This window comes from Azolla caroliniana, unplaced genomic scaffold (assembly GCF_043228905.1).
Source record: "Azolla caroliniana isolate FFs.n. ecotype wild unplaced genomic scaffold, voAzoCaro1.0.p SCAF_7, whole genome shotgun sequence".
In the NCBI taxonomy this organism is placed as follows: domain Eukaryota; kingdom Viridiplantae; phylum Streptophyta; class Polypodiopsida; order Salviniales; family Salviniaceae; genus Azolla; species Azolla caroliniana.
Window position 1 is genome coordinate 9,080,644 of NW_028230442.1, and position 72,089 is coordinate 9,152,732.

The 72,089-nt window shown below is 40.9% G+C and overlaps 2 protein-coding genes across 4 annotated transcripts; one reads left to right on the forward strand and one right to left on the reverse strand.

The window, feature by feature from the left end:
* Positions 1-25,161: 25,161 nt before the first annotated feature.
* Positions 25,162-37,020, forward strand: LD (Homeodomain-like superfamily protein). Of its 2 annotated transcripts, none has more exons than XM_087321948.1 (14): positions 25,162-25,524; positions 27,367-27,394; positions 27,991-28,121; positions 28,209-28,555; positions 29,946-30,039; positions 30,167-30,260; positions 30,358-30,444; positions 32,509-32,548; positions 32,828-32,888; positions 32,981-33,051; positions 33,122-33,198; positions 33,967-34,638; positions 34,738-35,961; positions 36,034-37,020. In XM_087321948.1, the coding sequence occupies exons 1-14, from the start codon at positions 25,249-25,251 to the stop codon at positions 36,762-36,764; spliced, it is 3,933 nt and encodes a 1,310-aa protein (XP_087178074.1). In that variant the 5' UTR covers positions 25,162-25,248; the 3' UTR covers positions 36,765-37,020. The 2 variants fall into 2 exon arrangements, with proteins under 2 accessions (XP_087178074.1, XP_087178075.1); XM_087321949.1 differs by having other exon boundaries at positions 25,164-25,524; positions 34,738-35,951; positions 36,027-37,020.
* A 2,053-nt stretch (positions 37,021-39,073) lies between these two features.
* Positions 39,074-52,526, reverse strand: LOC147861878 (uncharacterized). 2 transcript variants are annotated; one of them, XM_087322164.1, is made up of 24 exons: positions 51,851-52,526; positions 51,193-51,314; positions 49,486-49,580; positions 49,208-49,393; positions 48,959-49,076; positions 47,171-47,222; positions 46,870-47,018; positions 46,707-46,783; positions 45,338-45,547; positions 45,221-45,259; positions 44,763-44,861; positions 43,946-44,035; positions 43,797-43,872; positions 42,543-42,636; positions 42,376-42,445; positions 42,112-42,288; positions 41,342-41,464; positions 41,179-41,262; positions 40,906-41,090; positions 40,656-40,794; positions 40,517-40,576; positions 40,344-40,442; positions 39,938-40,156; positions 39,074-39,816 (listed from the first exon to the last, which is right to left on the reverse strand). In XM_087322164.1, the coding sequence occupies exons 1-23, from the start codon at positions 52,486-52,488 to the stop codon at positions 40,043-40,045; spliced, it is 3,096 nt and encodes a 1,031-aa protein (XP_087178290.1). In that variant the 5' UTR covers positions 52,489-52,526; the 3' UTR covers positions 39,074-39,816; positions 39,938-40,042. The 2 variants fall into 2 exon arrangements, with proteins under 2 accessions (XP_087178290.1, XP_087178289.1); XM_087322163.1 differs by having other exon boundaries at positions 47,171-47,228.
* Between the last annotated feature and the right edge of the window lie 19,563 nt (positions 52,527-72,089).

Below are 72,089 nucleotides of genomic sequence, written 5' to 3' on the forward strand. Positions count from 1 at the left end.
ATTCTCTTATGCCATAGCTCTATGTCGGAGTCAGCTTTCGTGCTTTTCGCGAACATGGCGGATTTCATCTCGTGCGAATCGAGAATGAACATCTGGCCCTCTCTTCTTCCGTGTGCAATGATTCGGCCTTCTTTTTCGATGAAGCACCCTTCTTGGTCGAATCGTACTTGCATCCCTTGCTCAACCATTTGGCCGACCGAGACCAAATTCTTTGTGATGGTGGGAACATGCAAGACATTTTTAATGTATGTTTGCTTACCTCTTTCGCCGAACGGAACATTGCCGATGTGCCGAATCGGGTGCGTAGTGTCATCTCCGGTTTCGACATAACCGGGTCGCTCCGGCTCTCGAAGTTCGAGAAACCATTCTTTGTGGGATGTCATATGGTTTGAGGCTCCGGAGTCAACAAACCATACATCCTCCGGATTGAGGGCACTAGTTGAGATAGAGGCCGACATAGAGTTTGCTCTATGTTTCATCATGAACATTCCGCCATGGTCGGAGTTGTATGCGTATATTCCGTCACGATCCTCGTAGTCGGAGTTGTGCCCATACATTCCGCTATACTCTTCGTAGTCGGAATTGTGCGCGTAATTCGTGAGTTGTCGGCTTGTGGAAGCCGATTCACGCATCTTCTTTCGGCACTCTTCTTTGTGGTGGTCGAGCTTTCCGCAATATCCGCATTCGGTTGCGTTTTGACGGCTCAGGCCGGAGTGGAAGCTCCCCCTTCTTGTGAATGTTCCTCATTGGCCTCCGTTTTGCGGCCGAAATTGGGAGTTGTTGTCGTAGGTCGGACCTCGTCCGCCTTGTCCTTGGCCGAATGGGCCTCTCGCTCTTCCGCGTCCTCTTCCTCCATTAGCGTGCGTGTAGAGCATGTGGCTTTCCGACTCATTGCTCCTTGTACGCATGTGGTTTTCTTCGACCAATAGCATTGATTGGAGCTCGAAGAAGGAGGGAGATTTCTCCCGTGCTAGAACGGCGGTTCACATCGCGCCGAACCGTGGTGCGAGGCCGCCGAGGCTTATTTGTACCATCTCATCATCATCTATACTTACGCTTATTGAGCCGAGCGAGTCGCAAAGCTCCTTGATCTTCAAGGTGTATGTCGTGATGGACATGTCCCTTTGTTGAATGTTGTTCAACTCTTGGTGGAGTTGAAGCTTCCTCGCGGTTGTGTTGGCGGCGAAAATCTTTCGTAGATTTTCCCACGCTTCCTTCGGTGTCTTGGCTTCTCGAATGTAACCGAGCATGTGGTCGTGAACACATGTCGCCAAACAATACATCACGCGGCTTGCGGCTTGCTCCCATGTCGCATATCCGGGAGCCGCTTCGGCGGGTCGGTCTTCATGCGCTCCTTTGATGTAGCTCCAATAGCCTTGTCCGATAAGGTATTGGTGCATCTTGTACTCCCAAGATGCGAAGTTGTTTCGATCCAACTTCTCGGTAGGGAGAGCGCTCCCCATTTGTGTCGTGACTCTTGAGTAGGAAGCAGAGAGAGAGCGATGGCGATAGAGATAACGATAACGATAGAGATGGCGAGAGCGGTAGAGATAGCGATAGTGATAGCAAAAGAGAGTGAAAGAGGGAGAGAGTGCAAGAGAGAGAAAAGTATACGTGAGAGATAAGAAATGGGAATGAGATTATATTATGAGGAAGAAGATTACAAGGAGTAGGCTAAGGGCTAAAGACTGGTGTTGAACCGAATGAGTTGTGATGAGTGTATGGACTCTTATTTATAGGCCCTTATGGAGTATTCTAGAATGTTCTAGAATATTTTAGATATTTATGAATAATAATAATAATAAATATAATCATGAAATATTCAAGAACATTCTAGAATAATCTAGAATGTTCTAAATATCTCGTAATAACTAAACATATAATTATTATGATTACATCTCACATATGTTATTACAATGGTTAAAGTACAATATGTAAACCAAGAGGTTATGGGTTCGATTCCTGGTTCGCCAAGATGAATGTCATGATAAGCCAAGATGTATGTCTTCATGACATTATCCCCCCTTTTCGATGACGAGTTGCACGAGTCGGAAGAAAAGAGTTCAGACTTGGTTTATGAGGATATTGGTTGTGAAATGCAACAACCATGTCGGAGGCATTGGCAAGATGTTCGGCAGGCTCCCATGTTCGATCATTAGGTGTATAGCCTAACCAATCAACCAAGTAGTATAGTTTGTTGCGAATGATCTTGGAGTCGAGGATAGCGGCAACCTCATATTCAGAGCCATTGTAAACGTCAATTGGAGGTGGGGGAGGTGTAACACGACCCGGAATAGAGCTCGTTGTGTAGGGCTCCAAAAGTGAAACATGGAAGACCGGGTGAAGACGCATATGAGGAGGAAGATCAAGACGAAATGTCACATCATTGATCTTACCACTTATGACATATGGGCCAAAACGTTGATAATCCAATTTGTAGCAAGGTCGGGTCGTTTTAATGCTACCTTGTAAGAGCCATACACGATCGCCTACTTGAAATGTAGTCGATGAATCACGCCGATGACGGTCAGCAATCTTCTTTTGAGTGTTTTGGGCTTCACATAAATGATGCAAAAGCATATCCTGAACTTCTTGGAGTCGAGTGAGCCGATCTTCAGCAGCTGGGTTTTTTGGGAGTTCAGGATGTTCAAGCATCGTCCAACGAGGATGGTACCCAATGTTTGCAAAAAATGGGGAATATCCAGTAGAAGAATGCTCGGAGTTGTTATAAGCAAATTCTGCCAAAGGTAGTAAATCCACCCAATCATCTTGTTGATAGTTGACAAAACAACGTAGATATTGCTCGACTGTTTGGTTGGTGCGCTCACTCTGCCCATTAGTCTCTGGATGGTAGCCGGAAGAGAGTTTACAAGAAGTATGTAAGAGTTTGAACATGTGCCGCCAAAATTTCGAGATGAATTGGGGACCCCGATCACTGATAATATCATCCGGAAGACCATGATGGCGAAACACCTCCCGCATGAGTAAATCAGCTGTCTCTTGACTAGTAATGGTCTTTGTGCATGGAAGGAAATGTGCCATCTTCGTAAAACGATCGACAACCGTGAGAATCGAATCAAATCCCTTGGAAGGTGGAAGATCCGTAATAAAGTCCAAGGAAATAGATTTCCATGGGCTCTCCGGAATAGGCATTGGCTGTAATAAGCCATATGGATGATGTCGAGGCTTTTTTGATCGGCAACATGTATCACAGCTACGAACATAATCCGTAACAAAATGGCGAAGCCGTGGCCACCAATATCGGCGAGAAATCAACTCAAAAGTCTTGTGGATGCCGAAGTGTCCCGCCATTGGTGTGTCATGACATTGTTGCATGACTTTGAGTCGAGAAGGACCGTCAGGCACATACAAGAGAGTTTGTCGAAAAAGTAACCCATCATGCCAACTAAACTGGGTGTAGTCTAGACGAGGATTTTGAGTTTGGGAGCTAGATGCACGATTTGGGATAATATGGCTCAAAACCTCTTGGGCGAACACATCAGTCGCAATCTGCTCACGAATGGAATCAAGAAGCCTTGAATCTCCCGGTGTGTTGATGGTATGCATTGCCATTATTCGTAGACGATCAGGACCTAAGAGGATTTGCTTTTGGCTTTCAAATGCGGCCTCTCCAGGTTGAAGTTCCATATACGAACGTCTAGATAAAGCATCTGCTTTTCCTTGTTGCATCCCAGGGCGATATAGAATTACAAAATCGAAACGAGTTAAGAACTGCGCCCAACGAGCTTGTCGTCGATTCAAGACTCGAGCACTTTGAAAGTATGTTAGATTTTTATGATCATTGTAGACAATAATCTGCTGAGAAGAACCCTCCAGAAAATGACGCCATTGTTGAAAAGAATCCACAATGGCAAGAAGCTCTTTGTCGTGAATCTCATAGTTGATTTCTGCGGCTTCAAATTTTCGTGAGTGAAAAGCCACCGGGTGCAGTTCACCATCATCACCAATTTGGGATAGTACACTTCCAAGTGCGAAATCCGATGCATCAGCTTCAAGTATAAAGCGCCTCATTGGATCGACATGGATTAAGATTGGTGCGGATGTAAATGCTTGCTTTAAACCCTCAAATGCAGAGTTCGCATCTATACTCCATACAAATGGTCGATTCTTGTGCGTCAGTTGAGTGAGGGGCAACACAATTTTTGAATAATCTTTGATGAACTTGCGATAAAAGTTTGCGAACCCCAAAAAACATTGCACATCTCGCACGGACTGTGGTGTTTGCCAATCCAAAATTGTTTGAACCTTTGATGGATCCATAGAGATGCCATTTGAAGAGACTATGTACCCCAAAAACTCCACTTGACATTGGTCGAAACTACACTTCTCCAATTTTGCATAGAGACCATACTCTCATAGCCGTTGCAAAACTTGGTGAACATGTATATCATGTTCTTCTTGAGTTTTTGAGTAGATCAAGATATCATCCAGGTAAACAATGATGAAGATATCGAGGAAGTCTCGAAAAATATCATTCGCCATATGTTGGAAGACTGCTGGTGCATTCGTGAGGCCAAAAGGCATCACTGTGTACTCAAAATGACCATAGCGAGTGCGGAACGCCGTCTTCCATTCATCCCCAGGACGAATTCGAACAAGGTTGTAGGCACCTCGAAGATCTAACTTCGTGAAATACTTTGCTTCACTGAGGCGTTCTAGAAGGCTTGAGATCAATGGGAGAGCATATCGGTTTCTAACGGTCACTTTATTCAAGCCTCGATAATCCACGACCATACGAAGCGTACCATCTTTCTTCTTAACGAAAAAGATGGGTGCACCAGCAGGAGATTTTGAATGTTGGATAAAACCATTTGCCAAGTTCTCATTGATATATTCTCGAAGAACCTCTAACTCCGTGGGCGAAAGATTATAAATTGGTCCCCATGGAGGCTCTTTTCCTGGCTGCAAATCAATTGGGCAATCATATGGTCGATGCTCTGGTAGTCTATTAGCCTTCACCTTATCGAACACATCGGAGAATTCTATGTACTTCTTTGGTAGTTGGACCCCCAATTCTTGTGAGCTAGATGAGGGAGTTGCTAAAACCGCAAATACCATCATGTCTTCCTTTCTTCCATCCTCTCGTAATTTATGTATAGAGATTGTTGAAATTGTGGGGGATCCTAGATCCTTAGTTGGAGCTTCAAGAGACTTGGATTGTACGGTGACCTCTTCAATAGTTCTTTTTCTCCAATCAATGGTTGGGTTATGTAACTCAAACCAAGGAAGACCAAGAACTAGAGAGTGCTCCGGACTACTAATGATGTTAAAGGAGATGACACTAGCCAAATTACCTAAGACTACACGAATTGGTTCAGACTCTTCGACTATATCTCCTGATGCTATAGGGCGACCATCGATGACTCCTACAGCTACTGGGTTTGGGAGTTTTTTCAAGTTGATGTTTTGAGTCAATGCAAACTCGCGATCCATGAAACAAGAATTGGCTCCGGAATCTAGGAGGGCAGAGGCTAGGGCGCGATGATCTGTAGATGTGCTAAGCTCGACTTGTGCAGAAAAAACTCTACTAACTTGATTTGATGAAATGGAACCACAACTAGGTACTGACTCTACATAACTAGGATGGTCCAACCAAATGGCTCCTATTTTGGCCGGACTTATTCGTTTAACACATCCTCTAGTTGGCTCAAGACATCAAATCTATTCTCATGGCATGGGCTATTAGGCTTAGTACTTAAGTTATTAGAAGTGATAGTAGAACTTGATGTAGGGTTGTCATGTGCACTTACTTGGTAAACTTGACGCCTGGGTTTATGTGGACAATTCACAGCTATATGTCCTGGACCACCACAGTAGAGGCATAGGCGATGCGTCCGACGTCGTTGTTTCTCAGCATCTGATAAGGGCCCTCGACGTTGTGTCGACTCTATTTCCATCGGAGTGGGACCATCCCTCGTAACGGGTCTAGAACCTTGTGGCGGTGTGGCGACTATAGAAGCGTATGTCTGTTCCGGTTGGCGGCGTAACATTTGTTGACGTTCAGAACGTCGCTCAAATAGGCGATTATCACATCGCACAGCTCGGCTAATAGCTTCAGTAAGAGACTTTGGATCTTCATGGAAAGTAAGAAGAAGATCTTTGACATCGTTACGCAAACCCTGACGGAATTGATCCATTAAGGCTGCCTCATCCCAAGGGATGTCGCATGCCAAGAGACGGAAATCTGCGGCATAAGCTGAAGCGGGACGATCTCCTTGTCGGAGTCTTCGAATCTTGTTTATTGCAGTCCTAGTGCTATCCGTATCTCCAAAACTAGCTTGAAACTCCTTAACGAATGCCTCGAAATCCTCCAGTAATGGTGATTTCTTCTCAAGAAGTGGTGCAAACCATGCTAACGCTGTACCGCTTAGCAAGGTTCCTATTAATCCCACACGGGCAGCATCAGTTGGATACCGATTGGGATGTAACTGAATCACCAAACGAACTTGATTCAGGAAACCTCGAAAGAGAGATCTGGTACCATCAAACTTGGCAGGGAGGCTAATCTTTGGTTCCCTTGGGGAGTTTTGAACCCCCGCCGCTTGTTCTCGTAATGTTAGTATAGTAGCCTCAAGTTGATGAACCCGTTGTGATAACTCCTCATATTGATGAGCTTTCTCAGTACTGACTTGTTGAAGATCCCCGAGTAGCCTTTGATTTTCTTGCTCTAATGCCACAAACTTAGTGGTGAGCATATCGAGCTCCGAAAGGACACGCATATACTCTTGCTTGCTGACCGACTCCATAACCGCGGGGGAAAAAGAAAGAAGGATAAAGAAGAAAGCTTGCTAGGGTTATTGGAGAAAGGGAAAAGAAATATTCGGTTCAAACTGTCGTGACTCTTGAGTAGGAAGCAGAGAGAGAGCGATGGCGATAGAGATAACGATAACGATAGAGATGGCGAGAGCGGTAGAGATAGCGATAGTGATAGCAAAAGAGAGTGAAAGAGGGAGAGAGTGCGAGAGAGAGAAAAGTATACGTGAGAGATAAGAAATGGGAATGAGATTATATTATGAGGAAGAAGATTACAAGGAGTAGGCTAAGGGCTAAAGACTGGTGTTGAACCGAATGAGTTGTGATGAGTGTATGGACTCTTATTTATAGGCCCTTATGGAGTATTCTAGAATGTTCTAGAATATTTTAGATATTTATGAATAATAATAATAATAAATATAATCATGAAATATTCAAGAACATTCTAGAATAATCTAGAATGTTCTAAATATCTCGTAATAACTAAACATATAATTATTATGATTACATCTCACATATGTTATTACAATGGTTAAAGTACAATATGTAAACCAAGAGGTTATGGGTTCGATTCCTGGTTCGCCAAGATGAATGTCATGATAAGCCAAGATGTATGTCTTCATGACAATTTGAGTATTCATTATGTCGATTCTTCTTCTTCTTCTTCTCTCTTCGAATGAGAGCTATGTAACGAAGCTACGATAGCTATGAGCCGGTTCTTGGTCGTCGGCGTAGAGCACAACACACGATCACGATGAGGCAAATGGGCTAGATCGAGCTTGTCGAATACAAGTGTATAATGGACGTATTCACACTATCCCTTTGTATAGCTCAAGTTTGGGCCATTTGTGTAATTAGCATAAATGGTAGTTGCCCTAAGTCTGTCACTATATAAAGTGACCTAGTAACCTTTTTGTAAGGTTGGTTGTATTATTGTTTCTATCTAATAGAAAGAGTCTTTTGTGCCTCCTCTCTCTCTCTCTCTCTCTCTGTGCACGATCTTGGAAACTGTCATACGCAGGTACTCAACCCCAATCGAATGCTACTTGATCTTCCGCATTGACGGCCTTCTTCCCAACATTTGGTATCAGAGCCGAGGTTCCTCAACCCGTTGTCGGCCGTCGTCTCAGCCTGCACAGCATTCGGTTCTTCGCGTCATCACAGCCTGCACAGTATTCGGCCTTTCGCTTCATCCTAGTCTGCAAAGCATTCGGTTTCTTGCGTCATTCGAAGAAACAGAGAAGAAAGTAGGCAAACACAAGCTTGAATCTCGCTGCGTTAGATCATCACTCGGAGTAAGCCAGTCGGCTGTACTCTACATCCTTGATCGTAACTGCTTGAGGTGGGCTTCCTGCACAACGACGACTTCAAGGACAACCCCAGTTCGTGTTTCATTCGATTGGACAATAATCGGAAGGACCAGTCTGTTCCATTGCTCTCACCGTTGCAGTCAACCGAAACCGAATCGGCTTGAAGTACAGTCGGATCGTTAAATCTAGGTTCAACTCGACTAAGACAGTTGTCGGTAGTCAATCCGAACCAAATCCCCGATTCTCCGTAATCAACATCACTTGTGTCCAACTTCGGCTAGAACGACACTGAGTGGGCCAAACCGCTGCACTTCACCAAAGTTCGTAGCCGACTTAGGGCAAAGTCATGACATCAACATCCGGCTCGTCAGAAATGAGTCTACGAAAGTTCGATGGATCGAACTTCAACTTCTGGAAGGAGCAAATGCAGGACTATCTCATAGTCAAGGGGCAAATCGATCCCATCGAAAATGAAGAACCTCCAGAAGGATACAAACCAATTGAGTGGCAGAAGCTGGACAGAATCGTCCGCGCCACGATTCGGATGCACCTATCGGAATCGGTATACTTTACGGTGCAATCGTGTACGACAGCATTCGAACTGTGGAAAACACTGTCGGACACCTACGAAAAGAAGGTCGCTGCAACGAAGATGTTTCTGATCCGGCGCCTCTACAACTTGCGGATGAAAGAATCAGATTCGGTTCAAGCACATCTCAATGAGTACGAAAGCATAAGCTCCCAAATCTCATCTCAGGGGACGGCAATCGAGGATGAACTCAGAGCAATGATACTCATGAGCAGCCTTCCCTCATCATGGGAAACTTTCGTCACAACCGTGTGCAACGCGTCAACCACGGCTGTTAAATACTCCGAAGTCACGAGCGCAATCCTAACCGAAGCAGCTCGGAGAAAGTCTTTCGCCAAAGACTCAACAGACGACGCTTATGTAGTACAAGGTTCGACAGACCGATCGAACATACGAGGAAGAGATTCCTCACGGCAGCCGAACAATCAGCGAAGACGGAGCCAGTCACGGGATAATCGAATCTGCAACTATTGCAAGAAACCCGGACACATCAAAGCCGACTGCCGCGCACTCAAGAACAAGAACGACAAGTTTCAGAAATCAGACAAGAAGAGTGGCCGGCATGAGGAGATCAATTACGTCAGCTTCTCAGCTGATGTGCTACCAAACGACCCGAATATACTATCAATCGAAAATCCAGTCGGATCAGAAGTTCTGCTCACGACTGAAGAATCGAGCACATGGCTCTTAGATTCGGGCGCGTCATTTCACGTGACTCCTCATCGATCCCAATTTCGGCAATATACGATCCGTCACTCCGACTCAGTTCGAGTCTGCAACTCGCAACACTGTGACATCATTGGAATCGGCACAGTAGAGCTCAACCTTGCAGGTGGCTCTACACTTGTACTTCACAATGTCTGACATGTACCCGAGCTCTCAAGGCCATTGATCTCAGTCGGACAACTAGATGAAGACGGCATTCGTGCCGGTTTTTCTTCGGGAGGGTGGACACTCCACAGGGGGAACCTCCTGCTTGCTAGAGGACCCAAGATACACTCACTGTATCCGTTACATGTTACGCTCAGAGAGGGTAACCTGTTTTTGGTGGATATTCCTGTGTCATCACTATGGCACAGAAGATTAGGACACCTCAGCAAGGCCGGCATTACGCACCTATCTAGAGCCGGATACATCCCTAAACTCTCCTTCTCGGACCATCAATTCTGCGAACATTGCCAGTATGGAAAACAAGCAGCCGCATCACACCCGACATCAGCACCAAGAGAAACGAGACCTCTCGATTTAGTCCACTCGGACGTCTGTGGCCCAATGCCGCATCAGTCTCTCGGCGGTGCCTCTTACTTCGTCAGTTTTATTGACGATTCGACTCGAAAGGTGTGGGCTTATCCAATTCGCACCAAAGATCGTGTCTTCTCGATCTTCTCCGATTGGCTCGCTATGGTAGAAAATCAAACTGACCGAAAACTGAAATGCTTTCGGACCGACAATGGGGGAGAGTTCAAATCAAAAGAATTCGTCAAATTCTGCCGACAACGCGGCATCCGACGTGAATTTACGGCACCACACAGTCCGGAGCAAAACGGGATTGCAGAACGCATGAATCGGACAATCCAAGAACGGATAGTTTCCATGCTCTAACACTCCGGACTGTCGGATGGCTTCTGGGCAGAGGCTCTACTCACGGCAGTACACATAATCAATATGTCGCCAAGCAGACCTCTAGGACTTCAAATTCCTCAGGAACTATGGATCGGTAGTAAGCCGAATTACGACAAGCTGAGGATCTTCGGATGCGAGGCGTACGCCCTTATTCCGAAAGATGATCGCCGAAAACTTGCACCTCGGTCCAGGAAATGCATTTTCCTTGGATATGGATCAGACGGCGAAATGGGATACCGACTCTGGGACCCCGAACGCAGACAAATCGTTCGAAGTTCGGACGTTGTGTTCAACGAGTCGGCTATGAATCCATCAGTCGAAACACCGATCGAAGTCCGAAGGGTAACATTTTCCGATGTGCCGACCCTTCAAGAAGGCCCCGCTCTTAACACACGGTCAGCTTCACGGGTAGCTGAACCTTACACTACCGACTCGGACAACTCCGACTCGGCACAACAGAATAATTCGCTTTCAGACCATCCGACCTCGATACCCGATACGACCAGTCCAATCATACCTCGACGATTCGAGAGACTGTCGCAACCTCCGGAGAGGTATTCTCCTGGAATTTTCTTCACCGACGTCTTACGAAGAAGCATCGACATCTGTCGATTCAGCCACCTGGCATCTGGCGATGGAGTTGGAAATGCACTCCATTCGGGCAAACAAGACTTGGGATCTGGTCGAATTACCTAAGAATCGACGTGCTCTTCCTTGCAAGTGGGTTTATCGACTAAAAGAGACGTCTGATTCGACCACCCCAAAGTACAAGGCCAGACTAGTTGCGAAGGGCTTCCGACAAGAATATGGCGTCGACTTCGACGAGATTTTTTCACCAGTGGTGAAAATGACAACCCTTCGTTTTCTACTCGGCGTAGTGGCAGCCGACAACTTGGAGCTGATTCAGCTAGATGTCAAAACAGCCTTCCTCCATGGCGATCTTGAAGAGGAAATTTATATGGAGCAGCCAAAAGGCTTCGTGGCAACTGGCCAAGAATATCTAGTCTGCCGACTCAGGAAGAGTCTATACGGCCTCAAACAGGCACCGCGACAATGGTACAAGAAGTTCGATGACTTCATCCAATCGATCGGCTTCTCAAAAAGCGATGAGGACCATTGTCTTTTTACCAACACAGCTCAAGATGGATCACCCATCTTCCTCATCATTTACGTGGACGACATGCTAATTTCTGGACGCCACGCAGGCGAACTTGCCGATCTCATTCGGCAATTGCGGTTGAAGTTTGCCATGAAGGACCTCGGTCCGGCACGACACATACTTGGCATGAAGATTAGTCGGCACCGCGATAAACGACATCTTTTTTTGTCTCAGACCGACTATATCGGACGTGTCTTGGAACGCTTCAACATGCAATCAGTCAAATCTGCTTCAACCCCGCTCCCCATGAATCTTCGGCTCTCTCAGCGAGACTGCCCGACATCCGGTCCGGAGGGGGAAGATATGAAGTCGGTACCGTATGCACCGGCAGTCGGCTCCCTTATGTACCTGATGGTCGCGACACGGCCTGATATTTCTCATGCCGTAGGAGTCGTTAGCAGATTTATGCACAATCCTGGCCGATCGCATTGGAACGCAGTCAAACATGTGTTCAAATATCTGGCTGGCACAAAAGACCACGGCATTCTTTTCGGTCCGAACTCAACCTCAGGCGTAGTCGGTTACACCGACTCGGACTTCGCCGGCTGTATAGACAGTCGGAAATCAACAACTGGATACTGCTTCAAATTCGGCAATGGAGCAATTTCGTGGAAGTCGAAACTTCAGGAGTGCACAGCGACCTCAACGACCGAAGCAGAATATGTAGCTGCGTCCGACGCTGCAAAAGAAGCTTTGTGGCTCGGCCGGCTGGCGCACACGTTTCGACAAGTCGACCATGACTCGGCCCCAGTTGTCTATAGCGACAGTCAAGGTGCTGTTGCCTTATCGAAAAATCCGGTTCACCACAACGCCTCCAAACATATCGACGTTCGATATCACTTCGTTCGGGACTGCGTCATTTTAGGGAAAATCGGTCTAGAGAAAATATCCACAACCGACAATGTCGCAGATGGAATGACCAAGTGTCTTTCGGCAGACCGCTTTCGGTCCCTTCGGCATCAGATGGGCGTAACGACAAACCAGTCCGGTTAGAGCCGGACACAGCGCAGGATGGTTTCAGACAACCGACATCAGTTCCTTAATGATCGGCTTCAACTCTTCCGACCCGACCAGTCCGGCCTTCTGCCTTCGGACCCTGCCGACTCGAACAAAACTGATATGTCCGAGAACCTAGGTTTATACCTGTAATCTTAGATAACCCATGTATACGCCCATTACGGGGGAGTGTCGAATACAAGTGTATAATGGACGTATTCACACTATCCCTTTGTATAGCTCAAGTTTGGGCCATTTGTGTAATTAGCATAAATGGTAGTTGCCCTAAGTCTGTCACTATATAAAGTGACCTAGTAACCTTTTTGTAAGGTTGGTTGTATTATTGTTTCTATCTAATAGAAAGAGTCTTTTGTGCCTCCTCTCTCTCTCTCTCTCTCTCTGTGCACGATCTTGGAAACTGTCATACGCAGGTACTCAACCCCAATCGAATGCTACTTGATCTTCCGCATTGACGGCCTTCTTCCCAACAGAGCTACCAAGTCACTCTAATACCATGTAAAGAATCAAGAGATGGATTCTTGTGAAGTGGAAGAGATGTGAGTTATGTGTGTGTGTAAGAGAGAGAGAGAGAGAGAGAGAGAGAGTGAGAGAGAGAGAAACACAGAGAATACGCAAGGTAAAAGTATATTGACAAAGGAGAAAGACTCAACATTATACAAGGTGGGAGGAAGGTGCTTTATGTAGTCACCCTCTCTCTTCATTAACTACAAGGCTCATGGAGCATGGGGAATGTGAAAGCTCATAAGTTATGTGTCATAGAATATGATTCTATGACTCATACTAAATGCTAGAATACAAAGTGGTGCATAATGGTGACTCTTGACCGTTGAGGTGTCTCTTCACTCTCAAGGTGAGTTCACACACTAGACCACGTTGAGCTTGATTCTCAACAATCACAATATCTGAGGCGTCCACGAATACATGGAATGGCTCGTCCCAACGTGGTGGTTGCACTATAGGGGCATGCAGGAGTATTTTGAGGGCATTGAACGCCTCTTGTTCGATTGTAGTCCAACGAAACAACGTACGGTGGACGGCTGCATGGAGAGGGCTTGCAAAATCGGTGAGGTAGTGCAAAACCCAACTGTGCCATCGCACCTATCCAAGGAACCGTATGAGGCCCTTTGCATTGGTCAAAGGTGGGGCCAGAAGGATTTCCTAGACTTTAGTTGGGTCGATTGTGATGCCCTGTTGGCTGATGATATGCCCAAGCAACATGTCGTTGGATACCGCAAACGCACACTTCAAGGGGTTAAGGCGGAGCTAGTTGTCGCGACGACGCTGGAGGCCTTTATAGAGATGCGCAAGGTGCTCATCTTTGGAACCGAAGACCGCGAAGTCGTGTAGGAATACCTGCATAAACCCAGGTATGTATTCCTCGATGATCTCCATTATAATACGTTGAAACGTCGAGGGAGCAAACTTGAGCCCAAACATCATGACCACGGCGACATACACTCCTCAATCTGTGACAAAGGTTGTTTTTTCTTCATCCTCTAGGGCCATGCAAACATGGTTATAGTCATTGAATCCGTTCAAGAAATTGTGGAGTTCACGGCCCGCATTTGTGTCGAGAATGGAGTCCGTGAAAGGGAGCGAGAATGCATTGGTGATCATATTTGCGTTCAACTTCCTATAATCGACGCAAACTCGGATTTTCCCATTCTTCTTTAGGACAACCACGATTGGGCTGAGCCACGTGGCTGTCTTAACTGGCCGAATGAACCCCGCGCTGAGAAGTTTGTTGATTTCTTCCTTGACCTTTTCGGCGTAATTAGGGTTCATTCTATATCGGCGTTGCTAGACAGGCTTTGCATGCCTTTCGAATTAATTTTGTGGTGATAAAACTCTGGGTCGAGCCCTGGCATGCCAGTGTGCGACCATGCGAAAACATCCTTGTACGACCGCAATAGACACTCCAGTTGAGTTCGAAAGGAATCGGGAAGATGCTTTGCTACTAGGACTATGCGGGGTGCACCCTACGTTCCTAGGTTCAACTCCTCTAGCTTAGTTGCTTGAACCTTTTGAGATAGTGTGAGGTCACGTTCCAAGTTTGTGGAGGCTTGGTCAAGCTTAGGCTTTAGTTGATTTAGTACAGATGTAGTGCAAATGGGCATGAAGGTCTTAGTAATTTAGTTGGTTTAGTTCTAACATTGTTCATTACATTGTTTTTTATTTGTGTTCAGGTGATTTAATACAAGAAAAGGTTAATTTTGCATTTATATACAAGAGGTCGATATGTTGAGGAAGTGTCGCCATGTATGCCTATTAATTCAGTTCAGAATGGAGTGGTTTGGGGGACGATTAGTTCAATGGACTAGTAGATGTCGAAGGATATTTCAACAAATTCAATGGAATGTTGTGGATGTAGTCAAGGAGATTTGGGTGACCTTGGTGCATACACTAAAAGGAGAATATGATGCTATCAAAGGTGATTCAAATGTAGTCTTTCGAAAGCAAGAGGTTTTTAAGAAGAGATGGGAAAGGATGAAGGTATTTTTCATGGTTAATGGTGGTATATGCTGGAGGTATAAGCCACCACTCTGGGTATTTCCTCCACCGACATGAGGCATGTGCCCATGTATAACTGTTATTATTAATGGTTTGGGACATACATATGTCTAGAGCAGTCCAAGAGCAATTAAAAGGGACCATGGCTTTCAACAGAGAGGTGATCTTTCATATCGAGTGCATCTACATAAACACGCATGGCAGGCCGTGCGAGCATTGGGAATTGGTTTTTGGTTAACTGATGGAGAAGCTAGCTAGAGTGCAATACTTGTCTGAAAAGGATCCCAAAAATTGTGCATTGCTATACCTTACTTTACAGCACAAGAATGTTTTGATGAGTCTTTTTAAACTGAGTAGATATGAGAAGGATAAAGTTTTGTATGTATTTCTAACTCGAGATTTTCAGGAGTAGAAAAAACAAGTTGTTGGATTAAAATGCCTATGTTCTAATGGAAAACACCGTCGTGATCTTGTTGTAGCATTCTTCCTTCTTCACGGTGATTTAAGATCGGATCAATTGACATGGTAATACAATATTACTTTTGTTGGATAATAAGGGCAAGATTGAAGCTGAACCAGAGATGATAGTTCTCCTACACATCTTAAGCAGTATTTGTTCTTGACAGCGGTGATGAACATTGAGATTAAATCTAGAACAACATCTCTTTCGGTGATGAAATTGAGATTGATGCTAACACTTACCTTTGGTCCTTTCTCAGATGATCTATACTTGTTAAGATGGAAAATGTTATAGACTATTTGTATATTGGCTTTGGCCACTTTAATTTTAATATCAATGGAGGATTTTTTTATGGAAAAAAATTACTAATGAAGTATGAAGTTCAAGGTTTTTTAGTTCTTTTGTACATCTCAATTGTTCATTAAGTTATACTTCATTTTCTATGGAGGTGAATTAGTATTGATGTAGTGTGATTGTAGGTTTGGACTTGGTTTAGTACTGATGAAGTAGCAAGTTTGTTTTGTACTGATGGAGAAGCAAGTTCGGTTTGTATTGATGGAGTAGCAAGTTCATTTTGAATTTAAGTGTTTGTTTGTTTGACTCTATTTTGTAGGGAGGACTCATGTTGCATTAAGTATTAATGTTGATTCTAACAATGAATGTTGTAGTATCTTATAGCACAACACCGTATTGCCAGAATCTGTTGCTAATTCCAAAGTTTGGGCTCATTCCTTAACAGTAACCCATGAATCTTATAATGAAGATGAATGTATGAGAAATGCCCTTGGAATTGTAGAACATCTCACAACAAAAATAGATTCTCCAATTTCGGCCCCACCTGACATTCTGAAAGGTAAAGTTGACATGTTTATTCTGATTTATAATTGTGTATGTACTTCTAATTTCCAATTTCAAGAGCCATGAACTAAGGGGTAGCTCTTCGACTCATTAGTGACCACTTCCCTCATGTCTGCATCAGTGGTTTGGGCTCCATGGCTACCACCTTTCATGTGGGCAGAACTAGAGAGACCATTGGTAATGATACTATCACGTCAACTCTAAAGCAATAGTGCCACATGACATCATTAGAGCAGAGTTCACTTTACCCCTATGCTAGTAGAAACACTTTTTCAACTAGTAGCTTTTATTAGTAGGATACATAGTCAATCACAAAGAAAGGATATCTCATCAAACTATATGAGCCTTGTGATACTAGCTCTTGGTATAACACTGTGCTAAGTTGGCTTTTTGCAAACATCCTAGACATTAATAGCCTACCTCCTCTTAGGTACAACCACGAGACCGATAAAACTTTAATCTCTCATGAGGACCTTAATAAAGTAATACGCCAAGAAGTTTGGCAAATTTACAATCAACAAAAATGGATCACCCCACTAGAGCCACTCCCATCTAAAATGTTGTATTATAAGGGACACTTCCTGCACTTCTCTAAGTTAGGTGTAAAGAATCGAGTGTGATTTTATGCAGTGGAATAGATTAGAGATGTGTGTTATGTGTGTGTGAAAGAGGAGAGAGGAGAGACACAAGATAGATAGGAAAATAGAATACTCAAGATGTATATTGACAAGGAGTAGAGAATATCAAGTACAAAGGTAATAACATTACAAGGGAGATTAACCGGCTGTTACAAAGTAGGAGGAGGGTGCTTTATATAGGGTCACCCTCTCTCTTCATTAACTCACTAAAACGCCCACTCTCTCTCTAGAACCTTGGGGAATGTGGAGACTCATTAATCATGGGGAATATGTAACTCATTCGTTATGTGTCATAGAATATGATTCTATGACACATAGTTAATGTGTAGAAAGTAGTGGTGACTTTTGACCTTTGAGTATTCATAGATTCTCAAAAGGCGACGTGTTCACATGCTAGACTAGGTTAAGCTTGATTCTCAACACACCCCCTCAAGCTCAATTTTGGTCAGCTTGTTTCGGTTGATGTCCGCTTCGGCTGGTATCCAATTCAGATGGTGTTCGGTTCTCTCTTGTACTCCTCAAGCTTGGCAAGTCAAGGATTGTTAGTCCAAGGTTTGACATGAATTGCCGAAGCTTGTCACCTCCTAGGGCTTTGGTGAAGTTGTCGATTGTCTGACGATTTGTGTTGATTTGTTGGAGGTCGACATCTCTAGTCTGAACGCGCTCTCGGATGAAGTGATAGTGCACTTCGATATGCTTCGTGCGTGCATGGAGCACTGGGTTCCGAGCCAAATGAATGTAACTGCTCATGTTGTCATAGTAAAGGGGAGTCAGATCCTTGATGGGAACCCCAGATCCTTCAAGATTCTCTTCAAGCTGACGACATCACATGCAGCCACAGTTGTGCCCTTGTATTCAGCCTCTGTGCTTGAAAGTGCGACAATTGGCTGCTTCTTACTACTCTAGGAGATGGCTCCACTTCCAAGAGAGAAGACAACGAATTGTGAGGTCAATCGTTGGTCAGCTCTATAGCCATTCTAGTTAGCATTTGTGTACCCTTTGAGTCGAATTGGCATTGTCATCTTGTAGAGAATGCCACAATGCATTGTGCCGCTCACGTATCGTAATATTCGCTTAGTGCAATCCAAGTGAATGTCACATGGTGTTTGCATAAATTGGCTAAGGAGACCGATTGGGTAGCTAAGGTTAGGTCGAGTGATTGTGAGATAGATGAGCTCCCAATCAGTTGTCAATACTGAGTTGGCTCACACTCTTCAAACAAAGTCCCTCACATCGACTTCCTAGAATTGCATGGACAACAAGAAAAAAGATCCAAAAGATGCATAAAAGCAAGTTTTTGTATTTCGGTTGGATGCAATATATGGAAAAATGGTTTGGTAGATGGGATGCAACACACTTGTTTCATGATGCATTACTAGATTCCTCTATAAATGAGGCCTTTTTGCAATGGCAATGTATCATGACATGAGAAACATGTGGAGGTTCATGCTTCACACATTATACTACTCATGGTGCACCTAAACTACAAAACCATATTCTTCAGCGAACATGGAAACCGTACACATTGATACATGTTAAAGCCCATCTCGTTGTTTGCCACCAAACCATTGCTTCCATGCTACTTAGTTCACACGCATTGCCATGTGAGACGAGGCGTTGGGGCACAAGTGATGAGGTTGGTCAACTATGCCACTTTGCCCTTAACAAGTTTGGGAGTTTGAGTATCATAGTTTGATACAATGCTCTCACATTAATCATTGTTGACTATGCTTCCCATACATCATTGACCAAACTCAATCGAGAATGTATTACAATGTGCATTCTCAATTGGAACATTCATTGGTGAAGTTCTTCAACATGATCACAATGTACCTTCTCAATTGAACATTCATGATCACAATGTGCATTCTCAATTGGAACATTCATCGGTGAAGTTCTTCAACATCAAGAGTTGCCACTCACATGTATTACATGAAATGTAATATTTTTTGTCTCATCGGTCATATTTGACCTCCAAATAGGATAATAAAATCTCTCTTTCTCCAGCTTACTCGTGTATAAAATATAACTAACCAATAGAAAGTGTTGTTTTCTTATTCCTACTTGCGAATATTATGTTTCTTAAGTCATTTAGGAGGATTGTAGTTACCGAATGTATTTCAAATTGTCTTAACATTGTTAATGAGTGCAAAGATGATTCACTTAACACCAAAATAATGGTCTGATGCTCGGAGAAGATTAACCACCACCATTACCCCCATCTTTCTTACGAGACAATCGGCAAGGAGAAGAACCTTTGAATGAGAGAAGAGTGGTGCTTAAAGGAACGACTCCTGTTAAGCGTCCACATCATTGAAAGTTGGTACATTATTGCCCCTCTCCCCCTAGTAAGTCACTACAAGAATACGGTCTCCTACATGATCAATACAAAATCGATGTCAATTCACATAATATACATGGTCACTACACGGACAAAAAAACAATGAAGATGGTTGAATATGTATATCGGTCCTGAATGAGCCAACACAATAATTCCTTTTGCCAGAGAGAAAGAAAGAAATATTAACGTCTTCTAAGGCCAAAATTGACCCATGAGACAAATGGTTTACAACAAAAAATGGGATATTTACCCATTCATCGAAAGTAAAAAATAAAAATAAAAATAAGATAAAAAATAGAGTTTTAAGCTAAATTGTTCTAGTAAAATAACAAACATGTTCTATATAAAAAACATGTTCTACAATCAAAATGATGTTATACTAGGCCTAATTTCATTTTCATCCAAGTTTCTCGAAGAGAAGCGGGAGGTCGAAGGGTTTCGATGTGGATGTGGCCCGTGGTCCCAATGTAAAAGGTACCCCAACCATAGCTTCTAGTCGACATAGCTCACGTTCCCTTATCTTCTTAATCTTTTCTACTCCGTGTCGACTTGTTTTGAAACCCAACATCCGAGGGCGTTTGGTTGTTCTTTGCATTTCGGCTTCCTCAAGAGAGAGGTCGAGCAGCGTAAGTGTATCCACATTCATCGCCTCCCCTTGTTCTTGAAAAATTACACTAGTTACAAGTTGATGAATAGTAAAAGGGTTATGGTTAACACTTTGTAATTTATTCTCCCTATGTTGTTTTAGCTCTAAAATAAACCTACCTAGTCTCTTTACATCGAGGGTATCTAATAGTTTGGAGAGGGTGGGAGAGGGTCCTAATATGTCTTGGTATTCCACTCATATCTCGGCATAAGTTGGGCACTTGCATGTGAAGTGATACTCATCCTCTATCTCTATGTGGCACAACCTACATAACCTTTCCTCTCTAGGAACTCTATTAGCCCGACCATTCTCAATCTCAAGTTGGTGAGATGATATCCTAAGTTGTCCAATGACCACCCTTAGTGCATTTGATAAGAATGTATCTAGATATCTTGGTCGTGTAATAAAACCTAACTGAGAGAAGTGCAAGAAGTGTTCCTTATAGTACAACATTTTAGATGGGAATGGCTCTCGTGGGTTGATCCATTTATATCGAGTGTAAAATTTGCCATATTTCTTGGCGTATCACTTTATTACGGTCTTCATGAGATATTAGAGTTTGATCAGTCCCATGGTTGTACTTAAGGGGGGGTAGGTTATTAAAGTCTATGTCGTTTGCAAGTAACCAACTCACCACAGTGCTATACCAAGAGCTAGTGTCTCCAGACGCATGTAGGGATCGGGATGCCTCAAAGGCTCGACGAGATATCCTATCTTGTGGTTGGCTATGTATCTGATGAATAAAAACTACCACTTGAAAAAGTGTTACTACTAACATCACGGGCAAATTGAACTCTGCTCTAATAATGTAATGTGGTAATGTCAATTTGCTTCGGAGTTGACGTGATAACATTGTCACCAAAGGTCTCTCTAATTGCGTCCACATAAAAGATGGTAGACATGGAGTTCATACTACTGATGCATACATGAGGGAAGGGGTCACTAATGAGTCGAAGAGCCATCCCTTAGTTTGTGGCTCTTGAAAGTATGCCTAGTGGCATTGTCTCTCTAAGAGTGAGAGGGATGCATACCCTCTCATTAGCCTATCTTTGGTTGCCTGGGTCATCGAGAATTTACCTGAGCGAGCACTAAAAGTGACTCCCAAGTATACATATGATCCAACTACCTCAACTAGTTTATGAGAGAGGATTAGGTGACATTTACTCCTAACTCGGGATGATGTATGAAAGATAAGGACTTTAGTTTTTGCTAGATTCACTACCAGTCATCGTTGTGTACAAAAGTCATCTAGGGCATTAAGATGCTTTTGTAGGTCGTGTTCCGACTCCGAGAGCAAGACAATGTCGTCTGCGTCGAGTAAGAGACTAACTTGCGTATCCCCAATAACTACTCCCTTGCCTCCCTTACGAGCAATAAAATCTGTGATTTCATCAATGTAGATCCCAAAAAGAGTCGGTGATAGGGGGCAACCCTGTTTTACACCAATGGTGCTAGTGAAACAATCGGATAGGCCATCTGGGCATCTTACGCACCCAGAGACTTGCTCATATAGGGCATAAATGGCCCAGATCATGTCATTTGGTATCTCCAAGCTCTTAACTCTATCAAACAACTTCTCCCTAGGAACTGTGTCAAAGGCTTTGCGGAAGTCCACAAAGCAACAAGAAAGTTTCTTCTTACGAGCCTTCGTCTGGTCAATTAAGCACCTAAGTGTGAAGATATGGTCAATAGTGGAGAAGGCTCGTCTAAAGTCAGCCTGCTCAAGTGCTTGAAGACTTAATGTTTCCATATAATCGTAGTTGAGAATCAAGCTCAACTTGCTCTAGTGTGTGAACTCACCTTGAGAGTGAATAGACACTCCAACGGTCAAGAGTCACCATTATGTCACCTCTTTGTATTCTAGCATTTAGTATGAGTCATAGAATCATATTCTATGACACATAACTTATGAGCTTTCACATTCCCCATGCTCCATGAGTCTTGTAGTTAATGAAGAGAGAGGGTGACTATATAAAGCACCCTCCTCCCACCTTGTATCGTGTTGAGTCTTTCTCCTTTGTTAATATACTTTACCTTGCGTATTCTCTGTGTCTTACTCCTTGTCTCTCTCTCTCTCTCATACACACACACACAGAGTTCATATCTATTCCGTTACACAAGAATCATACCTGATTCTTTACAATCGTTGAGCTCCGCTTCCATTACCGCACCATATAATTTGGCGAGCATATGACCTATCATAATGGTCCTATATGTATTTGGGTCCATTGGGTCCCCTCCTTTATGTATAGGGGCCATTGTGTTCATGGTCCATTGTGGTGGAAAACCCTCAGCGAGGGCGTGGTTGAAGATTAGAGTGAGAAAGGGGGCTAGGCACTCTCGAGCATATATGATGTGCTCGGCTCACAATCTTGCGTGGTCCATGGATTTCCTATGTTGTAATTCTTTTATGACCTTTGTGACCCTAGAGGTCGTGAAAAGTGTCCCCATGGTAGGTCGAGGTGTGGAAGGCATTGGAATGGGTGGTTGGTTCGGGACATGGTAGAGTCTCTCAATATATGTGTGCCAAATATTGGGATCCTCGATGGGTGTTTGTGGTCGCGGTTCCCGTAGTCTCTTCCATGCAAGGGCGCAAACCCTACTCATGAGCATCTGGTAGAGTTCCCAATATTGAGATGCTTCCCAAGCTCGTCTTTTATGACGTGTCATCTTGTGCATCTCTTTATGATCCTGTACTGAGGAAATAGTACCACTAAGTCGCGACACTTTAAGTTTTCTATACAACTCTCTACAATCCTCGTCATACCACTTTTTTGTGCCATAGACCCTATTCTACTATGATCAGAGTGTTTCGTGTATGGGAAGCTACTAATTGTTGTTGAGTGAAGTATGTGTGCGAGTTCTATAGTGAGGTTCTCAAAAGGCAAGGAAGAATCAAAAGAGGAGAGATGGGCTTGAACATGTCGGGAGTAGATGTCAGCGATCTCATGCGTGAAATGTATTATGGTGTGATGGTTTGGTTGACTAGAGTTGGTGGTGTGGGAGGTGTCGCATTTTAGCTCAAAGTATAGGAAGCTATGGTTTGCACCAATGGGACATGGGGCCACTCGGAAGGAGTTAACCATGTCGGTAGCTTTAGGGCGTCCTATTAGGTAATCAACTATGCTTTCCCCTCCTCCAAGTGGGAAACATGTGAGCGCTTTCGAGCCCGGCCACTTGGCTAAGCCATTATATATGATCATCTGGTGTCGGCTTCCAAGTTCAAGCAGATGATGGCCAAAGCTTGTGGCGTCTGCACCTTGATCCTTTGATGTACGCGTTATGTCTAAGTCTAAAGGGTCGACATTCACTATTTCTAGGTTTCTATCCATCTAAAATATTGTGCATTGTCGGGATTGGGTTCTCGCATTGAAATTTCCTACAAGGAAGACTTCCCTCCCCTTGAGAAGAATATCGAATTATGTCATCCAATAAAGGTTTGTATGGAGAAGGCCCATGTGGTGTTCCTTCATCAACTATACTCGCCTCTCCAGCCATATTATACCGGGATCCTTTCGGGGGGGAGTAACAAACGGCGATAAATATCGCCCGATCCTTGCTAGTGAGGACTTTCACCCACATAAAACGGGCTTCTAGGTCTTTCTTTAGTATTTCTATCCTATCATGTATCTCTCTCCAAAATAGTATCACAACCCCTCCAGACCCTCTAGTGGTATGTCAACGTGAGGTTTGTCTAAAGACAGATTCCCAACGAAAACTGTCAACTCTTGGCAGTCCTCGATTTGGACTCTGATGTGTTTCTACTAAAAAAAAGTATGCAAGATACCTTCAAAATCTCCTCTAGATGGTCAGGGTGTGTCCAAAGTGCACCGTTACAGTTCCATAAAGTCATCCTAAGTTTATTGTCTATCACATGGGCCACACACTGTCAATTGGCAACGTGATCATTTATTATCACACATTCGTCTCGGTAAAAAGCACGATGCCCCTCTTTACGAGCTTGTATGACTCATGACATACAAGTTTTACGATGCTCAATTTGCATCTTGGTCAGGTCTTCATCGAGGTAGATAGGGTCCCTGCCCAATCCTCGAAGAATTTGTCTCTTTTTAAAAAATGCGATTTTAGATTTGGAGTCCTTAAACTGAAGGTCCAAAGCTCTTTTCCTAGTGGTGTCATGTCCTACCCTCTAAGTTTTAGTGATTGGTAGGGCTTCGTACCCCAACATTTCCCCTAATGTTTGTGCATCTTCATCGGGAGATGCCCCTTCCTTGAGCCCAGTAACTCATACATTTATGCGTCGAGCTTGACTCATTTTTTCCTCCTCAAGGGTAGTGTTTACAATATTTTCATTGTTTAGTTCCTTTTTAATATTACGTTTTACTACATCAACCCACCTAGTTTTTGCTAATTCCATATCACTTTTAACCTCTTCCTTAACCTTTTTGATCTCGTCCTTAATATCCTCTAGGGAAGATATTTCACCATCTTCCCTAGATATCTCAAGGTCCTTAACTTGTTTCTGAAGGTTCGCGTTGTCTACTTTAAGTTTCGTTATTTCGGCAATAAGCACTTCTTTTTCTTCCTTATTATAATTTCTTCGTGTGTTTCCTTATGGTTTCTTCTAGAAGTCATGTTGTAATTCAAAAGATAAAAGAAAGAAAAGACAAAAATGACAGAAAACTTAGCCGAGCATCGGTGCCTTGGGCGCTAGGTACAAGTGTAGAAGCACATTTATACTCTTTCGTTTATCAACCGACGACGTCGTCAGAGAAGTGTAGGTGACAGCGGCGGTCGACAACGATAACAACGGCAACGACTACAAACCAAATGACAACGGCGACAAACGACGACAGCGACAAGCAACTGCGATGATAGACGAGGACAGAGGATGGGGACAACAGACGGCGGCGGTGGCAGCATACATATGTATGACATACATATGTCCTGGTTTATGGACTTGGGCTGTCCGGCCAAGAAGGCCATGCTACCTACCGTGTGAAACCGATTTCTCTCTCTCTCTTTCTCTCTCTTTCTCTGGCAAAGGAAGGAAACCCACACACACACACACACACACACACACACACATACACACACACACACACACAAGAGACGAAGAAACAGAGAAGAAGAAGAAGAAGAAGAAGAAGAAGAAGAAGAAGAATCAGAGAGAGAGAGAGAGACGAAAGAAAGACTACGAACAGACAAGCGCAACGACGCAGAGGTTTTTGGCAGCCCTTCAGATCTGTATCCATTAGAACATGCACAGAAAAACATCCCCCCTCTTCTTCATAGCTTTATCTTCCTCAATGCCCTCTGTATAAAATTTATATACTTTCTTTTATATCTATCTATCTATCTATGATCTCAACAGAAGCAGATATGGCGGAAATCTCTATTCAACCTAATTTCAACACCACCACCACCAATAACAGCAACAATAACAACATCAATAGTAGCAACAATAGCCACAATTATAACAATGGCTATGGTGAAGCTCTGAAGCTCGGAAGAGATGGTTTTGAAAGCCTTTTGGAAGCTCAAAGAGAATTGATTCATTCACAGCTGAAAGATCTGCAGAAGCTCGCACTTCGACAATGTCAGATCACTGGGACGAATCCTTTGGCTCAGGAAATGGTTAGATGTCCACGCACGCACACGTGCACATTTAATATTCCTTTTTTCCCACATGTCGTTTCTGTTATTTAGTAGGAAATTAGGGCTAGGGCTAGGGGTATGGCTTTAGGGATTTCGTAATATCTCGTGAGCCTTAGTTTGATAGAATATCAGGTTTCTGTCTAAATTATTTGCTTTGTCGTTTGGGCCTTAGTTTGGTAGAGAATTAAGTTTTTCTTTTATTTCAAGAAAGAAATGGTTTTGCTGATATGGACTTTTTGGGTTTTCGTCTGACCCTCTTGCCTCAGAAAGGATTTGTCTAATAGAAGAAGTAAGATTTTTGTTACGGTTTGACGAATTGTTAGATATGTACATATATTCTTTTTACCCCTTTTTGTCTGATTTGAATTTGGATGGGAAATCAGAGATAGGGTTTCGAATCGAGAAATGGTTAGTGCAATAAGAAGTTTCCATCTATCAAAACGTTAGTCCTAGGAAAAAGCTCATCTCTTACATATAAATATGATGCTTGTTGAATAAGCAAGGCAAATTCATCTTGTGATCTATACAGGATTTAGAAAGAATGCCAATGTTCATGGGGGATATGAACACATGAATACAATATCTTCAATAACAAATCTCTTCCAATAAAAAAGGGCATGCTGAATTAGCTCTTGTACTGGAAAATTGCTCATGAAATTCAATACTGATATATATACATGTGCTGGTTCTAAATGAAAACTAAATGTCGATGAATTTGGACAAACATGTCATGATACCAACAAAGGTGTTAGGGTAATTTATTATGAATTATCTCAGTCAGATGTGCTTTAAAATTTTTAAATTGAGAGTACTCTCTAGTTCTTGGTTACGTTCCCACAACTGTATATACTATGGATACCACATAACCAACAAAAGTGCCATTACCACAGTTTCCCTATTGAAATTTTGAAAATTGAGAGTGGTTTGCAAATCTAGGTTATCCTACCATACATGCACATACAATAGGTACTACTACTACTACTACTACTACTACTACTACTACTACTAACCATAAGTTGAAAGAAAAGCAGTTCGAGTCTGGTTAGTTGAGATGCAATGGAAGGAGAAATAAGTCCATCCCATAATTTCACATACATAGAAGATGCATTATCAAATTTTAAGAATGTATGGGGCTCCAATTGTGAACATTGCAATGGGAAGAACCAGCAAGAGCAAAGAGATGATTAAAGAGTCACCAAAACTCTTTGTTTAGATATTAAATTTGTATTGCAATCACATTTGAAATGGTCATGTTTAGCAAAAAAATTTAAAATCTATATCAGAATCTAATGATACTTGGACATTTGGAACTAAAATACAATTTATGAGAAATATAAGAAGGAATTTTGTTAGACAAGTATAAACTGACGTATGAAAAAATCTTACTAAGATAAGGTAGAACATTATAATTTTATCAGTGCCTTTTCATATTTCTGCAGTTGATACAGTTCTTTCATACTTGGGCTTATGTTTTCGTATCTGGGAGTCTGTTTTTCACCAATTTCTCCTTCATAAGAGATCTGTTCTTACAAGTTTATGCATTCGTCTATGGAAGTAGAGGATGCCAAGAATAGAGGGGATAATTTCTGCACGGCAATCCTGACTAGATAAAGCTAGAATTCCATTAGTTTTTAGGTTATTTGTGATTTTCTTCCTGCATGCGAGAGTTGAGTCTCGACTGTCTCACCTGCCCTGGATGTAGTCGTGACATATTGTTATCAGGATGTATATTCTGCTTCCTTTCATTTCTTAGTTTGTTTAGTTTTTTTATCCTTATTTTTAAAGTGTAGAAATATCTGATAGTCTCTATATGGTTTGCAGGCAGCGGCTGTTCTGGGCCAAAATATGGGTAAGTGGCTACTTGCTACACAGAGAAAGGAGCAATTCTCCTTTACTTTCTGAAGGCATTATCTTCATAGACATTGGGAGGTTGATTATAATCTACCGTCCTGAATATCAGGGCTCATAAAGATCAGAACTGAAGTTTAGAACAATCACATATATTTCCATTGTTTTCTTGGGTCCAACGTTGTGAGCTTTCTAGTTGAAATCCCACAATTGCTTGGTAGTTCTATATTTGCTGGTGTACTTTTATTCATGTTTTCTGGCAAGGTTAATTTACACACCTACACTTAAAGGTTATGGTGTGTAAAATGATTTCATTTTTCATTGTCGATTCTTTTGCTCTGGTACTTGTTCACACTGAGATATAATTAAAAATATTGCTTTTGCAAATGGTATATTTAGTATATCTGTATTAGAGTCTGTGTTCTTAAGTATTCGTTAGATCTTTTCTATGCGTGCCTTTTGCCCTTTTAGTTTTTGTTACTATAAGATTGCTGCTTCTTTAATTTTTCTAATTTGAGATTGCATTATGACCACATTTTCTGTACTTTGATGCTATTTCTGTGGGTCACATATTGAATGTTTTGCTGATATCTCCAGGTAAAAAAACTGGTGAAACTTTTACACCAAAGGCATTGAAATGTCTATACAATGTCTTTTCAATTAAGGACACTATTACAAAAAAGGAGGCTCGAGATATTAGCGCATTAACTGGAGCCACTGTAACTCAGGTTTCTTTTATTGTAATAGTTCTTCATAATTCTGTAATATATATGACTGAAAGCAAACCATTATTTGATCTGTTTTATATTTTCCAGGTTAGAGAATTCTTTGCTGGACAGAGAGCGCGTGTCAGAAAAGTTCTCCAACTGTCTCATGGGGAGCGCACTAATGATCCATCTTCATTAACTTTAGATGTAGAACTGCCAATAGATGGTGCACATGAGAGCAGCGATACAAAGTTATTGTCGATTCCAAAAGTAGATGCCCAAGATTCTTACATTTGGCTATCAAATGCACTCCAGCAAAAAATAGATGGAAAGGAGCTGTCTTCGGCTGAAAAGGCAGAGAAGCTCATCAATGCTATGCGGAAGGAGAAAACATTTATGGGGCAAAGTCAACTTGCAGAAATAATTCTGCAAGCACATAGAGCTGTCTTGCGCTGGTATAGGTCAATAATCCTTATCACTTAATAAATATATATGAATTTAAGGACTAAGTGCTAGGAATGATACTGGTGTGCATATGATGAGGAAAAAGAGCATTTTTAAATGTCTTGTGATGGCTTTTAAGGACTAAATGCTATTGATTAAACACATTAAACAATAGTCTATGATGTAACTGTAATGATGAAATTCATGAAAACCTATGGTTCAAGCTCATATGTTCAATGCCACTATAGTAACTTTCTATTGTTTGTTTATCTATTGATCGTATTTGATTATCCTTTTCAGTTGCTAGATCAAATTTATGTTTTGAGCCTAGTAAGCACTCCTACTAATCACATTGAAGGAGATGGCAGCATTTATCCAGGCTATCTATGACAAAGTTCTCTATCATTGGACTTCTTTCTTTCTTTTATTCCCACTCTCACATTGTTCTATATGTGTCTTTGATGATGCTTCCTTGTGTGATTGTGCTTATGTAGCTCACAATTATTTACTGTTTATAATAATACATGCTGCATAATTGAGGTCTTCTTGCTTGCATAATTGATGTAAATTCTTTGGTGAATAGAGTGGCCTATGTTGAGATCAGAACAATTAAGTGTAAGTGTTGTAATGCTATGTGGTACGTTGATGCCAGAATGTAGTCTGAAATTTGAAACACTAATGTTAAAACATAGAGTAGTATTGTTTGGTAGCTGATGAGAACCATAGTGCAGAGAAATGCTGTTTACCCACAGAATGAAATGTGGTGAAATTATTTTGTTGAAATTTTTTGTTTGAGATTGTTACACAGTGATTTTCTGTTCTCTCCTTTACTCTTTTTCCTAGCACACTTTATTTTCCTGTTTTACTAAATATCAGAGGGTTTACATTTTCCATTCCTCTCTTCATGGTATACAGTGCAATACGACTCTCCTCTCTTTCCTGCAATTTCTAGCATTTGCCCCAAATGTTTTTGTCCCACTTACCCAATCTGTGAAATTTCTTTTTGCTCCATTCTAGCACCGTGGATAAAGATGTCTAGTGGTGGTAGGCAACAATATTAAAAATTTCAATAATTTTAAAGCTAGTTATGTTTTAAGTTACTATATTTAAATATATGTGATGGTCTGGACTGGCACTAATGTATGTTAACCCTGTATTTCCTCATTTTCCCTGTTTGTAGAAACTCCCTCTTACTGTATCCCATTCTCCCATCCCGAACTGTACACACACCCTAAGATTCCATATTCCAACTAAATGATTTGAAGTATTTCTTGTGAGTGCTTCAGCTCTGAAATAAAGTTCAGTAGGTGGCTTGAACATAATCTGGATGTGCTTGCTGGAAGATAATTAATTGTATTCATTTGAGCTTCTGCTGTTGTTGCTAATATTGTTTGATGACAGTATGATGGCCAGGGGTGGTTTGCAGCAGATCACCAAGTGGTTGATGCAAGCTTCTATGGAGGAACAAACTAGTCTTATACGTGTTCTACTGAAGGTGCATTTTCCTTTGAAATTTGGCCATTGTATTTTTTACTGTTATCAATGTGACATTTTGGAATTAATGGTTTCAGCATAAGTGAAGCACCGGTGTGATATATTGGCTTAATATGTTCTGCCTGCAGGCACTGAACCAGTTTCCGCTTGGATCCACTTTACCGAGGCAGATGTCATTGCTTCTGCAGACTATCAATAAGTTGCGGTTTCACAGGGCGCCAGGTAGTTTATTCCTTATATTCCTTTCTTTCATTGTTTAATGGTGATGAGCTAATATGATTGGTACGGGTACTTTTCTAAATGTATCGGTGAAGATCAGATGTTGCTAGCTGTGCACGATCTCTGCTTTCACGATGGAGCAAATTTTTGAAGACTCCTCAGAATGGAAAGATAGCCCCATCTACAGGCAATGCTTCTTTCTTCAGGGGTCTTATGTGCATATGTGGATCTAGCATTTGTGGTTTCTTTTTCATTCTGCATTATTTTTATTTATTTTAAAATGATTCCTTTCAAAGGTTTCATTTTACTTCAAAGTTTATCTAGATGAATAGGAAGTGCAGAGTTCTTGAGTGATATATAAAATAAAAATTTGGGACGGTATATGTGAGTCAGGTGAGTGGATCTTTGATCAATGTGAGACTATATCATCTTAAACATGCATGGCCTATCCATGAAATACAACTTGAATTGGAAAAAAAACTGAGAAAAAATTCCTACTGTCATAAGCTGCTGGCGTGTTATACACAACTATAGACTTCTAACATCTGAGGGAGAATCTCAGTAAGTCACAATCAATGATAAACTGAATAGCATAAGAGAACTAGCACTAAACTCGGAAGGACTGATATAAATGTAGAGCAAATTCTAGCACGAATCTAGAAGATGGTTGACAAAAGGTTTAAATGATAATTATCATCAATCAGCAAACCTTTGATTCATATAAGAGCTTTCAAGAAATATGTAACAGCAAAATAATTTAAAGATCAAGAGAGATGTACCACAAAGAGGGCACTGCCAAACGTAATCACATATTATAAGAGATTCAAACTAAATATGTTAGATTGAAAGTGAAGTGACCCTATCTACCTATACAAATGAACTGAGAATTTACAAATTATTGACAGCAAAGTTTAACATATCTATGAAGGAAACCAGAAAGAGCAACTCACCCAGACAGGTTGCAACTGGAAGGCTATGACAAATATTAGAACAAATTGCACAATAATGCTACAAAGATAACCACTAATGGGAAATAGAAAAGTCCTTCAGTGTCTCTCAAATCATAAATAAAACTAACTTAAACTAGCAGATCTAATATCAACTGAAAATTGTCTATGGTGGTCATAGTAGACAAGTAAAAACAAGACAGCCTTGATTCCCCTAAGAAATAAAAAAATGCGCACATACACGTCCATATATTTAATTATCCAGAATAGTAATATGGCAAGGTTTTCAGCTCAAAATTTGAAAAGTGTAAGATTTGTTGGTTAATTCTCTCCATGATTGCAGTCTACATAGGTATCTTTTGAGCATGTGTTAAATTTTGTGAGAGCTCCTCCCTTGGTGCAATGAATATTCAAGAATGCACTAGCTCTGGAGATAAGGGAATAAATACTATACACTAGAGCATCATCTCATTTTCAGTATATCATACTTTGTGTTGTCTTATGATTCACTGTTGGGGTCTAAGGGGTAGTGGCAATTTCTGGGAACCCTTTTAATTTGTAGCCAAGAGTTTACATGTCTGGCATGCATTCATTTTTTAAACAGATTGAAAACCCTGAGAAAATATTTGGAAAAGTAAAACAATTAAATAAAATAATTAAAAAGGTAATGAATGCAAAAATAAATAAAAGCAAAATGCTCCAGACAAATAACAAAAGCAAAACATTGCAGAGAAACGTTTCTTCAAACTTTTTAGAAATGTGGGAATTGGTTTGGTTTTTAGACATGGGTCAAAAAAGGTGTTTCCTCCAGGTTTTCTGAAGGTGTCCAAAGAAGATTTCTTTTGCATGAAAAGGGTGTAACTTGAAACCACTGACAAGAGAATTCAACAGCTCAATTACAAAAATCATGGACAATACATTATTGTGTATTTAGTCACTTAAAAATGTGGCACTTTGCTAGAGATGGAAAACTCTGGAAAGGGTGAAGTGCTGATTTAAACTTGTTAAACATGCTTGTGGATCAAGTAATTTTGTAGGTTCTTTTGAGTATAATTCATGGATATTCTCTCTGAAAATTCAAGATTTACTAATGACGTCAAATTTGCAAAAATGCAGGGTCAGCTGAAAGGGCATTTACCCTGGCACTATGCATTTTATTTTATTTGTGTTACATATACTATATACATATAACGTGTATAATATTTACATAGGTTTCTATGCGGTATGTTTATGTGCATTGTTTCTCCATCATTGCTATAGAATTGATCATGAAATTGACTCTGTCAGTACCACTCATTTTTCAGGATTAAATCGGATATCACAACCCTCTCATAAGCACAACAGGTAATCAATTAAAAAATTTGCCATCTGGAACAATTGCTATATGATTATTGACGCTTGCTGTAAACTTATGTACCTCATATCATTTATGCCGAGCCATCAGTTTGGTGATCTATGTGTCTGTAATACTATGTAGTGTCAATTTGTTTACCATTGCTTTGAGATCCTGTATGGCTCATAATTTTTTGCTCGGAATTTAAATAATTTGATTGGAAGTGATTCTAGTTCATATGTAGGTGATGCTACTAAGATCATTGTGATTTTGAATGTTTCTATATTCAGGGATGATGCAAGTTCACATGTAGATGATACTTCGATAAAAAAATCTAAGATTGACCTCATGGTAAAATAATATCCAAGTCATCTACTTTTTAAATATGGTGATTTAAATTATGGAACTCTTTCATTTCAAACAACTTACATCTGTTTATGAAGGTGGAGTCCACTCGAGCATCATCAGACGTTGCATCCAGCTCTTTTCAAATAGACAAGGCTGTCCAACCAAGGTTAGTTCTTGACAAGGATGAGATAATATATTAAAGTTACCACTGCTTTACACCCTTGAGTTGGATGTAGGGATGAATCTGTGAGTGTCCCAGATATTGAGTCATTGGCAAGAAAGCGGATAGCCAGCATGCGACTTCAAGGAGACCGTATCCATACAACTGTTTTGTACCTATGTTGATCCCTCAAGCCTGTAGTTACAATTGGAAAAATTGATTCTGAATCTTATTCTGGGATGGTTACTATAGTCGGCATGGATTGTTTTATTTTCTAACTGATTGAACTACTACTTTTGGCATATTTGATTTGTTTACGGTCTCTGTAGATCATTTCGGCCTTTCAAAGATATTAATAAAATATTTGAAAACATGGAGCTATTTCTCTTTGTTCTATTGGGTCTGTACATTAGTGGTAAGCCATATTATTAACACACATGCCAATGCCAAATCTCACTAATTGCACTGTTTCACTGGATAACAGTGCAAAATTTAGGGGCTTGATGCATGACCTTCAGATCTACTCCAGACAACCTTAACATACTGGCTACCTCTGTTTGGTCTCTCTATTCCTGCATAATTATTATCCATTTCATTTTTTATTCCCATCCATTTTCTCTCGTTATCAGACATAGTAATTGATCTCATCTGGATGTACTTGTGTTCTTCTCTCAACTTATTTTGGTCCGTCGAAGACATTAGGATATAATTTCTTTTTCTTATGTAGATCTAGGGGTGAGATAGATTGATAAGTGAAGAATATCCTATTTTCCTCCATTTTATTCAACTTTTGTATTTATAATTGTGGGGGGGTTACTTTCTTGCAATTGATAGGTTAAGAATATCAGGTCTTTTAAAGATCACATATTTGCATATGAATGTCCACCAGTCAAAGGTTTCTTTCTTAACAAAAATATCCAGGTTCCAAGCAGAAGCGGAAAGTTCAACTTGTTGAAGCTTCAGTGAGACGTAGAGATATGGATGGTGTCAGGGTCTCTAGTTTTGAATCTACACCACGACCACTCTCTGCCGACGACATAAGGAAAGCCAAACAACGGGCCTATTTTCTGAACAGTTCAAAGGCACAAAAACCTTCGCTAAACAATCAGAAGGGCATTATTCCATCAAATCTAGGTGCACCAACAGTCAGTCGTTGTGATCAACAAAATATAGGCTTGGTTTCCAACCAAGAGCAGCTTTTGGAAGGGGTCTCAAGAAATCTGAGCTCTAATTTAACTGCCTCCAGTACTGAAGCCAGCCCTACATCAAGGGAGGATTTAGAAAAAAGTTCACTCACTATGGCATCAGTTGATTATGCAGATTTTCCTGGTTCCAGGGTTTCAGATGTAAAATTAGATCAAGATGGTGGGCAAATTTCAGATGTAAAATTAGAACAGGATGGTGGGCAACTTGCAGACATGAAATTAGAGCAAGATGGTGAGCCGCAAACTGCACAAATAGAGAACATATCAGGATCAGAGGTCAAGGAATTTGAAGAACCAAGTACCAAGGACAGCAGTCCATTAACTGCAAAACAACTTCGAGACACAAGTTTCATTGAATCCCCCCTGATTCAGTGGGTTGAACCTCCAAGTATGATTTTCATCTACATAGGAAATTCTTCTTCTACAAGAATGAATACTGTTAGAAGTGCCTGTTTACTAAAGTCGTTGCTCTTTATTTACTTTGTAGGAGTTCTTCTTGATCCTCAATGGAGAGTTGCAAGTGGGGAACAGAGCAGAGAGACTCATTCTCAATCTTTACGGCTGAACAATGTGGAGGAAGTTTTTTATACATCAATAGAAGGCATACCACTCAATCCAGAAGAGCCTGCAGAAAAAATCTGCCTCTTTGTGGATGATGCTTCAGTTCCTGAAATTCTTCTTGAAGCAATAGATGAAGAGAACGTGGAAAGAGATGGTGCTCTACAGTCTCCTAATAGTGAATCAGGAAAACACGAGGACGATGGTAATAAAGTGGAGGGTACTGTCTATGTTTCAGATGAAGGATTTGACAGTATTAAACCAATAGAAGTCTTTTCTAAGTGTCAAAGTGAGCTTGAGTTGGCATATTCCTCAAAACTTTCCCATGACATTAAAGAAGAATCATCGCTACTACAATTATCATCAGGACCTAATAATGGTGGAGTTGAATTCATATCTGATGTTGATGCATTACATGGAAACAGTAATGGGAAACATGTAATAGCATCTACTCTTTCTCAGAAGTATAATGAGGGTAAAGAGATTAAAGATATGCCCTTTTATCATGCAAACAATATTCAGAATATGGAGCATGGTAGTGTAGGTTTAGAGCATGACTCGATGCTTCCAAAGGAAGAGGTTTTGGTAGATACATTGGGTACAAGAAGCAACATAATTCTGCCTCAGAGGGAGAATGAAACAGTGAGTAACATACGAGCAAATGGTCTTCAACCACCTCAGCCAGTTGATCCTTGTTCCACCACTGGAAAAGACGGGACTGGTTTGAATATTTCTGAACTAAGTCCAGAAGCATGCGCGGAAATGCTTAAAGTTGTTCTCCCACAACTTGCTGACAATGGCAAAGGATTTGGTGCTGATCTTGGATTACTTTCTGTGTTTTTGAAGAATCCAGAGTTGGTCCATACATTGATGTCAAATGGTCCTGGTAGTAATACGGAGTCTTCAAAAGATTTGGCAAAGAAAGATTCAAATATAAGCAGCCAGATGTCCAACTTGAGCATCGAACTAGCAAAAATTATTGCTGGAGGATTGCCAAATGAAACGTTCAATGCTAAAATTGGTCAGTCTATGCCCATTAACCCTGCTGTGGCTCAGGTAGGAGAACCAACCTTCAGAAAACCTGGAGAATTAGCATCACCACAACTATTATCACTGCACGAGTCCCAGCCAGTCCACCAATCAGTGAGTACCCCTGTTTGAGAGGAACTTCTGCTATTTATATGTTTTGCCTAGCTTATGCTTTACCTTTTGTTGCAGATTCAACCTAAAAATAGCCAGCCATTACCGCCGGCTAACAAAGATGTTGCTATACACAGAGGACAGGATTGGATTGATGCATATGGGCATGTTGCAAGGTTTGATGAAGGTACTGGATTAAGTAGCTCTTCAGTAACCTGGGTACCATCAAGGCCAGCCCATGACCGTGTTTATACTGCTGGAGAATACTCCCAAGGGTTTCAAAGTTCTAATCAGTCCATTCATGGGAGAGCTTCTCACCCAGCAACATCTTCTCCGTCAATTCAAAGAGGGCAGACTTCTATGTTTGTGCATAATGGTCGGGAAATGAATCAATCAGTTCACGCTGTAGATAGGCAAGAAATTACCCTGAGTGGCCGGAACCCACAAATTCCTTATGTGGATTTGCCGAATCAATCATATACAAAGCATAGGGATAGTGGCATGGTGGTTGGAATTTTGCCTGTGCCAGAAGTTTATCATCCCAACCACCGTGTTCAGCCTCCAACATCAATGCATGACATGCATGCTCGGCATGCTGTGAGAGGTTTAGTGCCACCGCAAGTGATCAGTAACAGTCACCTCAACTATGGGCATAATTACCATGATCAAAAGCTCAGACCACAACATATTTTACCACCACCACCATTACCACAAGCAAGGCCTCCACCATCCTTTGCAGCAAACCCCATAAGACCACAGATGATGTGGAGTTCACAATCTCAAATAAATCGTGGTAGACATAACAGGCTAGGATAGATATATCAAGTGTTTTCATTGAGTTGAAATTTGGCAGGAGGAGAATGGCCTCAGATGGGTTGCTACATAGAATATAAAAAAGCAGTTTTGCATGATGTACTTTGGTATAGCAGTTTTACTTTCTCCAATAGTATAGCATAGGTGTTGGACAGAAAATTGTCCATGTGTATTCATCTGCAGGCTTATGTGGCCTGCACCAATTTGTAAAGTAAGCTCTTTGTAGAAAGAAGATTAATGGAATGATTATAAGACACTTCTTTGGTAATCTGTCTCGACCTGGTGTATTAGTCGATACTTCGATGAACAACTTTGATTCTGCTTATTCGGTGATGAAATAGTTGAGCCTAATTTGGATTATTAGTGGATCCACATGTGCCAAAGAAGACCCTAAGGCTTTTTTCCTCAAATTTGTCAATTGCTTTTTTTGCTAGCTTTTACATGACCTTCCAAGCTTGAGTTGTGATAGAAACATGGATTGGTTGAGCTTGGATGAAGATGATGTAAGGATGGAAGATTTTAGAATATACATAATGAACTTGATACAGTGGCTCTCTAGATATGAAGTTTGCATGTTCTCTTTTTGCTTATTTGATTCAAATATAAATTTTTACCAACTTTTCACCCTCTCTTCTATCAGGCATTCTCTTATTTAATTTTTTAATTTCATATTCTTGGTTTGATCATCAACTACACTACAATTGCGTAAGTTTTAAACATGTAAGATGTGCTCCTCAGTAAGTTAATAATAAGTTCCTTGACACCCTTGAATGGGTAAAGTCAGATTTGAAATGCAGAGGTATACGGTTCAAAACATCTTGGAATATTTATGATCAAGTCTCAGCTGCAGAAGAAGTTAACAGGCCCCACAATTCTTGCAGACTTGTAGACAATGAATTGTCTATATCTGAAGAAAGGATATGTTACATGTTGATATAAATCTTTCTGTAACATATGGGGCTTATTTGGCAATAGTGACTTCTAACAACTCAAATGGTGAACTTCCACATCAGATTGAGCAGAAACTTCAACAACTCTTGTAAATCCTGGTTTAGTCCTGTATCTCATTAATGACTGAATAGTTCTTGATGCAGTTAGTAAAAGGCACAGAACAAAGATAATACGTACATAGATCTATGTAGGTGAATCAAATATGTTATTTGACTGAAAACATTTATGCCAGTTTTTGACTTCTGATGTCTGTGGACAAGCCTATGCGAGCTGATCAACACAACACACTGGGGTATGGTTCATGATGACTGAGTGATGTTTTGCATTGAGTACATTATTTTATTCAATTGGTATAACAGCTTAAACATTCTAGTTGTGATGTGAATTTGTGCAAAGAACGCAAAATACAGGAGTGAGATTACTTTGATCCAAGAGGCATTTGCTGAAATTATTACTGTTGCTAGCATTAATATCCACCTTTCAAAGGTTTTTTTGCAATGTGAACCATAGGTGGTAGAGTATATAGTGCATTTTAATCTGGCATGCATTTAGTAATTTGTATAAGAAGCAAAATATAATATATATATATATAGGCTGTCAATATTGGACAATTCTTAATGAGACCACATTGAACAAACTATTAATCACTACAAACGTGTAATAACAAATAAAATAACTCTAGAGCCTACACATGTCAAACTCTTGATAGATTTTTACAACACATGTGGCTAACTATTTTTGAGATTTACATAATCGACAACAAAATGTAACATAACAAGCAAAATACCTGATTAGCATACAAATAAGGCCTTTGATCATTCGAAATGTAAAGCAACAAATAAAGTGCCTCAGTAGCATATAAAATCACTTGGATCACTAGAAATGTAAATAACAAATAAAACACCTCAATAGCCTCTAAAATAAAGACTTTGATCACTAGAAATGTAGAATAGAGCAAAATTTGATTATAGAAATCTAAAACAAATAAAACATCTAAATAGACTAAGACAACAAGTTCTGTCACCAAAAATGTAAAACTTCCCAATAGCCTAGAAAATAACGACTTTGATCTCCAAAAATGTGAATAACAAATCAAATACCTCAATAGCTTAGAAAATACCTTATCTTCCAGCACACAAATGGTATTTACAATATTAGATATTCCTTGAAGAGAAAGTGGGATATTTGGAATCGCGAGTGCAAAAAAACAAAGTTAAAAGAGCGAAATGTCATAAATATGCAGCAAGGCTAGTAAAAATTTGAGTAACAGCAAAAAAAGTAAATATAAATATGACAAATACATGCACGCTATTCTGTGACCATATTATATACCCCATCTCAGATAGTACGAACAAACAATATGAAACCTTTAACTGATGATTCATTTAATCAATTGTCCAGTTGATTTGAAAAATAATTAGTAAAAGTAGATTGGAAATTGTCCATCCAAATGAATACAGTTAATTGGCCATGACTGTTATACAGAAAGTCTCCCTCCAAGTCTTCTTCCTCAATGATGTAAACAACTGAGGCATTGCAAGTCCGAGATCATGATTATGAAAATAAAAAAGAGACTTTTAGAATGGCAGTGTATCTTTAAGAAACAAGAGATGGTTCAAATGTCACCCCAAGTATTCCGCTCTCTGCAAAAACCAAATGGAGGTAATAGAAATATATAACTTAAATAATGACAGAATGCTCCACAAAGTCTAATGAATTAAAAAAACCTCACATGCCCCCTAATATGTGAACAGTATGTGGATATGCATTCTAAACATATTCTCATACTTTCCTTTTATTAAATGCACTTTACATCTGATATTTTGATTTAGGATTGATTGTGTCCTGCTTCTAAAAACTAAAGCATTGATGTCCTCTGCTTCTAAACATATATGAGGCTGCTATATATATCCCACTATCTCAACTAACTACTCAGGATCCGGATTTGAAACAAAAACCAAGAAAATTTGTGATTCTTGATACAATATTGATCATATTCTTGATTTGGCTTCAAATTGATTATACATTAACGGAAACATATATTTCAGTTATTATTTTTTGTCAATCACAAAATCTTTAATCGATCAATCATTGGTTCAGCATCCTGCACAAAATAACATTATTTGTAAAAATTTGAGAGTGATTAATCATTAACTTCTTTAATACTCATTTTAATAATAAAAGAAAATGGTAAGATTGGAGCAAAACAAAATTGCATTCCATACATTATTGGTACACGGCAGTAGCTTTGATGACTCACTGAACTTCATTCTGAAGTTGGGCTTTGCTTTTATTTTCACACGCTGTCCAGATTGGGCCCACCATATACTTCATTTAATAAAGCCAAAAATTGATTTTGCTCGACTACCACCCTCTCCATACTGTTCATTCCAATGCCGCATTTGAACCATGGTGCTTGCATCATATGCAACTGATGTACCAACCTACGAAAATAAAAACCTTCATGATCAAGATCATTAATATTATGCTGTGCTTTACACATAAATATCTTAAATGTGATAAATACTAAGAACTGAGTTTATATATAGAAGTGTATCCCATCAGCGGTATCACAATTGAGCTTAAGATAGAGATTACTAGCATCTTCATATGAGGCCAAAATGTCCAGACCTTTTTTTTCGCTTCAATGAAGTCATGCAGGCATAATGGACGAAGAGACACCTCACGGTCCTTAACAGGATTATCAACTGACCCGTGTATGTTGCTACCCTGTTCAGCAAAAGAGAAATAAACTACAATAAAGTCCCATGCCCGAATTTTCCGAACTGAACATTATCAACTACCTGATTTTCAGCTTCTAGATACTCTTGAATTGGTCGATATGCAGCTGCAACACATAGGTTCTGCATATTCATGTAAGGAACAATGATAATAGAGCCATGCTTCAAAGTTCAAATACACACTGTATCATAGAAGTATTACCTTCAAATCACTCCCAGAAAAGCATTCTGTCTGAGCAGCCAATTCTTTATAGTCAAAACCTTCATTTAATTCTTCTTCAGCGAGAAGAATCCGTAAAATTTTGTCCCTATTTTGTATATCCGGAAGGTCAATAAAGATCCTGCGATGAAATTCTAGAGCGACTCAGAATTTTGCGCTTCAGAAGAACGAGAAGTCAGCAAAAAGCTGAAAAATTTAGAGACATTCCCTATCAAGCAAACAATGAGTAAACCTTCGAGGAAGTCGGCGGACTACAGCATCATCTAAATCAAAAGGACGATTTGTTGTGGCCAGAACAAGAATTCTCTCTGTCTCCTTTGATTGAAGACCATCCCAAGCAGCCATCAGCTCATTCCTAACCCTTCTTGACGCCTCATGTTCAGATGAGTCCCCACGAGCTCGTAAAATGCCATCGACCTGTTTCAAAATATGCCTTCCAGATTAAAGAATTACAGCATAACAAGCTGTCACTGCAGAAACATAAATATATGGTATGATTGTATACCTCATCAATGAATATAATTGTTGGCTGGAGTTTCCTGGCGAGTGTGAAAATGCTTTTTGCAAGTTTCTCTGCCTCACCAAACCACTGCCATGATCCAAATCCCATCCGTCAATGAAATTTTTAAGTTAATGGATAACTTTTAAATGACTTATTCCGGGTTCACCTTCGAGTTGATATTTGATGCATTGATACTCATGAAGTTAGCACCAGCTTCTGTTGCAACAGCCTTTGCAAGGAGTGTTTTACCAGTGCCAGGAGGACCAAACAACAAGACACCTTTACATGGCTGTAAAACGTCGAAAGTGCTGATCTTTTAAAATGTGGACAAAGTAACAAGATCTTCAAGTATGCATCAAGATTAAGAAAACACAGCAATGTTGACCCCAAGGGGTTAACCCTAGGAGGGAAATGCAAAATCACACATGAATTATCCTTCCTGAGGAAAATTGACGAAAATTAACAATCGGTAAATCTCTAAATACTAGAAGTACAATAATCCCTGTCCAACACAATGCATAATAAGGAAGTTAATCCCTAGACCAGTATCAGATGTTACTACAAATTCAAATTCAAATGATGCTCTGATGGCAGATTCAGCTTGGTGTATGATTGTGTAAACAATGGGTAGAATAACCATCATCAAGTCTTAAGAGCATGCAATATCAGAAACAGATATTGCCTCTGGCGGCATATGCATCAGATACACGCTCTATTTTTCAAGATGTACAAATGTAAATGCAACACCCAAATGCTCATTTAATAACGATATCAAAGCAGATCCTGACACCATGGAACATTTCAACATAACTTACACAGAAAACATTTATATTAAATGCGGTCACCACAACCAGACAGTAATATTCAGTTACTATACTAACAAATGAAATGTTACTTGCAACTTAACCAAATAAGAAGAGAAGTGTCTTTAAGCACCTTTCTAAGGTTTCCCTTAGAAAATAATTCTGGTCGCTTCAAGGGCAGAATAATCAGCTCCTTCAATGTAGTTTTTACATCATCAAGAGCACCAATTTGATCAAACTTGATCCCAATGTCCTTGGCACGAACTACAGATGCAGCAAGTTCCGTTTCATAATCATTTTCTGCCAAAGCCTATGGAATAAAAAATAATGGTTACTATAACAAAAAAAGCGAACAATGGAAGGACAAATTTTGAGTGTCATATGTAGCATCATGTACCTTAATATCATTACCCTTATCTGTTGCGGTTTTCTCAATAGCCCGGAATCTCGAGACTGCTAGTTGCATACTATGAATTTGCGCACAGAACATAGAATGTTAAATCCTCTTCAACGCTCAAGCCCATTGTATACAAAGTAAAAGAAAGCTGTCGATATGCAATTTACCTCTCTTTTGAAATAGATAAAGTCTTTCCTTTTTGCTGCACTGCACTTGCATTTAGACAAATGTTTCTTGCCCATCCAACAATTTTCTGAGCCTCTGTAAAATGCAAATGAAAGTTCATTAGTACCATTCCTGCTTAGTCTGATGGAATAACCCAGCCTCCAGGTGTATCCTTTCTGAGGAACACATCTCTAAAAACAATGGATTAAATCGACGATTAAATTAACAGAAAATCTGATATAAAAATGAAAAGTATCAAAAAACATTTACAGAACTAAAACTAATAGCACTGGCAGTAAGGATGCTGGGTATCATCCTACAGTGGTTCTCATCAGCATAGTAAACTTGAAAGGACAGCCTCCCTTCATAATGACCGGAATGTTGTGCCCTCAAAGTAGTATAGCATGGTCTGGATCTGTTGATCTATCTTGACATTCTTCATCCCTTCTATAGTGCAAATCTCTATATATATCACAGTGACTCCTGGGGCCACATCTCCAAATGAGGCATATCCCCCATAGTTTCTACCAGCTGACAAGACTATCAACTTTGGATATTGCTTCTTCTGAAAGACATCAGTAAGGACTCTTCCCATCACCCCAGTTGGGAGTTGTGGTGCTAAGTTTGTGCAGATATGCTAAAGAGTACCTAGTTATAATTCACCTACTGATAAAATTCATCTCCAAATTGACTATAAATTCTGTCTCTGATTCCTTGGTATTCTGTGCGTAAATATCAGCCCTGCTATGAACCTCTCTGGAAAAAACTTGATTGTACGTTTGCTTGGAATAATTGCCATGCATGTACCTGGATGTGTCTAATTGTGCCAATGACACATCGTACTTTAACTTGATGTAAATCAAACGGTCCATCTAAACTTGAAGTTTAGGGCAAGATTAATGCCTCCATATAATTTGCCCATACCTAGAGGAACATCAGCCTAATAAACACAGGCAGGTAAAAATATTCAAGAAAGCATAATAGCTTTCAATTTAAGCTCAAAAGTTTTGAAGGCTGAAGTATATGTCCAAACCCATAAAAGCATGGTTATATGTGCTAATATATGCACATGAACATGGAATGCCCACACAAGAATAATAATAAACATTAGAAAATGTGACAAGGCAATAATCAATATTTGTTTAGGGGGCATAATAATACTTAAACAAGAAGAGACAGGTTTAAACATCACTTCAAAAATGTTAAGATTTGTAACTACATTGAATGATAAAATAAATCTGAAGAACATAGCTTACGTTTCTCTGTCAGAACCAAATCAGAAGTGTCAAGTTCTGCAACATCAGCACAACTCATTGCATTTTCTACAAGCACCTGGAATATAAATATTTACTTAACAAAATATTGACTTTCTGCAGTATATAGAGAAGAAATTAATTCAGACTACCTTTTCAATCTCCCGAAGATTACAACGTGATTGAATTTTCTTTTTGTCATGATCTAGCTGCTCCCTCCATTGCCGAACCTCATCTGGTTCCTGAAGATAATTCAATATTAGTAGTATAGTATTAAATACAACATGTCTTCAGAATTTATATCATACTCGCTGTGAATAAATCTCTATAAGTCAGAATCATATGAAGGAAATATATCATTCTCTTGAATTTATCAAATTGTTTTGTTTCTGATCCAAATGTCAACTGTAAATTTGGAATCCTACCTATAACGTTATGCATGTATAGTTATAGTCATATAAATATCTGAGAAATGGGAGTTCACCAGCTAATCATATGATCTGAGATGCAGTCTACAGACGCAACAGGCTAAATAAAATTATTTAGCAGCTACATGTTTGATCCACTTGGATCTTTAATTATTTGAGATTATGTCAAAATTGCATAAAAGATGTTTCAATGTTTCAACATTACACTTCTATAGCCTCATGTTCGAAAAGAAAATCAAAGAGAATTGCACTAGATATGCAGTGCATCAAAAATGATTGATATTGCCTATATTACAAGCAATTAGACATCCAAAACATGAAATAGTAATCCAGTGAATTTTCCTACAAATGGTGAGAAAATGATATTAACAGTGATGACATCCATATTTCAATGTTGAACTTCTATAGGCTCATGTTAGAAAAGAAAATCAAAGAGAATGGATATGTGCTGCATCAAAAAAATGGTCAATGTTGCTATGATTACAAGCAAATAGCTTTCCAAATGAAGTTTCTACAAAACATGAAGAAGGTATCAAGTTACCTGTGGTGGTAAGATGGGTACCACATTTTTGAATATATCAAAAACCTCTTCCGTTCCTTTCAAATCTACCTCGCCCCCTTTAAGTTGTACCTTCACCCTCTGTTTTTTAAAGAAACAACTTCTCTCAAGAAAGATATCATGCAAACAAGATATATGAATGACAAATGCATGATAGTAACTTTATAAACATATATGTAAGATGATTAACACCCCATGAAAGGTGTATAAATCTGGTTTACAACTACAACAATCACGTGAGTTCTGGAATGTTTTTCAAACAAAATTAAAATCACTTATATTTGTTCTCATCAACATCAAAGACTCAAAAACCCAAAAAAGAGTCTTAAGGAATGATACTCAAATTTTATCATAACCTTCGGACATACATTTCTTGCCATATTAAGGTAATTTCACTGTGAATAAATATATAAAAGGAATATTAGCAGTTCAATTTATACCCTGAAAGAAGCACCCCGCATTGATGAAAGAAGGTTTTTCTGCATATATCCAAAGCCAATCTGTATAAGTATCTCAAGTATAATGAGAATTACACACCAGAAAAGATAGAGAAATACCAATGGATGAAACTGTCCAGCAGCTGTATTGTTTGCACTCGAAACCTCTTTCCTACGTCCAGCAATGAAAATAATCGGACCCTTCGAACTCTCCAGAAAGTCAGCAAGAGTGTGAAGAAACAGATTTCTTTCATCTCGGGGAACTGCTTTTGCCATCCACTTTTGCAGATCTGGAAAATATACCAGAACCCCTCCAGATGGTGTAACCAGCTGCAGAAGTACAAAACAAGGATCTGTGCTAATATATTTGAAAAAGGCATATCTGATACTTCAATCCTTAGCAACAAACGATATGAATATGGGATTGCTGAAGACAATTATTGTTCACTATTCAATCATTCTGGTTTTAAATTTATTTTGTTAATATTCACACATTTCCATTCTGAAGGTAATCAATCTGGGATGGGCAGGACAGTTAAAAGCGTCTTCAAATCCAAAACTCTCTATTTACTGTGTCAAAATCACATACTAACACAGTTTTCCATAAGGTATGATCATGTCTGAATGAGATGATCATGATACTTGACGGATAAAGTGCAATCACATTTGTATTAGCTACTCCAGATTTTATTTTAAATTTCACTCAGAAAATATTGTAACATTTCATACAATAGTCATATTGATAGTTATTTTTTATCTTGAAACTTCATAAATTTGAGATTTCATGTTATTATCAAGGCATAAAGTATCTTTATATTTTAAACTATGACAGAAATCCAGAGGTTTTGCACTACTATGAAGACAAAACTTTAGGAAAATATTTAAGCAAGATTGGTGGTGATTTCGAGATGGATCATGGGTACTTGGTCAAACGGAACAGATGGCATCAACGAGTGGAAATGGACACAGTAGCCAGTCAAGGTCATCATGGTACGTGCTTTCAGAGGAAAAGGTCCACAGAATTAGCTACAAATGTGCAAGTTTAGCTCTGTACTACAAAAATCACAAACTACATGAAAGAATGGATTGTTAACTGGATAGCTTTTAAGGATATTCTCCAAATATGGTTTCTTTATAGTATGACTAGAGAGCTTTACATGGACTGACACAGGATAATAAGCACATAATTATATTGCAAAAATTACCTATCCTATAATATAAGAGTACTACAAAGAGTTTCACAATCTTGAAAATCAAAACTTAATATGTTGTTTCTTACTCATCCACACTTCCCATTTCAGAATAAATAAATTGTTTATGGTGTCAGTTTTGACAACATACATATATGGTGATGTTCAAGATTTTCAGTATCCAAAATTTGAGAAGCAATCGCATCCTTACATTATTGCATTTTCCAAAAATTGTGTGCATGTTTTCAGACTACTCACATCGTTTTGAGTATCAATGTAGGTTAAATCCTTTAAGTTACCTCTGAAAATGCCTCTATGGAAGCCATCCATGGTTCTCTTTCCAAACACTTCGACTCCACCCTCTCAAGCTCACTCACTGTACAAGTTGACTTGAAAGAGTAAACTGGTAGTTTATATTTATATCAAAAACAAAGACAAGATTGCATTAATCTGATGACTGACCATCACATATAGACACAGTGCCTCCATTTTTTTTCCCTGTAGCAGCAGTTTTCTTGTTGCAATTTCCCTCAAACTTCACTCCTATTTTTTCAGGAAATGTTTCTGATATAAATGTAACCAATCCTTGTTGTCCAACTCTTACATTTGTCCTGAAAAAATGGACAAAGCCTCTTAAACAGATATCCCTTCCATTTAACATTCAGTATTTTCCAAGTTAAGAAAAAATTCTCTTCAATGTTCTTGAATCATTGATGACAGTGTCAAGAAGAAATGCCTAGCAAATAGTGTTGAAGATAAATACCTTTTTTTCCCTCCCTTTGTATCCTTTCTTCCAACAAATCTAACACGGTCCCCTGCAACTTGATGTTTAGAAAATATGGTTTTTAGAAGAATAAATTGAGAAAAAACACAATTTTAGCTTTACCAAATATTGATTTAGCCAGATTACTTCACAAGAAGTACAGCACACAGACTTTTGCAGATGAGATTTTAGAGGTATCCTTTGCCATGATGCTTTCGGCACACTGTGCACAATGGCTTAATCAAGCATGTTTATCAATTGCAAAGGGGTGTAAGAAAGTGCTGTAATGCTTTCAGCACAGGTGTGGACTGGCTCAACCAAGCCTATACATCAGTTGCAAAGGGGCGTGACAATGTGTCATAATGCATTGTGTCTTATCCAAACATATTTATCAGTTGTGAATGGGTGACAAAAAGTGCCACGATATGAAACCCAACTGAAATCTCACACTTACAAATAAACAGAGGAAACAAGTTTTAAACCCTGTGCCTCAACATTATGAAGAATTGTATCTACATATGTATGACAAGTTGTAAGCATTAGGTTCTCTACTGGCACTTAGAAAAAGGGGAAAACAGATGAATGTATTCTCTTAATTAAATTTGTCTGAACTATTGTTGCCTAATTAATCTCTCCATGCCATAATTGGGGATTCTCTCTTCAATTTCTGGATTATTAATCATTTTAATTGTTATATGATCACTAAGACCATCCCTGTTTGCTCATTAAAACACACAGCTCATTTGTGTTTTTTTATTCTTAAATGTCTTTGGTGAGCGATCTTCATATGTAAAAAAAGGAGTGTTACCATAGAATCATGGAAAGAGGTATCAAAATCCACCCCTCCCAAATTTCAAAGGGCAGGCTTCATTCATTTTTGGAATTTCTTTCTCGTTCCATCACACAATAAAAGGGATGCACTTCATTCTCTAAACCCATTCCTTGGAATCATGAACCTGAGGGAGATTTGATACTCTCTTACAAAACATTTGCATAACCCCAGCACTAGCCTTACCAGATCCGGCAAAGCTTCCATTCTTATAGTGGCAGTAAGCTTGAGGCTCTTTGTTCACATCCCTAATCAAATATATGTGCTATATGTAACTAGGTGTAGTACAGAATACATCTTTAGTATGCCTCGGCTCAAGGGATGACACTTTGCAGTTATCGTCAGGTCATTAAACTACTAAATATTGTAGAAATCCAGCTTCCCAATGGCGCTCTAATAATCTGGCAACTTAAAAACATAGGTGTGAACATCAGATTTCATCTTGGGTTAAAAGAAGCTAGCTGAAAGAAAATTAACATTTGTGCAATTCCAGGATTCAAGGAAATCATAGAATTCATCAAGAATATGCTCCCATATGGCAGGAAGGTCTCAAACCTAAACCTTTCCATTGCAGTATAGAAACTATTTGCGATAGGGAAAGTTTGCTTTGAGTGTGCACTGATATATGCACGGTATGAGTTCCCAAATGAGCTCAAACTCAATATGTCAGAAAATTCTCAGGTGACTTCACAACCTTCAAAAAGGTAGCACCTGTATTTTTGCAATATATTTTGAAGATAGTTCAATATGTTTGAACATGAATAAATGTTTCAAAGATAACCCTATCTCATTCAAAGATAAATACTCACTTTTCACTCACTAACCATACTTCATTCCTATTAGTGTACTATTTTTGCATCATCTATAAATTCAAAATATGAGAGTTATTTATTTTGCGCAGGAATAAACTAGTAGAGAAGATTACCAAACATATTGAAAAGAATTCATGACCTACACACCTATTTTAACAATTTCTGAATGTGGTTCTTCCTCTGAATCCTCATCATCATCATCATCCTGCTCATCCTTTTCCTCATTGATTGACCCTTTTGTTCTAGAAGCTCTATCTTGCAAACCCTGCAAAGATTTGAAACATTAGTTCTAATGAATTGTTAACACAGATGCATCACAATGCAAACTAAATATTTCTTTCTCAACAATGCAAGAGTTAGTGCTCAGACTTTTCCACATATGGTATGGTTTCTCACCACAATGTGGCCAAAGGTCTGTACAATCTTTGCTGCTGGTATTATCTTTTTTTTCTGTGAATCCTCCTCGGCACTTCTTTGTTCATCATCAGCAGAGCTCAAGGCCCACAATTCTCCTTCCTCCACTGTACTTCCACCAGTTTCCTCTCCACAATCAGACTGAGTATCTTGGTCTTGCTTACAATGCTGCACAAACAAGTACGTCTTATGAAATCAATAGTTTCAAAGTTTTCAATAACTCCTCTTCAGAACACCTAAATCTGATGATGTCAGCAAACCTGGGCAAGTAGATCATCAGTGTCCAGAACTAATAATGAAGTTCGAAGTGAGTGAGCAAGTGCCCTGACTAATTTCTCCTGGTAGATTTCTGTACCTGTTGATCGTAATGCAGCACCATTTCTTACACACTTAAAGTTGAACATTAGGATGGTAGCATCTTCTATGAGAAACAAATGTTTTGGCAGAAAAAACATTGGAACATTATCTTATGATATTGAACATGTGATCAGAATCATTACACCAAAAGAATATTAACAATAGCAAAGAGACCTAAGAATAAACAGTCTTTCAAGCTTGTTATCAACAAATCCAGGCCATTACCACCTGACACCAAAGGTGCTTCCATCACTTCAGAGACCTCCCAGTAAAAAGAGGGATTGGTGTTGGTCTGACTCTTCCTACAAGATTTCAATTTACTAAACCCATTTCTTATTTTCCATACACAGAGACTTCAAATCAGCAATTTCTACCAAATAAATACTCCAAACACATACAAATATGCACTCAAGATCCGGCACATAGATAGTAAAAGTAAGAATCATATTAGCTTAAATTGACTGTCAGAATACTTTTTATGTCATATACAAATCAAATGTTCTCTGCATTATTCACTCTTCCTCATCTTCTCTCAGACACTCACAAATTCCTCAGTTTTTTCTTTCCTTTTCTTCCTTCATTTCTGTCGTTAATTTCACACAAATGCAGTGAAACATGCAGCAAACTTTCGATATCTTCCCCATTTTAGAGCTTTTAACAGCATCCTTAAAAACCTTTTATTGAAATGACTTTTGATAAATTTGTGAAATTAGCCTTTATCTTTTAAATAGATTCTGTGGGTATCTCCACATCCTAATACTCTCCATCTTGGATCAGCCCATGTTGGAGATTTTTTTAAGATAGAAGTTTCAGCCCATCTATACTCTAAGACATTATATGCATAGCTAATGAGAATATTTGGTGCCTCAGGCAATCTCACTAATTCAGTTATATTTATTTTGGTTTGTTGTTAAGATGAGAGAACATTTTAAGATGTAGTGTTTGGTCTCATAGGCCACTTTGGCCTCTTCAAAAAACGTTAATATATCTTTCTTTCTTAACTACGAATTGTTTTCCATTCATGTTCTTTATGTAACCATGTAATGAGAATATTTGGTGCCTCAGGCAATCTCACTAATTCAGTTATACTTATTTTGGTTTGTTGTTAAGATGAGAGAACATTTTAAGATGTAGTGTTTGGTCTCATAGGCCACTTTGGCCTCTTCAAAAAACGTTAATATATCTTTCTTTCTTAACTACGAATTGTTTTCCATTCATGTTCTTTATGTAACCATGTAATGAGAATATTTGGTGCCTCAGGCAATCTCACTAATTCAGTTATATTTATTTTGGTTTGTTGTTAAGATGAGAGAACATTTTAAGATGTAGTGTTTGGTCTCATAGGCCACTTTGGCCTCTTCAAAAAACGTTAATATATCTTTCTTTCTTAACTACGAATTGTTTTCCATTCATGTTCTTTATGTAACCATACACCAAAAGCATTGGAACATAGTGAAGACTAATTGTTCTATACCAGTTCAAATATAAATGTATCGTCTCCCTAGAATTTTGATGGAACCTTAGAAGCAAGTAAACAACTAATTTTAATATTCTTAAGCGCACATGTCATATGCAGCTAGTTAATGTCATTTGAACATGGCAACACAAACCTGGGGATCCAGTGAGCAAAACAAGTCGACTTGAAGTCCGCAAAGATTTTCCATACTTTCTTTGCTTGGGATGCCTCAGCTGAGCTGCTCCTGCCTCTAGAAGCAAATTCTTTGTATGCTCACTGTTAGAAGAAATAAAAAAAAATACATATTAGTGTCTCCAACAAACTATAATTGCCCATGAGACCAAGCATTCCGTTTATGATAGGAGGCAAACAAGGAGTTTTAATTCATTTATTATCATATTAAATATCTTCTCACACAAGTCCATGGTGTACCAAGATTCGCATGACGGTCTTCTAGAACAAATCAACTTATCAATACAGTGACAATCCAATGGTTCATCGAAATCATAACCATACACATACTGAATTCTGTGACTAGATTCATTGAAACCACAACCATACATTCACTTGATGCAATAAAGTGCTTCTTGAATGAATTAACATATAGACCCAGTGAACAAATCAATTCGTAATTCAGTGAAGACCTGAACATTCATTGCCACCCAAACATACAAATACTCAACACACCCAAGAAAATACTTCCAAAACCAATCACTATACAATCCAATGAAGACCTAAAGATTCATTGAAACCACCCAACTATATACACGTACAGATGTTTCAACACATAATAAATCACACTTCATACTGACTTGAGATAATAGGGAAAATTCTCAAACGTCTCTTCGATCTTCTCCCATCCCACAAGCATCTTCTTATACTTGGTTTTCAAAGGATTGACCTTCACATTCCCTTTTTTCCTCTCTTTTTCAGGTTGAGGCGGCGGGGGTGGAGGAGAAGTATCTCCAACAGATTCTTCTTCATGGGATTGAGATTCTTTTTCTTCTCCAGAAACTTTCTTAACAGATTCTTGTGAATCTGAAGAGGAAGAAGAAGATTCTTCTACTGCAATTATATTTCTAGTGCTATCTTTCTCTTCTTTAATTTTGGTTTTGTTCTCATCCACACTATTCCTCGCATCACATCTTCCACTAAAGCTCCTATAAGGCTGAAGGGTATCCTTGAACCTACCTGATAGAAGAGAATTTCGGTTTCTTTCTCTTTCTCTTTCAAAATCTCTTTGAGGATGAGGGAAAGGCAAAGCAGACCCATGTATAAGCACGAGATTCCGAGAGGAAGAGAATCCATGGTTGAAGAAGAGTGAATAAGATCTTGCTGAGACTATGCGCTCTTCTCCTCCTTCGTTTAAAGGTAAGGTTTTTCCAAAGCTGTTTCTATTTCTTCGTATTGGAAGAAGCTTCCGAGGAGAAGGTCTGATAGCTCTGTACATGGTGAGATTTGTTCCAGAAAGAAGAAGAAAAAGAGAGAGGAAGAAAGGCGCTCTCTCCCTCTTTGTTTTCCAATGGAGGAGGAGGAGGAGAAGGAGGGGGGCAATCTGTATTATTCGGATCAGTCAGTTTAATGGAGCAGGGGAAGAAAACATGGCATTTCCTTCTCCTTCTCCTTCTCCTATTCCTATTCCTATTCCTTTCTTTTTGTTTGGACTGCGCCTCGCTCACTCACCTCTGCTCTCCCTCTCCCTCTCCCTCTCCCTCTGTTCTTTTCCTTCTTTTCTTCTGTATTTCTTTCTCATGAACCTACTATACAGTATACTACTACTGTATGTACATACATACATACATTATACATACATACAATTTACAATACATACATACATACGCTCTTGTTTGCTGCCAAATCCTAATGAGTCCTGCCCTGGCGAAGGAATCGTGGCCTCTGACGGTACAGGGCGCGTGCGATCTGCACCGCCATATCTTTATCTAAAAAAGCGTGTGAGTTCCCGATAGCCCCGACTATGACAACCTCTATCACTAGTAGCCCGACTCTCTGATTGCAGTAACCCGACCGACGCAAGACAGGAGCCCGACCAACTCGAGGCTGGAGCCTAACTCAAATCAATAGGCTGATCAAGTCACAACAAGAGCTCGACTCAAAGCCTGGCATCAAAAGCTTCAAAAAACTTGTAAGTATTTTTTTTTTTAAACTGACATCAAAATCTCTGAGTTTTAAATATATAAAACTTCCACTGTTAACACACACAAATCGTCTTCCCAATGTAAAACAAAAAAGAAGAAGAGATTGTTCCAAACACCATTCCATCTTAGATTTCACCAAAGCATTAAAATTTCCACCACCAATTATATTTCAACCACCCAAAAATTCAGCCACAAAATCACCAGAGATGTGATTTGAACATACTTAAAACTACAAATTACAAAAATTCCAACCACAAACAATTTCTAAATCACTAATCAAAGAAAGTTGAAGACGAAAGCCCTTAACCAATGAAAAGCAATTCTCAAAGAACTCCGAACATGCACGGAGTCTGAATTCGCTGCCAATTTCACACATGACGAGATAGCAATATATGACTCAACAAATGACCAAATGATCAACATATGTGAAGAAATTACACTAGATTCAGATGTTGGAACTGTCCACATTGGATTTGGGAAAGCCACAAGATCATGGAACATGACAATCGGCAATAAGTTCGCCAGGTATGCCTCAATCTTTTGGGTTTAGGCATTTTGTACACCAAATACGATAGGTGTTAGCAGTTTGTGTTACATGTTGATTCTAGCCTAAAAAACATGTTCCAACTTGCATGTCGAAGACTAGATCTGTCAGTGTACATGGTTGAGCATGATTACGATTGTTGTGCAATGTGGTGGAGATGCCATCGACATGGACGATGAGCCTCTTCAGGTATTGGATTGTCAATCCACTTTGGGTGCAACTTATCTTCCTCAAATTGGCTTTCGAATGTCGAAATCCGACAACTCCCTCTACGTACGACACAACTCTAGAAGCCTAATTGTCATCATCTTATACGTGGATGATCTGGTCATTGGAGGTGAAAGTCTAGTCGACATCAACAAGGTCAAGTCCCTCCTCTCCGGAAAATTCGAGATGACGGACATGAAGGAGCTCCATTACTTCCTTGGCATCGAAGTAATTCGGATTCTGACCGGCATTATGATCTCTCAACGGCACTACATCCTCAACTTGTTATATAAGTTCGGGATGACTGAGTGCAAATCGGTCGCTACACCTCTTGATCGAAACCTCAAACTAGATGTTGACTCCGGCACAGACGAGTGCGAGCCGACCCAATATCGTCAACTGATCGGGAGCCTCATCTATCTCACGATCACTCAACCAGACCTTAGCTATCCAGTGGGCCTCCTTAGCCAATTCATGCAAACTCTGCGAGATATCCATTTCGATTGAACTAAGCGAGTGTTACGATACAATAGCGGAACAATGGATTACGACATTCTCTACGCATCGGCCACACCCATTTGACTCGAAGGGTACATGGATGTTGATTGGGCCGGCTACGAAGCCGATCAACGATCGACCTCCGGATTTGTCTTCTCGCTTGGTAGCGGAGCAATATCTTGGAGTAGCAAGAAGCAGCTGAACGTCGCTATTTCGAGTACGAAGGCCGAATATAGGGACGCATCCATAGCTGCATGTGAAGCCGTATGGCTCAAGAGGATTTTGAAGGATCTAGGCTTTCCCATCAAAGATCCGACTCCCATTTACTGCGACAACATGAGCAATATATATCTGGCTCGGAACCCAATGTTCCACGCACGCACAAAGCATATTGAAGTGCACTATCACTTCATTCGAGAGCGTGTTCAGGCCGGAGATGTCGACCTTCTACACATCAACACAAATCTTCAGACAACCAACATCTTCACCAAGGCCCTAGGAGCTGACAAGTTTCAGCAATTCATGTCAGACCTTGGATTGACGATCCCTGACTTGCCAAGCTTGAGGAGTACAAGCGAGAACTGGGTACGAGCCGAAGTGGACACCGGAGATCGTCCGAATTGGATACCAACCGAAGCGAACATCAATCGAAAGGAACCAACCCAAGTTGAGCTTGAGGGGGCGTGTTGAGAATCAAACTCAACATAACACAATGTGTGAACACACCTTTTGAGAATCCATGATTACTCAAAGGTCAAGAGTCACACCACTACTCTTTACACATTAACTATGTGTCATAAAATCATGTTCTATGACACATAAGTAATGAGTTACATATTCCCCATGACTATGAGTCTTCACATTCCCCAAGAGAGAGAGCGGTTGTTGTAGTTAGTTAATGAAGACAGAGGGTGACTATATATAAAGCACCCTCCTCACACTTCATATTAAGTCAGTTGTGACTCCTTGATATGCTACATTTTGTAATTCTTATTCTACTTGTGAAATATACACCTTCTTCTTGTGTATTCATTTTTCTATCTATCTTGTGTTCTCTCATCTCTCCTCTAATTCCTCTCACACATACACATAACACACATCTCTTCCGCTACACATGAATCATACTCGATTCTTTACAGTTTGCTTAAACCAAATCAATTCAAGCTCTTTGCCACATGCATGCTCCATGACGACACTTTGCTTGAGGAGATAGTCAAAACACTTCCCACTAACAATTTCGCCAACGGAATTTAGGAAGGTCTTATTGATCCGTCTAAATCTAAGACGAAAGAAGACTTTGACCGCTTCAGGTTTGAGGGGGGATTGCTTTACCGAGACCAACTCTTATATGTTCTGGAGGGCCGATGTCGAACTCAATTTCTCCAAAAGTGTCATGATGACTATTGGGAAATCGGTCTCGCCGGATGGGATTCGGTGATGAATAAAGAGGACCCGGTGAGAACCGGAAGAGAAGACAGATTTGTAAATATGTCTTGAACAAGCCCATTGAGGCTATCTTTGTAAATAGCCCTAAGTTCATATAACTATAAATATGACTTAGGGCAATCACTTTATAGGGGATGAGTGTGTTGTTGTCATATTGTTGTAACTGTTGAACCTTGTCGTCGACGAGACAACGTGGGTTGTTGATTTCAAAGCGTGGTTCCACCTTACCCCAGACCGGAAATGCTTTTGATCCTACACAACCGGTGAGCACGATTGTGTCCGGATGGGGAATGAAGGGACATGCAGAATTATCGGCATAGGAGATGTGTTGTTGACAACATCAACCGGATGCAAGTTGCTGCTGGAGGATGTCCGACACGTTCCGGAGGTTCGACTGAACCTAATATTAGCCGATCGGCTAGATGATGAAGACTACACATGTAGCATCCGGAACAGAGTCATGAAGTTTTGCAAAGGGAGCTTAATAGTGGCTCGAGCCCGGAAGGTCAACACACTGTACTTGATGAATGCCCGAATATGCCGGGAAGAAGTGAATGTAGCATCTGACACTGCTGGTGAGTTGTGGCACAAAAGGTTGTGTCACATGAGTGAGAAGGGGATGAAGAGGCTTGCCGAAGACAACCTCATTCCGGTGAAGGACGTGCAACTTGAAAAGTGCACCGACTGCCTGGCCGGCAAGCAAAACCGCACCTCCTTTCGGTCAAGACCATCGATGAGACGGAATGCACCACTAGAGCTAGTGCATACCGATGTGTGTCAAGTTGACACGAAGTCACGTGCTGGATCACAGTACTTCGTGACGTTCATAGATGACCACAACCGGAAGTTGTGGGTCTCACCGTTGAAGACGAAGGATCGAGTGTTATCTGTCTTCAAGGAGCTCCACGCGAGAGTGGAAAGAGAAACCGGCCGGAAGTTGAAAGCGGTTCGAGCAAATAACAGAGGAGAATATCGGGGGTAGTTCGAGGAGTATTGCTGGTCGAAGGGAATCCAGCTCGAATTCACCATGCCGAAGACGCTGGAACTAAACGGGTTGGCCGAAAGGATGAACCAGAACATAATGGAGAGAGTCCGGAGCATGCTCACACATGCCAAGTTACCCAAGACGTTTTGGGCTGAGGCGCTGATGACGGCGACCTATGTGATGAACAGATCACCCTTAGTACCCTTGGACGGAGACTCACCGCAGAAAGTATGGACCGGTAAGGATGTGTCTTACCGGCATCTGAAGGTGCTCGGGTGTCTCGCATACGTGCATGTGACGAAGGACAAGAGATCAAAGCTGGATCTGAAGTCCCGACCATGCATATTCCTTGGATATGGTGATGATGAGTTCGGTTACCAGGTGTGGGATCTGGTCAACATAAAGGTGTTCTAGAGTCGGGACATAGTCTTCGTGGAAGACAAGACCATTGCCGACTGGGAGTCGGAGAAGAAGGTAATGAACTCCGGATCATCCATTGAAAACCGGCTTGAGGACAAAAAGGATATACCTGGTTGAAAACCAGATGTTAGCCGGCAACCAAATGATACTCGACGAACCGGCCGGATTCGGACAAGAAACTGAATTGACCGAAGAAGAAGAAGAAGAAGAAGAAGAAGAAGAAGAAGAAGAAGAAGAAGAAGACACCGGAACTAGACAAGATCCTGAATCGGATTCAGATGAGGAACTGGCGGAGGAACTGGCTGTCGGAAACCAAGGACGGAGATATACTCTCTGGGAGAGAAGAGCCCCCCGAAGATTTCTGGATGCAGAGCAGCTGTTGCTAACCGATGAGGGGGAGCCGTAAAGCTTTGAAGAAGCAAGGGGAGACACCCACAACTGCAAGTGGTTGAGTGCCATGCAAGATGAGATGGATTCCCTACATGAGAACCACACATATGAATTGGTAGAGTTTCCGAAAGGAAAGAGGGCACTCCAGAACAAGTGGGTGTACAAGCTAAAACCGGGAGATGCCGGAAATTCACCAAGGTATAAGGCCCGAATCGTGGTGAAGGGCTTCCAGCAGAAGAAAGGAGTGGACTTTGATGAGATCTTTGCCCCAATAGTAAAGATGACATCCATCCAGATGATATTGGGCATTGCGGCAAGTATGGACCTCGAGGTAGAGCAATTGGACGTCAAGACGACATTCCTACATGGAGACCTCGAACAAGAGATCTACATGCATCAAACGGAAGGATTTGAGAAGAAAGGGAAAGAGCACCTGGTGTGCTGGCTGAAGAAGAGCTTATACAGACTAAAGCAAGCTCCCCGGCATGGTACTGGAAGTTTGACTCCTTCATGACCGATCAAGGGTACCACAAGACGCAGGCCGATCACTGTGTGTTTGTGAAGAAATTTGATGGAGGAGATTTCATGATATTGCTCCTGTACGTGGACGACATGTTGATTGTCGGACAAGACCAAGTCAAGATACGGATGCTGAAGAAGGCCCTTAATCGGACCTTCTCAATGAAAGACTTGGGTCCGACAAGATAGATACTAGGGATGCACATCATTCGAGACTGGTCGAAGAAGCAATTGTGGTTGTCACAGGAAAAGTATGTGACAAAGGTGCTTCAACAACTTAACACATCAGAAGCAAAACCAGTTGGATCAACACTCCCGGCAAACTGCAGATTATCTGGTAAGCAAAGCCCGAAGACAAAGGCAGAGAAGGCGAATATGATGAAGATTCCATATGCCTTTGCGGTCGGGAGCTTGATGTACGCAATGGTGTGTACTCGACCAAATATTGGATACGCAGTCGGAGTGGTGAGTTGGTTCATGACCAACCCCGGAAAAGAGCACTGGAATGCGGTAAAATGGATACTCCGGTACTTGAAGGGCACTTCGAGTATGTGCCTCCGATTCGGCTCCCTCATGGAAGGCTTTACCGATTCAGATATGTCAGCTGATGTGGAAACCGGCCGATCAACTTCCGAATATGTCATGATCTATGCAGGGGGAGCCGTTTCGTGGCAGTCGAGGCTGCAGAAGACGGTTGCATTGTCAACCACGGAGGCGGAGTACATGGCAGTTGTGGAAGCCGGCAAGGAAATATTATGGATGAAGGACTTCATCGGAGAGCTAGGAACCAACAAGAGGAATACCGGCTCTACTACGAAAGTCAAAGTGCCATCCACCTTGCAAAGAATGCGGCATACCATTCCAGAATGAAGCACATCCAACGTAGGTACCACTGGATCCGGGAGCGAGTGGAAGATTGAGAGTTCATGCTGACGAAGATCCACACGGAGGAGAACGGGTCGGATATGCTGACCAAGGTGCTGACACCCGACAAGCTAGACACATGCCGGAAGCGGATCGACTTACAAGACATCCCATACCGGAGTGAAGGGGGAGATTGTTGGGAAATCGGCCTCTTCGGATGGGATCTGGTGATGAATAAAGAGGACCCGGTGAGAACCGGAAGAGAAGACAGATTTGTAAATATGTCTTGAACAGGCCCATTGAGGCTATCTTTATAAATAGCCCTAAGTTCATATAACTATAAATATGACTTAGGGCAATCACTTTATAGGGGATGAGTGCGTTGTTGTCATATTGTTGTAACTGTTGTACAGAGTGAGAGAGAGAGAGAGAGTGAGAGAGAGAGAGAGAGAGAGAGAGAGAGAGAGAGAGAGAGATACAGAGTGATACTCTGTTGTAACCGCCATTGTGCGAAGAAATAGAGCTCGAGGTCGTTGCCTCCGAGTCTCTGATTGTACCCCTTCTCTTCATACTGATAGTTCGGAGTCTGTGGGCTCCCGTGGTTTTTCCCTACTAGGGTTTTCCACGTAAACATCTTGTGTCATTTTTCCTTGTGTATTCCCCATTTCCTATTTCTGTGTTTGATTCTTGAGAAGTGATTTACTACTCGGTTGTAGCCGAGCGATATTCCGTTGCATTCCTCTTCAATGACCCCTTGGCTGGTCGTTTTGGCATTACAAAGACACTCAAATTAATCTCATGAGGATATTGGTGGCCTCAACCATGGAAGTTCATCAAGAAATTCATCAGGACATGTGATATTTGTGTTAGATCCAAAGTCATCAACCATAGGCCATATGGGTTGCTCCAACCACTTCCCATTCCCAACCGGCCTTGGGCATCAATTTCCATGGATTTCATCACTAACTTGCCTCTTGTCCACGGATATGACCTAGTGCTCGTCATGGTAGATCGATTTACAAAGATGGTTCATTTTGCCCCTTGTGCAAAGACTATTTCAGCAGAAGCAACAACATATCTATTTTTAAAGAATGTGGTGCGGCTTCATGGGGTTCGAGATGATTTCACCTCAGATCACAGACCCCAATTTGTCTCTCATTTTTGGCGGTGGCTCTTTCAAACATTAGGCACAACAGTGAATTTGTCTTCATCTTATCATCCTCAAACCGATGGCCAAACGGAGTGGGTGAACCAAATTCTTAAGCAATACCTTCGATGCTCGCTTAGCTACCAGCAAGATGATTGGGTTGACCTCCTACCCTTGGCAGAGTTCACATATAATAATACACTACATGGTTCAACTTGGGTCACCCCATGGTTTCCATCCTCGCTTCAGTATTTCCATCCATGGCAACTCTATCAACCCGTCAGCGGAAGGACGTGCTCGTATTTTAACCAACATTCATCAAGACCTCTCCCTCAAATTCATCCTTGCAAGGGACCGGTATAAAGCGCAAGCTAATCGACATCGTTCCGCTACACCCGGCTTTGCAGGTTGTGATCAAGTTTGGCTCTTACGTCGCCATGTCGATACTTCTCGACCTTGCGAAAAGTTGGGACCTTTCCGCATCATTGAGTGTGTCAATCTTGTCACTTTCCGGCTGGAACTTCCTCCACATTTCTGTATTTATAATGTCTTCCATTCCTCTCTTCTCGAACATTATCATCCATCCACTATTCCTAGAAGACACTTTCCTCTTGCACCTCCAATTGAGCTTTCTACAGGTGAGGAGTATGAGGTGGACAAGATTCTGGACTCTCATTGGCATCGACGACAATGTCAATACTTAGTCCTATGGAAAGGGTATCCCATTTCATAGGCAACTTGGGAACAACACTAGTTACAAAATCATAATTCAGTTCTTGTTCTCTTGACTACTTTCTCTCTCTCTCTTTCTTATTATCTTGTCTATGATCTCTCTCTCACTCTCTTAGTATTGAGCCTCGTCTACTTGTCTGTGACATCTAGCCAAATGAATCATGGAAGGGGGTTGTTCGTGGGGAGGACTTTGCTTCGCGTGGTACGGCAAGCGAGTGAACAACGTCAAATAACCTATTTGATTGTTGCATAACCGGATGAAGCACAAGTATGGCCATTAGATTTGGAATCCCACTTTGAGCGGTTACACTCACAGAGGCAAAGAGTGGTCAAATGGCTTGCTCTAGAGGTGATTTAACACAATGAAGTGCAGACCCATGGCAGTTTCTTCTCAGGAGAATATGATCTTGTGAGAGTTGCTTGATTGAAGATTTCAACTAAATTGAGATCTCAAAATTTGTTATACCAAAGTGAAGTTGTCAAAAAGATCTTCAGAAGATACAAAAAAAGAAATGATGATGAAGACAAAGGACGATTGTATGTAGAATCTAAACACCAAGCTCTGATACTAGATGTTGGAAGCAGATGTTAAGATGCGGAACAAAACCAACACTCTTTGAGATGAAGATCTTGAGATGATACAGAGCAATAGATTGATAATGCAAGACAACTTAAACATAAGACAAGATCAACAAGAAAAGCAGAGGGAAGTACACCAAAGTAGGCACAAATAGAATGTGACTGTATTATCAAGCTCAAAGTTACAATGCCAGAATGTACAAAATGAACAACCTTAAAACTAGGTTACAAAAGTAAGTTTAAATACCAACTGACTTAGGGAAACTGCCCTTTCCACTATTTACATAAATGGCCTAAAACCTAGTATGTCCAAATAGGACAGTGTGAATACATCCATTAGAAACCCATATTTGACATTGGCAACCCCCTTGCCGAATCCGAAATGGCAGCGATCCCCTAATCGAAATCAACCTCCATTCAACTAAAAGATTGAAAAATGCAATCGGCAAAGTATGTCGAAAGGGCCATAGAAGGAAAACAAGATAAGATGCCAAAAGGCTGATCCAAACCGGCCATAGCTTCTACTCCTTCATCAATCAATCCCCAAAAAATGGAGAATGACTTAACATCGCCGAAATCTTGTTTAAGGGGCAAGTCATCCCACAGGACTCTTGAATATGATTCAAGAAATACCAATCAACTGCCATAGATGATTGAAGAATCCCAACCGACAAAATCGGCACCCAAAAGGTCTGGATGATTCCGAAGGCCAACAATGTTTTATCAATAGGGCCTCGATTACGTCAACTACATGGATGTAGGTGAACCCAACTCATATGAGGAAGCTATAGCCGCACCAAACGCCGAGACATAGCTACAAGCCATGCGATCCAAGATGGACTTGATGAAAGAGAATAACACATGGGAGCTAGTAGACTTACCAGCTAGAAGGAAGCCGCTACCGTGCAAATTGGTCCACCAAAACAAGTATGTATCTAGTTCGGATTGACCCAAGTACAAAGCTCGAATCATCGCAAAGGTTTCAAACAGGAACATGGGGTCAACTATGACGAGATCTTCTCGCCGGTAGTCAAGAAGACCACCCTTCGGCTCCTACTTGGGGTCGTGGCAACGGAAGACCTAGAGCTTGAACAACTTGACATCAAGACATCCTTCTTTCACGGAGATCTAGATGAAGACATTTATATGTCTCAACTGGTAGGCCTCACGGCGACGAGGGAGCAAGGACACCACATTTACAAGTTGAAGAACAACCTATATGGCCTCAAGCAAGCGTCGAGAATGTGGTATAAAAAATTTGATACCTACATCCAATAGCTCCGCTATAGCTGGTCGGACTCCAACCCATGCATGTACATTCAGCAATTGACCGATGAGTTCCAGATCTACCCGATCCTTTATGTCGATGATATACTGATTGTAGGGAGCAATCAAGCAGAAATTGGAAGACTAAAGTGGAGCCTTCACAACAAATTCGTGATGAAGAAACTCAGACAAGACAGACATATCTGTTAGGTATATGTCCCTCATGTGGGAGTAGCCGACTGGTTGGCTGAGTAAGAGCCAATAGTCGAAGACATGCAGAGTCGACTAGAAAGTCGACAACATTGTGTAAGTGATCCAAGTCGAAGACACGATTGACTAGTCGGGCCGATTGGACAGTCGACACTAGAGTCGGCTAGTCGAATCGACTAGTCGATCAGCCTACTGATTACCTATTATTATTATCAGATTAATAATAGAATTGAGAGTAGTAAGAACTATATTTGTAAATAGCCCATAAATACACATAGGTGTATAAGTATAAATACACCTAGGGCAAACTTTATGTGTGTAACAGAAAGAGGGGAAGTGTGTAGTGTTTCTGGTGTTGTGTTAGATAGGGTGTGATAGAGAGGTGAGAGACGTTAGGTAGAGAGAGTGAGAGAGCGGTGCTATAGCTGAGTGAGCTTAGACGCTAAGAGCCATGTGTGGCTGATACACTCTACACAGAGAGTGTTGTATTTTGTCTCCTTTTGTATTCTCCATTGTATAGTGGAAGATCTATTCTCTCGTGGTTTTTCCCCATTTAAGGTTTTTGTCAAAACCAAGAATAAAAGATAGAGTGATGGAAGAAGGATATAAGAGAACATGAGAAGAAAAGGGACGAAATGATAAGAGAAGAATGGGTGTATTAAGATAGAAAGAGAAAGAGAATGGATACAAAATATGCAATGAGAGCTAAAGATTGGTGTTGATTCAAATTGGTTTGAGAATAATTGTATGTCTATATTTATAGGTTCCTATAGAATAGCCTAGAGATTTCTATAATGTTCTAGAATGTTCTACACTTAGAATATTCTAAGATGTTCTAGAATGTTCTAGAGTATTTACAATAATATGTATATTATAAAAAATAACTTTTATTATTTTATATGACAATAGGCTATCTTAATGGTTAGGTTCTTGAGATTATGTATTACAAGGTCTTAGGTTCAAGCCCAGGTGAAGCCATGATGTTTATGTATTCATGACAATTTCCACATAAAATCTGTGTATTCTGTGCATTTGCTTTTCTGTTCTTCCGCACTATTGTGTATTGACAATCTGTCTTCCTCACGAATCATAGAGATTGAAACCCAACAAATTGGTATCATAGCTTGAGGTGCAAGCATGGAAGGAGGTGTGAGTGGCTTCCCAAGTATGATAGTTCTAAACTCTCAGAAGTATGCAGACTGGAAGATAAAGATGGAAGACCTTCTCATAGTTAAAGACCTATATGAGCCCATCGACCAAGCAGAAATACCACGGGGGTATTAGAGTCTGAATGGAAACTCTTAAACAAAAAGGCGGTGGCCACCATTAGAGAGTGCGTCAATGTAAGTGTCCTTTAGCATGTGGCGAACGACACAAATGCCTATGAGATGTAGTAGACGCTATTAGGTCTATATGAGAGGAAGAATGCCCTCAACAAAACATCCTTGATGAGAAAGATTATGATGCTGAAATACAAGGACGAAGAAAGCATAGTGGAGCACGTAAGCACATTCATGGGGTATGTGAACCAACTTGCGGCAACCAAGTTCCCATTGGAGGATGTAATGCAGACCATCCTTCTAATGTGTACCTTGCTGGATAGCTGGGAGAACCTGGTGGTGACTCTCAGCAGTTCATGTCAAGAAGAGAACTTGTCTCTACAAGCGGTAAAGACAAGCATCTTGAATGAGGAGACAAGAAGGAAGGACAAGGGTGTCCTGTCCCAATCGTAGTCAAACTTGACTCAAACTACTAGTAGAGGAAGGAACTGGAAAAGGAGTCCTCAAAGAAGGGAAAAGTCCCATGCCAAATCCAAGTCCAGAGGCAAACTGGCATGTTTCTATTGTGGAAAGCCTGGACACTTCCAAAAGGACTGCCGACACCTCATGAAGGACAAAGGCGTCGGTAATAATGTTGAATGCAGGAAGATTCCTAATGAAAAGAGAAAATTAGTCGTAGCTACAAGTGTAGAAGAGATCATGTTCATTTGTGAGTAGGCAAGCACAAATCTTGCAAGTGAAGAATGCACATGGGTGATTGAATCTGGTGCATCCTTTCATATATGTTGAGATACAAGCTCAACATTGGGTGCGTAAACCAGGTGCGCAACTAAACGCCATATCGGTGAGTAAACCAGGAGGCCGTTGGATAGATATTCCGCGGAGGAATATATTTTGGGAGTTAGTGTAAGGGCTCATTGATGAGCATTGAAGTACGAGTCAGTACTTCTGTCAGTGCATATGGACTTGTATAAAAGTGCTCTCTGAGCACATCCCATGTACAGAGCACATTGTGTTGTTTGAATTAAGTTTTTATGTCTGCTCTCTCTGTCTCTGTCTCTCTCTCATTCTCTGTGTTCTCTGCATTTATTGAACTGTTGTGTTTCCGAACATCAAGTGTATACTTAGTGTCTTTTACACACGCTTTCACACATCGTATTCTTCTACATGGTATTAGAGCGTGAGGGTTGAGACTCCTCTACAGCCGATAAAAAAGCAAGTGATCAAGACAAAGTCAAGTTTTCTCGTTTTCGGAAAAGATACGACAGAAATATGGACAGAGGAATGGGAAGCTCGCTTCCGACTGAAAAGCTTGATAGGAGCAACTACGCATCTTAGTCATTCAAGATGCACGAGTACCTGCTCGGCCATGGCTATTGGAGTTATGTTGAAGGAGCTAATGATGCAACACCTGAATCGACACATAGAGACTTCCCAGCTTGGGAACAAGCGGCAAGCAGAGTTCTCGACTGGTTTGCGTCCTGTGTGAGCGATCAACTCTTGAGCTACATTTAGGATGCGAAGACGCGAAAGGATGTGTGGGCGAATCTCAAAAGGATTTTCGTCGCCCGCACGACGACCAAGAAGCTGCAGCTCAGGCAAGAGCTAAGCAATGTCTGGCAGAAAGATCTATCTGTGGCCGATTATACAACCCATATCAAGGAGATTTGCGACTCTCTCGCCTCCGTCAACGTGAACATCGAGGAGGATGAAATGGTGCATGTTTGCATTGGAGGGTTAGCGTCTAAGTTCAAAACATTCCGAACGGCTCAGGGCGAGCCGACACGGGTCCCGCATTCGTCATGAAGCACAAAGCCAACTCGATGGCGGTGAATACGTTGAGGTCGAACGAGGTATGGTATGTGGATTCGGGAGCATTGAACCACATGACGAATCACCAAGAATGGTTCTCAACTCTGGAAAAGCCGGAGTAGCCGGGGGTCGTTGAAACTGGTGATCACACCCCTCACCCCATTGAACACATTGGAGATGTCCCTCTCAGCCATGTCGCCCAAAAGGGAATCATGAGAAATGTCTTGCATGTGCTGACAATCACCAAATATTTGGTGTCGGTCATACAGATAGTCGACCAAGGCATGCAAGTTCGATTTACTCATCTTGGGTGCTTCATAGAAGAGGAAGGCAAGGTAATTGTGCAAGGGCGCTGAGAAGGGAGGATGTTCATCCTTGAGACCAATGACTTAGGAACCACAATATTTGCGAAAGGGCAAAAGGTCGAATCGGATATCGACCTATGGCACAAGCGGTTTCGCCACAACAACTCTCCATAGCTTCGAGAGATGCAGATGAAAAACATTTTTTTCGGCTTGCTGAAATTTAGTGGCCGAAAGTGCCAAGTCTACGAAGCCTGCCAATTAGGGAAGCATCATTGACTTCTGTTCCCAAATGAAAGAAATCGGAGCCGAAACAAGCTCGATTTAATCATGTAAAGAATCGGGTATGATTCTTGTGTAGCGGAATAGATATGTGTTATGTGTGTGAGAGAGAGAGAGAGAGAGAGAGAAAAATAGAGGAGAGAAGAGAACACAAGATAGATAAGCAAGAGAAATAAAATTCTCAAGAAGAAGGTGTATATTTCACAAGTAGAATAAAGATACAAAATTATAGCATTACAAGGAGTCACAACCGACTTGTATAAAGTATGAGGAGGGTGCTTTATATAGAGTCACCCTCTCTCTTCATTAACTTACAACAACCACTCTCTCTCTTGGGGAATGTGAAGACTCATTGTCATGGGGAATATATAACTCATTAGTTATGTGTCATAGAATTATATTCTATTACACATAGTTAATGTGTAGAGAGTAGTGGTGTGACTCTTGACCTTTGAGTAATCATGGATTCTCAAAAGGTGTGTTCACACGTTGCACTATGTTGAGCTTGATTCCCAACACGCCCCCTCAAGCTCAACTCGGGTCGGTTCCTTTCAGTGGATGTTTGCTTCGGCTCGTATCCGGTTCGGACGATCTCCAGTGTCTGCTTCGGCTCGTACCTGGTTCGGATGGTATCCGATTCTCACTTGTACTCCCCCTCAAGCTTGGCAAGTCAGGAATCGTCAATGCGAGGTCTGACATGAATTACCGAAGCTTGTCCGCTCCTAAGGCTTTGGTGAAGATGTCGGCCGTCTGAAGATTCGTGTTGATATGTTGAAGGTCGACATCTTCGGTCTGTACCCGTTCTCGAATGAAGTGATAATGCACTTCGATATGCTTTGTGTGTTGAGCAGAAATATCCACAGGGGTATTAGAGTCGGAATGGAAATTTCTCAACAGAAAGGTGGTGGCCACCATCTGACAATGCGTCGATGTAAGTGTTCTTAAGCATGTGGCGAATGACACAAATGCCCACGAGATGTGGCAGAAGTTGTTAGGTCTATATGAGAGGAAGAACGCCCTCAATAAAACCTCACTGATGAGAAAGATCGTACGACTGAAATACAGAGACGGTGAGAGCATCGTCGAACACATAAGCACATTCATGGGGTATGTAAATCAACTTGTTGCAACCAAGTTTCCCCTCGATGATGCCATGCAGGCCATCTTTTTTATGTGCACACTATGGGATAGCTGGGAGAACCTAGTGATTACTCTCAACACCTCCTGTCAAGAAGAGAACTTGTCTTTACAAGCAATGAAGACAAGCATCTTGAATGAGGAAGAGAGAAGGAAGGAAAAGGGTGTTCTAGTCCAATCGGAGTCAAATTTGACTCAACACATCAAAGGAGGAAGGAACCGGCAAAGTAGTCCACCAAGGAGAGAAAAGTCTCAAGCCAGGTCGAAGTCCAGAGGGAAGCTTGTGTGCTTTTATTGTGGAAAGCTTGGACATTTCCAGAAGGACTGCCGACATCTCAAGAAGGAAAAGAGTGTCGGTAATAATGTCGAACCCAGGAAGATTCCTGAAGAAAAGTACAATTCAGCCATTGCTACAAGCAATGAAGAACTTTTGTTCATTTGTGAACAGACAAGTGCAAATCTTGTAAGAGAGGAATCCACTTGGGTGATCGATTCTGGTGCATCCTTCCACATAACTCCGTCGAGAGAGTATTTCTCGACTTACATAGCCGGTGATCATGGTTATGTAAAGATGGGTGACAGTGGGGAGTGCAAGGTAGTCGGAATCGAAAGTGTCCGCCTGACGACATCGACAGGGTGTCGGCTAACTCTGAAGGATGTTCGACATGTCCCCGATATCAGATTGAATTTGATATCGACTAGAAGACTTGATGACAAAGGCTACAATGGTAGTTTTCGGAATGGCAAGTGGAAGTTCTGCCGAGGAAATCTTATAGTGGCCCGAGCACAGAAAGAAGGCACATTGTATATGATGCAAGCTCGACTGTGCAAGTCAGAAGTGAATGTGGCAGCCGACTCGGCAGGACAGATATGGCATAAGAGGCTAGGCCACATGAGTGAGAAGGGACTGCATATGTTGGCTGACCAGAGGCTTCTACCAGAAGTAAAGTGAGTGCACCTGGAGAAGTGCGTCGACTGCATAGTTGGAAAGCAGAACAAAGCAACATTCCACTACAGACCACCAATGAGAAGAGAAGTGCCACTTGAACTAGTACATACAAATGTGTGCTATGTAGATGCTCCGTCGCATCGAGGTGGACAATACTTTGTGACCTTCATCGATGACTACAAACGGAAGTTGTGGGCTTTCATACTAAAGTCAAAAGATCAAGTACTATCATTCTTCAAGGAGTTGCAGGCAAGAGTTGAACGGGAGTTGGGCCGGAAGTTAAAGGTTGTCTGAACCGACAATGGTGGCGAATATAAAGGGCAGTTCGAGGAATACTACAAGGCCCAAGGTATTCGAATCGAATACACAGTACCGAAGACCCCTGAGTTGAACAGGCTTGCAAAGAGGATGAATAGAACAATCATGGAGAGAGTAAGAAGTATGCTCTCTCATGCTAAATTGCCGAAATCCTATTGGGCTGAGGTGATGTATACAATTATTTATCTGATCAATAGGTCTCCCTTAGTGCCATTGAAGGGTGATGTCCCACAGAGGGTGTGGACAGGAAAGGATGTCTCCTACCGACACCTGAGGGTGTTTGGATGTTATCATATATGCGTGTGGCTAAGGATTAGAGGTCGAAGCTTGACAGTAAGTCAAAGCCATGCTTATTCATGGGATACTCGGAAGATGAGTTCGGCTATAGGCTATGGGACTTAGTCGACAAGAAGGTAGTCAGGAGTTGGGACATAGTCTTCTTGGAAGACAAGATCATAGAGGACTGGAAGCAACAGAAGTCGGAATCGACTAACCAATCAACCTTGACTACTATTGACTTGAGGCCATGTGAACCGACACAATCGGTTGTTCGGAGACAGCCAGTCGGCACAACCGATTCCGAGTTGGTCAACTCGGAGAGACCGACCGACTATGAGTCCGAGTCAGCGGAGTTGTTAAGATCGATCGAGGAATACAAGTTGGAGTCGTCCAACCTTGAGAAGCCGATCGACATATATGAACCTGAGCAAAGAGGAGAGTCGGGAGAGAAACCCGAACGAGAGCCAACAATGAGTGAAAGGAGATACTCACTCAGAGAAAGGAGAGCACTAACAACATATACCAGTCAATACATTCTCTTGACTGATGAAGGTGAGCCAGAGTGCTATGATGAAGCGATTGCCGACAAGCAAGAGAGAAGTGGCTGAGCGCGATGCAAGATGAGATGACTCCTTGCACGAAAACTACACCTACGACTTGGAAGAATTACTGAAAGGCAAGAGAGCACTCAGGAATAAGTGGGTCTACAAGGTGATGACTGGAGAAGCCGACAGTGAGCCTAGGTATAAAGCCCGCATAGTGGTGAAGGGGTTTCAACAAAAAAAAGGTGTCAACTTTGACGAAATATTCGCTCTAGTCGTGAAGATGACATCCATCCGAATTGTTCTGAGCATAACGGCCAACATGGACCTAGAGATCGACTAGTTGAATATCAAAACCACATTCTTGCACGGGGAGCTAAATGAAGAAATTTACATGCAGCAACTCGAAGGCTTTGAGCTGAAAGGGAAAGAGAACTTGGTGTGTCGACTGAAGAAAAGCTTGTATGGTTTGAACCAAGCTCCACGCCAGTGGTACAAGAAGTTTGAATCCTTCATGGTGGAACATGGGTTCCACAAAACATAGGTTGATCATTGTGTGCTCGTCAAAAGGTACGACGAAGGCAACTTCTTGATTCTCTGGTTATATGTAGATGACATGTTAATAGTTAGTCAGGATACAAGGAAGATCGGAAGCTTGAAGAAAGCTCTAGGAAAATCGTTTGCCATGAAAGATCTTGGTCTGGCTAAATAGATATTAGGGATGCACATAGTTCGAGATAGAACTAAGAAAGTGTTGTGGTTGTCACAAGAGAAGTATGTGACGAAAATCCTTGAAAGATTCAACATGTCGGACGCAAAGCTAATCAGATTGATGTTGCCGACAAATTGCAGGTTGAAAGTGAAGCAGTGCCCGAAAGGGGAGAAAGATAAGGCTGAGATGAGGAAAGTACCATATGCCTCAGCCTTCGACAGTTTAATGTACGCTATGGTTTGCACGAGACCGGACATAGCATTTGCTGTGGGAACAGTAAGCCGATACATGAGTAATCCAGGATGAGAACACTAGGCAGCGGTGAAATGGATACTTAGGTATTTAAAAGGCACCTTGGGTGTGTGTCTTAAGTATGGTGTCGAAAAACCCATGCTCGAAGGGTTTACCGACTCGGACATGTCGGGGGATGTAGACTCAAGCCGATCCACATCAGGGTACATGATGACCTATGCATGGGGAGCAGTGTCATGGCAGTCTCGACTGCAAAAGTCTGTGGCCTTGTCGACCATAGATGCAGAGTACATGGCAACGGTAGAGGCCAACAAGGAGCTGATTTGGATGAGAAATTTTCTCAGCGAGTTGGAGATGAAGCAAAGGGATTTCTTGCTCCATTGTGATAGCCAGAGTGTCATACATCTAGCCAAGAATGTTGCATACCACTCCCGGACCAAGCACATACAGAGAAGGTATCACTAGTTGTGGGAGAAAGTCGAAGAAGGAGAGTTTACTCTCATGAAGATCCATACTGACGACAATGGATCCGACATGTTGACAAAGAACCTACCGATGGACCGACTTAGAGTCTGTCGACAAAGGACAGGAATAACGGACTCCTCCCCACAGGAGTGAAGGGGCAGTTTGTTAGGAATATGTACATGCAGTGGGAGGAGCCGACTGTTCGGAGAGAGCTGGCAGTCGAAGACAAGGAGCAGCTGACTGATTGGATGAGTAATATGTACCAACATAATGTAAATGGCATAGGACTAGTTAGTACTAGGTAGTAGAATTTAATGAGGTACTTTAAAGTCCCACATGCACAGAAAGAAATGAGGGAAGTGGGGAAATCTCTGACACCAACCACGATGTAACGGTCTCCCCTTGTGCTATAAAAGGTGAGGCTTGAACCTATTTTAGGTATCCGGTTTTGGGGAGTACGAAGTGTTGTCGATTTGTGGGCCGAGCTCTTGTTTTTTTTAATCATAATTACTTTACCCTAGTGGTAAGTTGTTAGCACTACAAGCACTGTGTTTTGGGTTCGAAACCCAACTTCCTCACCTCTCTATTATATACTTCTTATATATCTCTTAATTCATTAGATGCCACTGTGGAATGTAGGGGTTGAAACCATGACCATCTGGTCTCCATTGGGCAACCTTACCACCTGAGCTACATCCATTTGGCCTCTCTCTTTCTCTCTTGTGGGCCGAACTCTCCTCTCTCTATCTCTCTCGTGT

What these genes read in the sequence shown, in the direction of transcription:
- LD (XM_087321948.1), top strand. Translation starts at nt 25,249, where the DNA reads ATGATCTCAACAGAAGCAGATATGGCGGAAATCTCTATTCAACCTAAT. An exon ending in AATCTAAGATTGACCTCATG is followed by an intron (nt 32,889 to 32,980) that starts GTAAAATAATAT and finishes CTGTTTATGAAG; the next exon opens with GTGGAGTCCACTCGAGCATC. An exon ending in CCACCAATCAGTGAGTACCC is followed by an intron (nt 35,962 to 36,033) that starts CTGTTTGAGAGG and finishes TGCAGATTCAAC; the next exon opens with CTAAAAATAGCCAGCCATTA.
- LOC147861878 (XM_087322163.1), bottom strand. Translation starts at nt 52,488, where the DNA reads ATGTACAGAGCTATCAGACCTTCTCCTCGGAAGCTTCTTCCAATACGA. An exon ending in CTGGACAGTTTCATCCATTG is followed by an intron (nt 45,260 to 45,337) that starts GTATTTCTCTAT and finishes GGATATATGCAG; the next exon opens with AAAAACCTTCTTTCATCAAT. An exon ending in TTTCTGGGAGTGATTTGAAG is followed by an intron (nt 40,577 to 40,655) that starts GTAATACTTCTA and finishes ATGAATATGCAG; the next exon opens with AACCTATGTGTTGCAGCTGC.